This window comes from Trachemys scripta, chromosome 11, assembly GCF_013100865.1.
Source record: "Trachemys scripta elegans isolate TJP31775 chromosome 11, CAS_Tse_1.0, whole genome shotgun sequence".
Taxonomy (NCBI): domain Eukaryota; kingdom Metazoa; phylum Chordata; order Testudines; family Emydidae; genus Trachemys; species Trachemys scripta.
In genome coordinates this window covers 63,317,293-63,368,336 of record NC_048308.1, presented here as the reverse complement: position 1 = coordinate 63,368,336, position 51,044 = coordinate 63,317,293, and the positions used below count along the sequence as shown (strand labels likewise).

The 51,044-nt window shown below is 45.8% G+C and overlaps 1 protein-coding gene across 1 annotated transcript; it reads left to right on the top strand.

Annotated features, from left to right (window-relative positions):
* The first annotated feature begins 18,126 nt into the window (after positions 1-18,126).
* LANCL1 (LanC like 1) lies at positions 18,127-47,962 on the top strand. Its single transcript, XM_034785730.1, has 10 exons — positions 18,127-18,186; positions 18,482-18,578; positions 22,517-22,634; positions 35,378-35,585; positions 40,039-40,174; positions 40,630-40,776; positions 42,800-42,982; positions 43,486-43,662; positions 44,178-44,250; positions 45,888-47,962. Exons 2-10 carry the CDS (start codon positions 18,498-18,500, stop codon positions 45,962-45,964), a joined length of 1,200 nt encoding a protein of 399 aa, XP_034641621.1. The 5' UTR covers positions 18,127-18,186; positions 18,482-18,497; the 3' UTR covers positions 45,965-47,962.
* The last annotated feature ends 3,082 nt before the right edge of the window (positions 47,963-51,044 follow it).

Here is a 51,044-nt window from a genome sequence, read left to right as displayed (position 1 = left end):
GGGAGCTACGGGGGTGAAGCCCCACTCCGCCACTGACCAGGAGCCAGCTGAGATAAGTAGGGCCAGGGGGCTTCTTGCATTGCCCCCTCTACATGCTGCTCCCAGAAGTGGCCAGCACGTCCCTGCAGGCCCGGGGGTGGGGAGGGGGCTCCATGCACTGCCCCTGCCTGCAGGCACTGCCCCCACAGCTCCCATTGACTGCAATTCCTGGCAGGCGGGGGCAATGCACAGAGACCCCTGCCCCGCCGCCCCCCCACCCCCACTGGCCTGCAGGGACATGCCAGGGTAGGCAGGGAGCCCACCTTAGCCCCGCTGCACGGCTGGACTTTTAGCGGTCTAAAATCTCTCTGTTTGGCTTCAGTAGCCTCCTGGAGATAAAGCCCAATTCAGGGCGACTCCCAGCAAAACCGGGAGGGTTGGCAGCCCTCTTAGTAATCTGTATAAACTGCAATGGGGAGCTCTAAAACATAGGTCCATAGCATTAACAGAGTTAATTACTTGGACAGATGTTGTAGAATATTATCAGGATTCTTCTTACGTAGCATTGCATTACTGGAGGTTTTCAACTTTGGTAGCCCATTTCATATGATCCTCTGATAATCTCTTTGTGTATGAACAGTCCTTTTGATCCACCCATGATACCATATTGTCCATCTAAGATCTTCTATTTCTGACTGGTGTTCTTCTGCCATCAACTTTCCCTTCCAGTGCCCATAAACATGCATTGCCCACTGAACCTCTTAAAACATGTCCTGCAATTCAAATCTTTCTTTTCATAACATCTCTGACTAGCATTTGCTAAATTCCAATCATCTCCTATACTTTTTTCATTGGTTATACAGTCTACCCATAATATTTTCATAATTCTTCTCTAACACCATAATTCAAATCATTGTAGTTTCTTTATTACCAGTTGTTTGAATGTTCATGTTACACAGACAATTTAACACAGACTAAATGTAAGTTTTTAAGAGTCTGAATTTAGTCTTTAGAATCCAGGATTAGTTAAAAAATTGTAATCCAAATGTATAGGATAGAGGTAAAAGTAACAGCATAGTATACTACTACCTCGATATAACACAACACAACACGAATTCGGATATAACGCAGTAAGGCAGTGCTCCGGGGGGCGGGGCTGCGCACTCCAGTGGACCAAAGCAAGTTCAATATAACGCAGTTTCACCTATAATGCGGTGAGATTTTTTGGCTCCTGAGGACAGGTTATATCGAGGTAGAGGTGTAGTAGGTTTATTCATTTCAGTATTAAGTCATGCAAATATGCCACACTTCTTTAATTTATATAATAAATATAGTAAAATCAATTTGATTCATTTAATTACGCAGCCTGTTCTCATCCAGCAAGCCCAACATTATAAGACTGTCCTAAACTGATAAAACCAACAACAGCCAAATACACCAGAAAGGTTTTCAAGCCATTCCACAGCTCAGGTACCCTATAGCTTGGACAAGGGGTCTGTACAATTGCATGTGTTCTAAGAGTTAGTGGCAAAGGTGGGGATTTAGGTGACATAGGCCATAATGTTCAGAAGTGGCTTCCGATTTGGGGTACCTGTCTTGAGAAAAGATGGGCCTGAGTTTCTGAAGCGCTGAGCGCAGGGAACTGGGGGTGTTTAGCACCTCTGAAGACAAGACCCAGGTTAAGAACCCGGGCACTGAGGAACCCAAGAGCAGTGGCCATTTTTAGCCATAATGCCTTTCATCTGTGGAGACTCCAGTGTAAATCTAGCTTGGGTCATGACTGAAAAGGAGTTGAGTGATCTCTCCCCAGCAGCCCAGAGTTTTTCCACCCCAGAAAAACCACTGCATGGACATTCCATGGACAGCTGTCAGTCTCTGCTCAGAAGAAACGCACAAGGCTCTGACTCCGCCTGCCAGGTGGGCTATGTTGGAGTGGAGCTACCAGGGTCAGCCTGCCAGGCAGGCTACCTGGAGGCAGGGTTACCAGGGCTTTTAGGGTCTCCAGCTCAAGGCCAGTCCACCAGGCAGACTGTCGTAGATCCAGGGCTCCCAGCTCCTTGGAACCCCAGAAAGCTTGGGAGCCCTATCTCCCAGGCTCCCCAAGCTGACTGTGTCCCAGGCAGTTTGGGAGCCTTGAAAACATTTTGAGAAGGTCAAAGTAAAGTGCCATTTTAACTTTTTCTCAGTTAATTTTTTGGAATTTCCATTGCTCAGGTACTTAGCGGCAGATCTTTGGAATGGCTTATTCTTTCACAACACTTGATAAGATCTCTCACTACTAGCAAACTCTGTTAGGCCTGGTCTACACTACAGAGATAGATCCATGCACGGCAGCTTACATTGACCTGACTATGGAAGTGGGACGATGATGATCATGTTGGTCCCTTCTAGCCTGAAAGTCTATGAGTCTAAGTGTCTACGCTAACCCACTGGTGGCACAATTGGATGCAGTGGTGACTTAGTTCGTTTCAACCCTTCTTGGAGGTTTTCATCCGTAATCTGATGAATAAACTGGCTGTGTAGGCAGGTAGTGTCATGGAATAAGAAAGATTCATGTGAATTAAACACAAAGCTTTTGCTGGGCTCTGAAATGACACAGGGATATCCTTAACCACAAGGGTTGATTTTTCTAATGCTATGCATTTCTTTTCAGCTTTATTGAGTTTCTGGACTTCAGCATGGAAAAGTCTGGTGTTGTACTCCAGTAATTCTGTTCTCTTTCTTCTGGACAGAATGCAGAATCCTCTCTCTCTCTCACCCTCTGCAACTCACAATCAGAGTTGCAGCTGTGGTGCACTGTACAGTGTTCTTTGCACCTTTTGGAGTAGATTAGAGCCCGTTCTTCCCTTCCAGAACCAATAGCAGTAGAATTTTGTCTTCAGCCAGGCCTGCTATGAACTTTCAAGTTCAGCTCTGTGGACTCCAAGATTCACACACTTTTCGGTTGAGCCTTATTCTCAAGAAACTGAAAAGCTTCATCCCCCCAATCCCTTTGTTCTACTTTAGTTTGTTCCCTCCCCTCCCTCGCTATCCACAACTACACTGTGCTTCGCTGCTATTTTTTCATATACCATTTTAGCCTATGGCAGCTGCAATTCCATTTCCCACCCCTCCAAGAATAATGAGCTTATGAACCCTGACACTTCGTAAGGCTTTGCAGGATCTGATCCCACTCAGTCTGTCATTTCTACCCGTGAACCCAGTGGCTGGAACTGCAGCACTAACAAGATTTGATACCTTCTTCTTCCAAGCCAGTTTCCACCATTATCCTACTGAGGGCTCCCCACAGTTGGGATAGGGTGAAAGGCCTAGAGTATAGCAGGACTCAGAAAATATTTATATGAAGGAGAACAGCCACTGTTACAATCACAAGGATTAAAAAATGTCTGAGAATTCTGGGAGACACAAATCCTCATGCGTATGGATAGAACACCCATTTGGTAATGTGCTTTACAAAAAGTATTCAGGTTCATCGACTGGCAGGTTTCTGCTTCTTCACATGAGATAGGTGGTACTGGCCTCAGCTGGATATAGGATACTGGACTAGATATACTGCTGGTTTGATCCAGTATGGGAATTCCTATATTCTTCTGCCTAGGGTTCAATCCAGTCTGATGGCACTCAGTGCAGAACCTCTAACAAGTAGTGTTTCCACGTTGGCTGCTTTGGAGAAATGGGTGGGAGTTAAGAGACTAAATGCCTTTAAGGATCTGAGCCTCAGTCTCCCAAACCATCAGTTTATAATCCTTGCACTGAGCTCCTAAGCAAGGGAAGGTAAGGACCTGAGCTGAAGTTAACCCCTTGTTCACTGGACACTAAACTTTGTCACACAACAATTCATTTTTAGCCCCTGCTGGAGCACAAAGAACCGGTGAAGAATTCTTTATGCTTTGTTTTTAACTGCTGGAGGTTTTCCATTTCTTAAAATTGGAAGTGGCAATCTGTATCACGGCTCAATATTAAGAGATACAGTTAACTCATCCACATACGTGGCTTTTTTTGGTGGGCGTATCACAACTGAAAACTGTTAGCAGATAAATTATTAAGAGTACCTTCAAATGCTGAGAATGTCCTTAATTACCACCACCACCCCCCATGCCAGATTTCATTAGCTCACTCTCCTCTCCTGAACCAGTCCTAGGTAAATACTGATGAAAGACTTCTTGTTTGCTCAGTTGGTTCCCCACCCCCACCAGCAATACCTTTGCTCTCTAGTTTGAAAAACAGAGATAAATAACTAACCATACCAAAGCTTAATTAATCCCCAGAGCTCCCTGAACCAAGCATGTGTATTTTTAATATTGTAATCAACTGTTAGTATATAAACCTTCCCCAGCACCTACACATCCCAAAAGAACTACCAGAGGACTCACTTCCATAATGTTATTCCCGAACGGAGCGGTATGCAGCACTGCAGTATCCTATGCATCGCTCAGTTATTCAAGAGGAGCCAGCACCAAGAAGTCCATCCAGGACAGGTTTTTGACACACCTGTGGTGGGAGCCATTTTAAGTGCTGGACCCTCATGCATGGCTCCTCCAAGAGTCCAATGGCCTTGTCAAGGCAGACTCCACTCCTGAGTAGTGGGGATTGCTCCTTAGAAGCCTAATCTGTCATTTTGTGGCTCCTAGAAAGGGGGTGTAGGAATTAGACATGAGCCAAAGCTGGAAGCTAAACATCTTCATTTTTCTAGGGGCGGGGAATAGATGTGACTTTCTGGATCTGAACCTGCTTTGATTGTTCTGATTCTAGTCCAGATCAGAAAGCCTTCAAGGGCCTGTTTTCTACTTCTGATTCAGAGAAGACCAAAATCTTACTGGAACAGCTGATATCCAAAGATTCCCATGATCAGCTGAGCAATCAAGATAGCCATCATTTGGCCCTCATATCTCAAAGTAACTTTGAATGCCAACCTTAGACCGACTTCACTTTCAAACCAAACACTAGCCTCATTTTTAGCCCAGATATGGATTACACACTGCCTCCTTTGCCCATTTCTAATAGGCATCTTTATGACTACAGAGCCCAGGAATTTCATGAGGTCCTTAGGCATGAATTTTCAAAGCAGCACTGGAAACTACAGGCTTGCACAATAACAGGTATAAAGCACTGGTCACAAATCTCAGCATCATGAAGCAGCAGACGATCTAACAAGAGGGAAACAAGAATTATTCCTCTCTTTGTGAAGAATTTTGTACTGTGAGCAAGAATGTCCTCATCTTATTTCTCTCTTTCTCCATTCAGAAGGAAGGGGATTGTGCATGTTGTCCGTCCTGTATATAGCAGATAGAGGACACATCCACATAACATGAGCCCTCCACTTTGGCCTTCTCAAACACGCCGAGTAACATAGGTCAAAGGACCATTCACTAAAGAAAGTGAAAGTGAACTTGGATGAAACACAGTAATTGCCAAGTGGAGAGATGTAAGGCAGAGAATGTAGCAAGGAAATCACTCCAATGGATTTGAATGGCACAGCTAGTTAACAATTTCCTCACTTTTCAATGGCTCAGCTTTCAGAAAGATCTACACAATTCAAAAAAGATTTAAAAAATGCTAAAGAAACATCCACAGTCGTCCCCCTTCCCCCTCTCCCCCCCAAAAAAACATGAAAAGGGACAACAAGAGACCCTTTCACACAGGGAGCGTTGTTCCAGGCAGTGACCCATCAACAGGTGTCACGCCCTGGAGAAGAAAGCATGGCAGGATATCCTGGCACTGGCAGCATGACATGCATCTGAATGACAGGCAGATGTGCTGCATCTGGGCCAGGAAGGGATAAGCAATCTCTTCGAAAATATCAGTAGTACAACTTCAGTTTTCATAAAGGGGAGGGGGGTAACACTGAGTGTTATTTATATAAGTAAGAGACAGTCTTTCCTGTTAGCAAGGGTAGGTTACAGGTCCATACCCGCGCACACATGCCTGTAGCACACTTGTAGCACGTTCATGACAATGCTGATTAAAACCCTGATCCTGCTTACACCTGTGCTTAACTTTATGCACAAGAGTAGCCCACTGAAGTCAACAGAACTATTCACATTTCAAGTTTAGCATTCACTTAAGTCTCTGCAGGATCAGGGCCTAGTTTCAAATTTATTTTTGGGTTGAATCCATTTGTCATTAAAGTGAATCCTTATCATACAAAAAAGCAAGGGTCAAAGCCTGACTAGTCATTGCCATTTGGTAGTGCTGCGTAGGCACTGTGGAAAAACCTAAATATGGCCCTGATCCTGCAAACAGTTACACATGCACTTAACTTTACACACGAGTTACACACATGTTTAAAACTCTGCACACACAAAGTAGCCCCATTGATATCGATGGGACAAATCAATTGCTGGCACTGGTTGTGTTTGCCAAGTTAAGTGCATGTGTAACTGCAAGGTACCGGGCTGAATTTTGCAGGTGCTGAGCGACCACATCTCTCTTTGACTATAAAAAATGCTGCAAGAGCTTTGCATCTCTAGAAGAAACCCCCCCACACACACACTTATTTAGATGCTGTCAACAAGCTTCCTGTTCATCTCTTGGCCCACCCTGTTAGTCAAGGGCATACATAGTGTTAGAACCCGCTGGGAGAGTGAATTGATTCCGGCTGACTCCCAGTAGCAGGTGTGGTTTGTTATCTCCACCCAAGGTGGAAATGGTTCTATAGGCAGAGTCATCTAGGACAGAACTGTCTTACAGGAGGATTTCTAAGAATACCAAGACTATAGAGACAGCCTGGGATGGAATTGATGCCATACATGTCTATTATTTAAAGCCAAACTACAGCCAGTGGGGGAGTTTGACCCTCCACAGTGGGCCCAGACTTTGTTTGGAGCGGGGTGAGAAATCAAAGGCGCCTAATTTCAGGCTCCCAAGTTTGAAAATGTTGGCCTTAGTATTCATGAAATATACCAGTTTCCATGTGATGTCCTTGGAAGAGGTCAACTAAGCCCAGGAACAACCAAACAAGTGGCAGGGACAGAAGTAAGGTTACAGAGTCAAAACAAGGGATCCAAAGGGAGTCACTGGGCAAAAAAACCCAGACAATGCCCACAGCAAGAAATCAAGGGGGGACAGAATCAGGGCCGGCTCTAGGTTTTTTGCCTCCCCAAGCAAAAAAAATTTTGGCTGCCCCCACCCCAGCCCTGGGCTCCCCCTGCACCTCCCTGCTGCCCCAGCCCTGGGCTTTCTCCCCCCTCCCCCACCTGCACCCCCTGCCACCCCAGCCCTGGGCTCTCCCCCCCACACTCCATGCTGCCCTAGCTCTGGGCTCCTCCCTTCCCCCCCCCAGTGCCCCCCACACACACCTCCTGCCGCCCCAGCCCTGGGCTCTCTCCCCACCACCACCCCACCTGCACCCTCCTTCCGCCCCAGCCCTGGGTCACTGGTAACTTGCTCCCAGGGCGGGTCATTCAGCAGGAATTTTGAATGTGCACAGAACACAGACAGGATTGGTTCCCATATGGTTACAGAACTGCAGTAAAGTGGAACAATTTTCAGCTTGTGTGATTGGAGGATATCTGGATGCATATTATAAGACTGTCCTCCATAAATGAGGAAAAGTTGAGGTGCCTTTATTATTCTTTTGTTCCTCTCTTTGTTTCTATGGGGAATTTGCCAATGCAATATCACTGTCTCCCTTTTAAACAAATAAAACTAAAAAAGGCAATGGCTGTTGAAAATGGTAGTTCCAGTCCTAAAAACCACTGGGAAGCATTTCTTGCTCAATTTTATCCTACTTTTTCTACAGCAAGTTACAATGGATCAGTATATTTTGATTTGGGAGAAATGAAGTAACAGCTGCTCAAATTGAGCTTGAGCACTCCTAAATGTTGAGGTGTTCAAATCTGGAAGGCAGGTGCTAGATTCCCTTTCTGAATATTAGCTAAATCTGGAAAGGAAAAGTCAATTTCTGCTTCCATGGCTCAGAAGTGGAAATCCTCCTATGTGCCTGGTACTGTATCTAAAGCTGCCCAGGTCCAGTAGAGCCTCCCCTCCCTTACTTTTCATTTTAAATTCTAGTGGGATCCATGTACCTCCCTTGCTTAGGCTTCAGATAGAGAGGGGCACTGTCCATTTAGTCCACCCAATTCTTTCTTTGGGGGCTGCAAAATGGGGTCACACCAGTATCCTTAATCCAGTCTGGGGATGTCTTCTGAAGGGGGTATCTGGGCCAAAGCCTTCTACTCCTTGGGCATATTTGTTCCCCATTCACAGTGCCAGCCCACTCTAGCAGTGAGCTCTCCATTCACAGCAAGCTGCAGCATGAGGTTTCAGCTACCTCACTCCCTCCCCCTCCCTTTCCTGTTGATAGCAGCTAAGGGAATGCTGGGAAATGTAGTTCTTTCCCTGCTCCAGGGCTGGCTCTATAGGCAGGGAACTAACCAAGGAACTACAGCTCCCAAGGCTCCCTGTTGGTTCTCAGCACCCAGGCTGGATCCCTGCTGGCTGCCGCCCTGCAAATGGGCTGCCCCAAGCACCTGCTTGCTTTGCTGGTGCCTAGAGCCGCCCCTGGACAGAATATAGATGAAATGCAGCAGCCTATTTAAATGCTGAGCTTGGAAACGTGGGGCCCACCAAACAACCAAGGCCCACTGTGACCGAATATACCCGTGTTCACACCCTATGCACTATTGTAATAATTTTTGTTCATAGTATGCCTTATGAAGTATCATATGAAAACTTATAATTTGCTGGTCATTATTATTCTGGTAAAACAGGTGTGGCAACATTGTATGTAAAGTTATAAGCAGGGCTTTGGAGCTGTGCTCCGGCTCCGCTCCAGCTCCAGGCAAAAACCTGCAGCTCCACCGCTCCGGAACTGCTCCGTGCTCCAGCTCCAGGCTCCGCTCCAAAGTCCTGGTTATAAGATTCCACTGCATGATGTTACTAACACATGGTCCAAACTGAGGTTGGCAAACATGTCTGTCTTAAACAAAGGAATGGGTGCTCTGCTAAATTTGCATTTAGGCAGTAAATAGAGTCATCAAGCAGGAAGGGAAACAAAGGAACCTCAAAAAAGGCGAGAAAAAAGCAGCAGGGAACATCCTTCCACATACTCTTTTTGTGTAGTGGTAGCCAGCTGGAAATGTTTTTCGTATTGGGAACTGAAATTATAAAAAGGAGGGACAAACCCCCTAAGAAACCGCCCCGGCTCTCTGCCCATGGATTCACTGCACCTGAAGGGATAAAAGAAACAGCTGTTGGACTGGGGGAGGGGTCCTGACTTAAAGAGTTTGGTCAGTAAGACCGCAGAAAGCATGTGGTGAGAAAACTTTGCTTTGAATTTAACAGTTTGTTGTTAGGCACCAGTAGGGTTGCCATTTTTGGTTGGACATATTCCTGGAGGTTTCATCACATGACATAATCTTTAATTAAAGATTAATCTTTAATTCCTGGAGACTCCATGACAATCCTGGAGGATTGGCAACCCTTGGCACCAGTAGCGTTTTATCCTTATTTTTCTTGTAACCATTCCTGACCTTTATGCCTCATTACTTGTACTCACTTGAAATCTCTCTCTTTGTAGTTAATAAACTTGTTTTATTGTTTTATCTAATCCAGCATATTTAAATGGAAGTGTCTGGGAAACTCCATGTGGGGTGGCAAGTGGTGTGCATATTATTTCTATTAAAGAAATAATGGACTTTATATAACTTGCATTGTCCAGGAGAGGGCTGGGCTGTACAGGACATACATTTCTGGGGAAAAGTCTGAGGCTGGTGGGGGTGATAGGGTCACCCTGCAGTATAACTAAGGTTGATAAGAGCCAGAGTGTAACCCAAGCATGGCTGGCAGGTTTCAGTTACACATGGACACTCTGGCTATGGTTTGCAGGCTGGAAGGCTGTTTATACCTATCTCATAGAACTGGAAGGGACCCTGAAAAGTCATTGCATCCAGCCCCCTGCCTTCACTAGCAGGACTAAGTACTGATTTTGCCCCAGATCCCTAAGTGGTCCCCTCAAGGATTGAGCTGACAACCCTGGGTTTAGCAGGCTAATGCTCAAACCACTGAGCTATCCCTCCCCCATTTGTAAATGCTCAGGTAGGAACTCCTTCAGCAAGGCATTGTAAGGCACCCAAGGTTGCAGGGCAGGGCTGATACAACCCTCCATTAGTCTGGATTGTACCCTGGTATGTCACACCCACTCCCTTGGATGAGGGAGGAGCCATAGGACCCCACACCAATGTCCCCTATAACTATAAGCTGCGTTGCCATGCAGCAATCTTGTGCATACCGTGCAGTCAGAGAAACTGTCACACATCTCCTCTGTGCGGCCCCAGCAGGGACGTGGGGTGTCCCTTTATGAACCTGCTCTGCTCACCCCCTGCTCCTGGGATGGGGTGCGTGGTGGGGGTGTGGAAGGAGTTCCCATCTTGGGGAGGAACATGCCCGGCCTGGCCAGGAGCACCAGTTCTGGGATATCCCTTGCACAGGAGCTCGGGTGAGGGGCTGGACACCCCTCACATTCCCCACCCCAGTACACCCCTCACCTCCCTCACAACCCTCCTGTACACCCCTGAAATTCCCCACCCCAGTTTACCCCTCAATCTCCTCACAACCCCCTCTGCACACCCCTCAGGTCCCCACCGCCCCCACCCCAATACACCCCTCATCCCCCTCACAACTCCGCCTGCATACCCATCTCCCCTAACCCAGTACACCCCTCATCCCCCTCACAATTCCCCCTGTATACGCTTCACCTCCCCCATCCAGGTACACCCCTCATTCCTCTCACCTCCCCCACCCCAGTACGCCCCTCATCCCCCTCACAGTCCCTCCTGCACATTCCTCATCACCCCTACACAGCTCCCCCTACACACAATGCACCCTTTACTCCCCTTACATCCCTCGCACACACAACGCTACCCTCCCCCATATGCAGCCCTCACCTACAAAAAAGTATAAGCTTGTCCAAGGACAAAAATTAGTGTTCAGAGGAGTTTGTAGCCTGCCCAGTAAACACGAAAAAAATTAGAGGGAACATTGCCCAGGACCTACCTAAATACAGGGAACAGCAAATGTGGAAAAAAAACACAGATGGGAGTGAGAAGCAAAGGTTCAAAACAAGGATACCAGATGGGGGCATTGAGCAGTGAACCCAGGCAGTGCCCTCTGCTCTCAGAAGAGATCAAGGGAGTCAGTGAATGCATGAAACCTACCAGACTGACAGCCTTGGAACCTGAAGCCCTCTCTTTACCTACTGAGAGCTACAGTGTAGGGTGCTCATGTCCCATGGCTCTGGATGTGTCATAAATACCATGGTGCAGTAACACACCCCAAGGTGTTGCTGTGAGTGCTGCGGTACACCAAGCCACTTGATATTTGGTAGTGTGCTCGCTGTACCACGAGGCCAGGATTATAGGTGCTCTGAGCACTAGGTCCTTCGCAACCTAGTCACCGGTGGGTTCCGGTGAGTAACGCACACTCTGAGTAACAGAGAATTCCTTTACTAGGGCCAGCAGAAATAAAAGGTGTAAATGTCCTAAGCACGAATGCTTTAATAATTACAAGAAAGCAAGAGAAACCTGGCCTTAGGGGCAGTCCTGGTGTAACTCCTCTGCAGAGTCCTCTGGGCTGCAGTCTTGCACCTTCGCACTGTGCCTACGGGTGGCTCCTGGCAGCATTAGTGTGTGTCTTGGCCCAGCTCTCAGGCCACCTGCTATTTGGGCTTCCCAGGCTGCTGCCTTTGGCTTGTTGCTCCTGCTCACACATTGACCCCAGCTCCCAGGTTCCACTCTGGCATTACTTCCCTTATCTGTGCTGGAGGGAACACAGAGTCCTCTTGTTGGATGTTGCACTAGGCGCTAACACAATGCCCAGCAGGAAACCAGTATGATCATTAGCGATAAAGCACAAATGTTTAACAGCGAGGTGGTTAAATTAACCATTTGAACCATGTAGATTGTGTGGATTCTCCACCACTGCCCATGTTTAAATCACAATTGGATGTCGGTCTGAAAGACATGCTCTAGTTTAAACAGGGCCTGTGTTATGCGGGAGATCAGAGCAAATGATCACAGTGGTCCCTTCTGGCCTTGCAATCTATGAATCTCTGCATTACTACCTAGAGAAAGTATGGCACGGAGAGCAGCAATACAAGCTTCTCCAAACAGTCTCACCAAGGTACATGACCTGGAGGGATCACCTCTGACCCAGTATCTGAAGCCACAGACCACAGTGTTCTTAAACAACACATATTTAGTTATTTTTCTTCCTTCAAGATGGTTTAATATAGAATCATAGAATCATAGAATATCAGGGTTGGAAGGAACCTCAGGAGATCATCTAGTCCGACCCCCTGCTCAAAGCAGGACTTAATTCCAACTAAATCATCCCAGCCAGGGCTTTGTCAAGCCTGACCTTAAAAACCTCTAAGGAAGGAGATTCTACCACCTCCCTAGGTAACCCATTCCAGTGCTTCACCACCCTCCTAGTGAAAAAGTTTTTCCTAATATCCAACCTAAACCTCCCCCACTATGAGAGAAAGCGAATCCACAATACAAAATTTAAAAACCAGCCCTTTGGTTTTCCCCTTCCCCTTTTTTCTACCCATTTAGGAGATGACAAAAAACGACATAAAATCAGGGAGCGTGGCTGCCCAAAGTGCTGCATGGTAATGGACAGGCCCCATGGAACGTCGGGATGGCAGAAGGACTTCAGACAGAGAAGTGGCTTACAGAGACTTCTCCCATCCCGACAGTTTCTCTGGATACACACACACAACATGATGCTGATACACAATTGATCTTTTTGTCTTTAACCCTTGCGATGGGGTCTGGATCCCAGCCCGGCCTGGTCCCGACATGCCCATCCTGGCACAGGCGTGCAAGGTCACTTCTCTTTTTTATCCATTTCCATCCTTGCATCTTTGGAGTCCCAAGGCTCCTCCTGTGGCGTGGAATTCTCCTCACAGCTGAACATTTCAGATACTTCTCCCTTCACCAAGGCCACGAGGAGAGGGAACCCAATGCAGGCAGGGACCAGGTACAGCAGGGCTGGCTGGGCATGTTTGAAGGTGCGCATGATGAAGATGGTCAGGCCCAGTCCAAAGATGGATTTATTAGGAAGTAGGGACCACAGTCACAAATGGCAAACTGTCTTCTATTGCTGCATGTGACGGAAAAGCACAGGTTATCCGGAGTGCTCACTGTAGCACAGCGACATCTAGAGGCTCAGCTGGAATCTGCAGGTAAATATTTGCTACAACTGCCAGAGGCGTTCATTTTCCACCCCCAATGGTTCAGTCATACGAACATAGGACTGGAAGGCACCTCCTAAGTCCTTCAGCCCAGTTCCCTGCTATCGCAGACAATTCAGTCACATAATACCCTTTATAATCCTTGGCCTCTGTGCTGAGACTGCTCACTATTAGTGCAGCTAGAAGTTTTTGTGCTGTGGTCTCCTTCCCATTGGAAATCAGAGTGAAGCAGATAATGAAGGACCTGATTTTCTCATCTTGGCCGTTTGCCTTTAAAATGAAAGGTTTTTATCACCGTAAGGCCAATTATGACCCTCGCCTTGCCTGAAAACCTTCTGTTTCACTTCAGAACTGCACTGTGATTTTCAGTGTCTTACTATGTCAAAGTTTTGACCAAGGTCAGATACAGTGAGCCATGGCTCTAATCTTTAAGAACAACAAAGGTGCTAGGATCATCACTGTTTTATGGCTAGTTTTATGATGGAAATAACATCTGATTTTGTTTTCTTTTTCTTCTCTTTTTTAAAGGGGAATAAAATGTGTTGTAGGCTTTGATCTATGACGCCCACTCTGGACTGCAAGCTTACGCATTTAATATTTCCAGCTATGCTGTTGCTGAATAAATCATGAGTAAGAGAGGCGAATGATTATCACTGGGAGACTCCGCTCTCTTGTTCTATCCTGTCAGAATTTTGACTAGGGAAGAACCAATGAGGAAGAAGAAACCAGCAGCATTAGAGTCATGGGGAGAGAGAGTCCAAGTATATTAAACATGATGCCAATTTTTGAAAAATCTATCTTCAGACAGCACTTAATGAAGTGTTTGGGGCAGGATATTTCATTTCAAGGCAGAGGTATTGAAACAGCTTGTTTCAGACCAAAATGGAAAATCCTCAGCCGGGCATCTTGAGGCTATAATTAACTAGCTAGGGTTGTGTCTGGTGGGATGGCGTGGGTAACACTTCCCATCTACTGGATGAAATCAGAACTGCTCAATTGTGTCACATAGGTCCCATACTGCTAAAAGCTAACAGGGATTCTCATTTAGTGCATGTGGCGGTGTCCTGTGCTTTTGGAGCGGGAGATTCTGTGTTCTAACCCCAATATTGCCATGAAGCTTTGAGCAGCCATCATGTACTGAAAAATTATGTCCTAGGTGATCACAGTTTTGTTACACTATTGTATGTATTCTCTGCTCAAAACCAAAAGATTAAGGAGAAAAAGGGAGATGTCTCAGACACTGAGGTACAGTGAACAAATCAAATCTTCTGTTTCTAGGTTGCTTTTCTTATTAATTAATGAAAACAGGAACATTTGTGATAGGATCATCAGCTGCTGGAGAGCGGTTTGACCTTCAGAAATACGATCTTGGCAAACCAAAAGAGATTAAAACCCAGCTGCTCGCGGCTTAGCACCTTTTCCAACTAGTGGCAAGTTGTTCTGATGTCTCATAAATCACTGACAGGCACAACACTGGAACTCCTGTGTCACTTTGTGGGGACAGTGGCAACTGGACTGACTGCTTTCTAAATGAGCAGATTTGCACTGTTTAAGCTTTTCACTAATAAACCCAGAATGACTGGTATTCTAAAGCTAACATGGCAGCTTCTCTCTCTCATGCTGATTTCTGTATGTTTGTTCCTCCACTCTTTTCACCATCTCCACAGGGCCTGTGGCTTTGGGGAGATTACTGGGGAACCGTAGTACATTGCCAGGCCAAGTGATGTCAGCAGCAGGTCACTCCTGAGTCATCTTGGGCACTGACAGCTCCAGAGAGGCCTAAATTAAACTGACACGGACCCCTTAAACAACACTACATCAAAGTAGAATCTCTTGTATTGGGGGTTGGGTGAAGGGGAGAAAAAAGATGATAGTTTGGGGAAAGGATCTTTTCATTAAGTGGCTATTATTTTTAAAGAACTTGAAATGAATCAGGGATAAAAGAAGTTCTCAAGATAAAACTATGTGCTTTATGTTAGATCTTTGCTGTTGAACTGTAAAGAGGATATAATTCTAACATGGGAATATCAGACAATATTACAGGGCTCTCTATAACTCTCTGAATTTTGATATGAGCAAAAGTCCCAACACTATTTCTGCCAATACTCTGCTCGCTGACCTGAATGCTAACATTTCACAACTTGTCTGGTTTGCCTTGAATTTAATGCAGCGATGGCAAGATTTGCAGGTTAAACAACCAGAACTATGTACTGTAGGAATCACTGTGTGGAAGGGGAGTTGAAATTGAAGGTTACTGTATTTTTTCCCTACTGCCTCTTTGAATAAATTACACTCTTTGATCTTTAATTTTATCAATTGTAATACAGAAAAGGACAAAAAGGACATATGGACAGAAAACTGGAAAGTACAATACACTATAATCCACTAAAAGGTGAATGCAAACGCCTAATATATTCTCTTGTATGTTCCCATCAATGGCAAACGAAAACAGTTCCAGTAGACCTTTATGCCTGGATCCTGCACTTGGATCTTTGTGGATTGCAATGCCACAGAGCCCCACTGTCTTTAGTAAGGCTCTGCATGGGCCCAGGGATTCACTCACATGGATCCAGCTCTTAGCTGGTGTTCTGCCACTCTATGCATTTAGCGCCCAGCTGCATTTAATGCTGTCCTCATCCCGCACCTCCTCACTGAACTGTGAGACACAAGTGAGTCTAGAATGCTTCCGATCTGGAGTGCAGCACACTCAGGGTTGGCATGTCCCAGATTGCAATTCAGTGAGCCTGAAACAAGTTGCTGCTGACACACTTCTGGCCCTAGCTGCTCAGATACCATCAAGGAGAGCAGATTATAACTTTCCAGGCAGACAGGTGGCAAGAGCTGGACTCAGGAAGCTATTTGTAGTGTGTAACAATTCTATTGAATTTACATCTTATGAACTATATCACATATTCTTATTGCCAGCAGAGGGCAATCTTGATATGAACTGTCTCCATAGACCAGGGGTTCTCAAACTGGGGGTCAGGAACCTTCAAGGGGTCACGAGGTTATTACATGGGGGGGGTCGCGAGCTGTCAGCCTCTACCCCAAACCCCTCTTTGCCTCCAGCATTTATAATTATATTAAATATATAAAAACAGTGTTTTTAATTTATAAGGGAGGGTTGCACTCAGAGGCTTGCTATGTGAAAGAGGTCACCAGTACAAAAGTTTGAGAACTACTGCCATAGACCCACGGGCAACTATAGACTGATAGATAGATTTTATGTAGAACTCTTGTAACAAGAGGTGCACTAGGGGATGTGGCCCTCAGCAGGGCTTGAATCTAAGATTAAAAGTATGAGCCTCTACTGCAGGGATCGGCAACGTTTGGCACGCGGCCCGCCAGGGTAAGCACCCTGGAGGGCCAGGACGGTTTGTTTATCTGCCGCGTCTGCAGGTTCAGCTGATCGCAGCTCCCACTGGCTGCAGTTCGCTGTCCCAGGGCAATGGGGGCTGCGGGAAGCGGTGTGGGCCAAGGGATGAGCTGGCCATGGCTTCCCGCAGCCCCCATTGGCCTGGAGCAGCAAACCACGGCCAGTGGGAGCCACAATCGGCCGAACCCGTGGATGCTGCAGGGAAACAAACTGTCCTGGCCCGCCAGAGTGCTTACCCTGGCAGGCCGAGGACTAAAAACATTGCCGATCCCTGCTCTACTGCTTGAGCTAAAAGAGTAACCCCCTGAGCTCGGAGCAGGCCAGATGTTCACTGAGTGTTCAGGTGAGGGGTATAATAGGGGGTTGGCACACAGGAGTCAGTGAGAAACTGCATGTTGTTTCCCTGGCTCCATCAGCCACATAATCAGGGTCAGGCTTGACAAAGATCAAGTATCCATCGATTACAGTGGCTACTGTCACAAGGGGCAAAGGGCTCAAGAAAGTACGACCCTTTGTGAGATGCTCCTTCAATCTCCTCCTCTTTCATCTGCCATCCCCTGGCTTTCAAACAAGGACTAGGGTCAAACACCCTCAGCAACCCACTTCAGAACATCAGACGCAGCGGCCTGTGAACCCCATAAAAAGTCATCTCCACAGCTACCACAACCGGCAGCAGCCTCCCTTCCGGTGACAACATTGGAAAGTTGGCCTAATTCTCTGCTCCAAACCTGGTTCTCCTGGCAGAGGGTGAATGATGAGAGAGAGTCGGGGGGAGGGGGAGACAGCTGGGAATGCTGCAGCAGCGGGCGGGAAGGCAGCTGGGAGTGCTTCAGCAGTAGATCAGAGAAGTCCAGGCAGGAGGGCAGCTGTGAGGTTTATAACAGGCTGGAAAGGCCAGCCACCTACTGCAAATATGAGACGTCTTCATCTTCAAAATAGTGATCTAGTTCCTTAAACTGCTGCTGGCTCTGCCACTGACCTGCTGGGTGACCTTGGGTGTAACACTTCACCCATCCATACCTCAGTTTCCCCCCACACCCATTTCTGTTTAGACTGTCAGCTCTTAAGGGCAGATCTGTCTCCTAGTATATGTATGTACAGGGTGCCTGATCTCAGCTGGGACTACTGTAATACAAATCATGACACTAATTTACAGAAAATACCATTAAAACACCCCAGGAAAGGGACAAGTGCAATAGTCTTATAAGCAATGTTAAAAATTCTGCTGTGGATGCGTGTAAGACCAGGTTGGCTATTTACTTAATTGTCTAAAAATAATCAACATATTGCTCTCTCGATTATTTGATATGAATTATTCTTAACCCATTTTACCCCTTAAAAAAAAACCCTTTGGAAATTGGCAGAACACAATGTGCTGGGGAGAGCAGAGCAGGGCCGGTAGCTGGGCTCAGCGTCTTTCATGAGCTCAGCACTGGGAACACTGCCCAAAAGTTTGGATTGGCATAAAAAGAGCCCTGCAAAAGTAGACTTCACTCCCTGTCCCTTTAAGAAGCCGGAGGGGGGTGTGCGTGTGTGGCTGGGTCTCCAGGCTCTCTAGAGCTCTCATTGGCTTGTGGCAGCAGGAAGTGGGAGGTGGAAAAGTCAGATCTCTGCTTGTTGTTGTCTGAGCTGCAGGGTGAGGTGGGGGGAAACGTGGTTTCATATCAACGATTCCCTCTGTTTTCCGGGTGGAGTTGTATTGTACAGCAAGGGGGCAGGGGGGGATGTTTGTAGGCTTTTGTGCTGCATCTTTAGATCCCTGAGATCTTCTCTTGTGTGTTAGATGTGGGGGCAGCTGCAGAATCTGGCCTGTCTGCTCTGCAGCTGATAGGAAGCTGGGGCCTGGGGCAGGTGGCTGTCATAGCAGGAAGCACTAGCCTCAGCCTGCTCAAATAATTGGATCCCAGCTTTTTCTCTTCACTCTCTTGCAGGTTTGCTGTTGCCACTATGGCCCAAAGGGCCTTCCCGAATCCCTACGCAGACTATGACAAATCCCTGGCCACAGGATACTTTGACTCTTCAGGGCGGGTGAGTTGGGGCTCTAAAGTGACTTAATTTTACGGCGCTGGAGTGTTTCTTTCTTAACAAGTGGCACGGGCTTGTATGAGCTTAATTTTTCTTCCCCCTGTTTCTGTGGCATGGGAGCAGTGCCCGGTCGAGCCGGAGAAAGGCAGGGATTGCACTCCTAACCTGCCTCAAGACAGGGCTTGCGCGTTCGATGTTAATAGTGTCTCGGACATTTCTTTTTGAAATGTTTTTATGAGTTTCCTTGAGCCTTCTCGTAGGCTTACCTGAGCCAGGTCAGCATCCAGGTATCTGCCATTGTCCTCTGGGACAGTTTCCCCATTTATAGTCATCTCATCCAGTTACTGAAAACAACTATAGCGTCTAGTTTAATCCTATGAAATCATGAGACAAGTTAAACTTTTGTAAGGGGGAGACAAAGGCTAATGGGAAAATCCTAATGTAGGTTAGAGGTTTGGATGCAGGAGAAAAAGGTCAGTCCATGCACCTGGGCAGTGGTGCTGTGTGATCCAAATCACCGGCTCTTGTGAGAGGGTTCAAAGGGGTGTGTTAACAGTTTAGAGAAGAAAATGTATATGGGGAGAGAACCAGTTTCCGAAGCAGCTATCTGACATTGCAAACAGGATTCTGACTTCACTTGTGTGATAAACACCCTGAGTCTATAAGCAAATAAACAAAGCTTTTGCTTTCCCACTGCCACTTGCTGTAGGGTTTATTGGATACTGACAAGACAAGACACCACTCCATACAGACACAAATCAGAAACACTGACCCTTTCCCCTGGGGACTTTATAAGGCCCCAGTAATTCTGCGTAAAAAACAGAGAGATTGTATAGTCTGTGTGTCTATCTCCCAGTCGATTCCCATATATCTGTTGATATGGATCTTTGGTTAGGAGCAGTGTTGCATTTTATGGTAATAGCTGGAAAGGTAAGATGAAAGGATCTTGCAGCCATTCAGGGGCAGGTGTGGTCTGAGAGCATGTCTGGGAGCCAGGAACTCCTGTATTTTGGTCACCGACTTTCAGTGGCCTTGGGCAAGTCACTTAATCTCTGTGCTTCGGTTTCTCAATCAGTAAATGAAAACTTCCCACACAGAGGTGCTGGGAAGCTTAAGTAATTAACGTCTGTAATACTCTTTGAAGATGAAATGTACTGTGTAAGTGCTAAGTATTGTGAAGATGATGAAGCATTCAAACACCACAGGGGTGTCTGCTTTGGCAGCCTCACATCCACCCTGTTTAGACTGGCTCTGTATTTTTTGAGCAATGCATCTCAGAGCCAGGAAGAGATGCCCTGACATGTAGTTATTACAGAGGGGCCTTGATACTTTCTGCTTCACTTTGGCAGAGGAGACTTGCAGTCTCCCATTTCTGAGGATGCAGCGTATGCACAACCACAGAAGTCTTCCCAGTTGAAGGGGCAACATATCTGCTGTCTCATCACTGCTAGGAAGCACCTTAAAAGCTTTAACCGTATATCTCTGGATTTGGAAGTTCTTAAAGATCTTTGGGCGTCTGGTGTTTATCTTGATTTGGCGGTGTTGCTACCTGAAGTTTTTATTCCACAATGTTTCACTGAGATTTGCTTCCAGAGTCTGACTCCAACGAATCAGTTCTGAGTCACTGCACTTTTATCCTCTCAGCAATTTTAGAAGCATATTATATATATATATATATATATATATATATATATATATATATATATATGAAAAGTCTTTAGTCACACATTTAACAGAGCAGATCTCTTGTATCTAACCCAGATTCCCTAGACTAAAAACAATAATCACAATTTATTGCACAAAGCGCTTTTTGTGACAGGTTCTGGAAAACAGACTCAAACAAGCAGAACTAGTTCAAAATCTTCAAGCTCAGGGGATTGGACCCAAGAGATATGCCTTCTTTAATGTATTAACCCAAAGACCACAGCATGGATTAGAGTCTCTGAGTTACTTAAGTGGCAGGCTACCAAAAGAAATGAAAGGATTGTGACATGGTTAGATTTTTAAACTGATGAGCTGGGGTCTGCCTAAACTGCAGCTATCTTTTCTAGCCTACATAACTTAGTACAGTGTGAATGTTTGTGGCACACTGTTTAATAATACTCATCCACATTATACCATCACTTTTACTACATACGTTCCAAACAGAAAAATACTCTTTCCTTCAAAACATTGCCCCCCTGCAAAGGTGTGTAGGAAGCAGAGAGAGAGAGAGAGAGTGTGTGTGTGTGTGTGTGTGTGTGTGTGTGTGTGTGTGCATACACAGCCAAGTCTTGGCATAAAACATTCTGATGCATCTGAGCTCTCAACTACGTTCCAACCTTGTTAAAACAAACCCCTTTGTTATTGCTTAAGGCTCTTACTACATTGGTGGGTGCAGCTGGAATTATCACAAAAGCATGTAACTACACAGTATGGTAGATACTTTAGCACAGTGTTTCTCAAACTGAGGTCACCGCTTGTGTAGGGAAAGCCACTGGCGGATCGGGCCGGTTTGTTTACCTGCCCCATCGCCGCTGCAGGCCAATGGGAGCTGCTGGAAGCAGCAGCCAGTATGTTCCTCGGCCCGCGCTGCTTCCAGCAGCCCCCATTGGCCTGAAGCAGCGAACCGCGGCCCGTGGGAGCTGCGATCGGCCAGACCTGCAGACGCGGCAGGTAAACAAACCGGCCCAGCCCGCCAGGGGCTTTCCCTATACAAGTGGCGACCCCAGTTTGAGAAACACTGCTTTAGCATAAGGTGATGCCATCTTGTGACATGCAGTACCATATGCTATAGACCTGTTCAGTCAGTTGTAGCGATCCAGAGGTGGTGATCCCAACGGTGCTATGAATGGGCTGCAGTTATAGTAGTAAGTATGGAACCAAGCTCTACAAATTAATTTCATTTTTTCCAGCCTATTGCTTAGTTTCATTATCTTTGCTTTGTCCTGGAAAAAAAAAAAAAATTAAAATATGCCTGTAGGGGAATGAACAAAGTGTTACAGTTCATGTACCAAAATCCAGCAGCTTGGAAAACCACAGCAAATATCCCTTGATGAACGCTAGGTTTTTAAAATATAAAAAAGTCAATATGTAGCATGTTTAGCCATGTGGGAGACTGGGTGTGGAAGGTTGAAAAGGGAAGGATTTCCATTTCGTGGATTGTTTCCTACAACCCATTTTATTAGTAACAGACAGGTCAAGCCTAGCCTACGCAAATTAGGGCCTGAATTCTTAAGATCTTATCTTGCCCTGGTGGACAGCAGGAGTAACTCCTTTGACATCAGTGTAATTTTTATGCTGGTGTGAATGAGGAGAATCAAGCCCATGCAATTTGTTGTTATTAAAGTGCCCAGCATTGAGATTTCAATCTGTCACCTCACAAATACAAGGATTAAATCACAACACCCCAGTCACTCCTGCAGTACTACAGCTTTAACAACTAGGGTGACCAGATGTCCCAATTTTATATAGGTGTTTTTCTTATATAGGCTCCTATTACCGCCCACCCCCTATCCCGATTGTTCACATTTGCTGTCTGGTCTCCCTATTAAGGACAGAGAATCTAGCTAGCTAACCAAGGGCAGTTAGTGAAAAGCCAGCCCCAGGAGCTGCATCTTGCACCACATTCTGGATGGGAGCAGGGTGGAGCTGAGTGGGATTTCTTTTTGGAAGAAAACTCTCAACTTCCTCAAGCCTCACCTGTAGGCCAGGGCCATGTGGTGTGTGAGAGCTGTGGGAAAAGGCTGCCCCTGAGGTAACAAGCCGAGGTTCCAGTCCATTTTACTACTGCCAGCCAAATACAAAACTGAGCATTTCTGGCTACACTCACTGACTGACAATCCCAGTTCCCCAGTGTAATCCCTGCTCTCCGCCATGCACGCTCGCAGCAATTTGATGAGCCCTCACCCAATCTGTTTGCTGATATTTACTTATGTAGGGTATTTCTTTTCTATCCACAGCTGACTCCCGAGTTCACTCAGCGCCTGAACAATAAGATCAGGGAGCTGCTTCAGCAGATGGAGAGAGGCTTGAAATCTGCCGACCCCAGGGACTGCACTGGCTACACTGGCTGGGCAGGTAGGGCAATGCCGTAACAAGGACATTTGAACTAGCCAGCTCTGTGGGGCAGAGCAAGTCTGCTTGTTAGCTGCCTTTTTAGGTTAGGCTCGTCCAGCCTCTGCCTCCTCTAGTAAAGGAAAACAGTGCTGCTTTATTGACTATGATGCATGGTCTCAGTCAGAAACGATCAGTGTAGACTCATGCTATGAAGCAGCCCTGGCACTTCTTGCAATTAACAAAGACATCCTACATTTGAAGCTGGGGTCCACCTGTCCTCCCCATTTCTGGCTGCTGGGGTTGGAGGGTGGGAACAAGGTATCCTTGGCACTGCACTGCAATATGGGGTATGGTCTTGATCCGTTCTGCTAAGGTGCTCTTACAAATAAAGCTTGGCGGGTTAGTTGCCTTGCAGAGCTGATGAACGTCAGAGCTTTTACCTTCAAGGTGCTGGCTCAGGTCCAACCCAGTCAGTTGTGACAGAGTTGCTGGCTCCCTACCCGCTGTTAGGTGAATGTGAAGCGAGCGGGTGGGTGTCAGTCCAGTTCCTGGTGGGCATGGATGCACGTGACAGAATCTGCCCTCGGCACTGTATAGGCAGGCTCAGCGGAGAGGCTCCATGCCTACAGAGACCAAACTCCTCTCAGCCTTAACAGTGGCCCCACCAGTTTGGATGGAACCATCTGGGTTGGCCAGCATGTGGGAGCATCCATTGCCACCGTCCACAGCTACCTCTGCCTACTGCAGATAACGGGTAACTGGCTTGGTTACGGAAGGTGCCTAAGCACTGAAATCAGGGAAAATATAAATATAAATATGTCCCAGTAAATCTCTCAGGGTCCTTTATTTTTTACCATTATGATGTGATGTAGCATGATCACCATGCTGTTCCTGCTCTTGTTCTGGGTTACCTGTTAATGCCAATCGACTGATCCAAAACTGGTTCTGGCCCAGTGTCTTTGAGAGGGGGAGGGAGAAGAAATGCAACACAGCATATAAATCAGGGGAAACTCTGTCCTTGAACTGATTTCTCTCCTCAAAGCTACCAGAAATAGCTCTACCTCTAAGTCAGATCTGGAATGTAGCCAGACTGGCCATGACAAGCACCAGGGACTGCATCAGGTAACTGGTCCCTACACCAGGACTGGCTTTGTCTTTGATCCCACTGGTCCGTAAGCTTGTCTGGGTTAACAAAAAGAAGTCAGAGTCTAAGGTTACGTCTACACTTGGAGGGTGTGAGTCCCACCTCAAGAAGACTTACTCGTGCTAACTCTCATAGAGTTAGTGCGCGACACTGTCGTGTGCCCGCAGAAACACGGGCAGCATGGGCCAGCTGCCCCAAGGACAAACCTGCCCAGACCCCGTTGGCACACATTCAGGGCAGCTAACCCATTCTGCTGCTTGCCACTGCCCGTGCTTCTGCGGGCACGCTACGATTTGTAATGTGCTAGCTGGATGGTGCTTTAGTATAGTTGCAGCCTAAGACCATTTCCCCCTGGTATTGCAGCAGCCTGTAGTGTTTAGGATGAAACCCTGCCTGCTCCCTTGGTAGATAGCATTCGAGACAGAATGAGCCAAGGAAGAAGACTGCCACCATCACGCCTTTTCTGCCCATTTTCTCCTTTGTGTGAGTGTTTTTGCTTTCCCTGTATTCTCCCCTTCTCTGGACCTAACCCCGACTCTCTGTTCCCTGCCAGGTGGGCCCTCCATTGCCACCACATGCTCTCCCCACCTCAACTCTTTCTCTTACTTCTTCCTGTAGCAGCCCCTCTGCAGGGAGAAGTCCTGCAGAGCACCCCCATGGTGGAAAACTTGACATCACACACACCTGACAGCAGTGACATGGTTTTTGGTGACAATTCAGAAGATGCCAATTTCTCTGCAGTGCCCATACTTGTACCCATATTGCCTTATCCTGAGATCTTCACGCTGGTCTTGGTCTTCTGTGCCTAGGAGCTACAGAAAGTGGTACTAAAGAGAACGTTTCTTGCTAAATCACTACTGGTTGAGTGCCCAAGCATGGTGTTAGAAGGCATAGTAATGCTGGAGGTGCCAAGCTTTTGAATGAATTGGCAAACTGGGGCCCAGACAACTTGTGACTATTACTGATTCCAAGGCACTTTTATAAAACGGTTAATTGTGCAATGCTGGTCAAATTCCAACTCAGGAGGCCTCACCCAAGTTCCTCCTGGAGTGTAATGCACCCTGTATCCCTAACTACCTGTCCAGCACTCATCTGTGATGTCGCTGTTCAACACCTTTGGCATTTCTACCTGGTGGTGGCTGATCTGATCCCCATGGACAGCCTGTATTTCCATCAGCTTGCACATGCTTGGAGATCCCCTGGCATGAAAGGCACTATGTGCAAGAAATCTATTGTTAATGTGACAGTCCCATAAGTGAATGGCGGCCTATGGAGTGGGCATAGGCATGTTATTTGAAGTTACATTGGATTCTGCCTATTACCAGTACAATTCAGTATGTAGGGTTGGAGGCTAAATAGCTCACATTAGCAAGACTCCTATAGTGTATTGGGAGGAAGAGCTCAACTCCCGAGGTGGGGGAGGGAAGGCGTATACCTCCATAGGGTAGCCTTAAGGAGCATCCTATAAGCCTTGGTTAGGAAGGAAAATGATTCGAGGGATGAAATGATGCGCAATGCTATGGCTGGGACTTCCACCCATATTTATTTGGAAGGGAGTTACACAAAAGGGATTCTTCCTTCTCCCCTTTTCATTCCTTCTGGGCTTGTCATTTAGAAGAAGACGATGAAGGATTTCCTGTGAGTCGCAGCCAGAGAAATGGAACACGCTGATATTATTCTGTATCCATTTTCCCCCTGCTAATCGTCACTAGATTAATTTATTCAACGTTGTTTCTGGATAGAAAATTAATTGGGCCATGACAGCAGCTTTTCCTCTTAATTGCTTATGTAGAAAAGGCTTGTTGAGTATCTTCTCATGTAAATCATCACCCAGGCGTCTGAAATCAGTCGGCACTCTGTGGCTGCTAATAAGAGATATTTGAAATGAATAGCTCTGGCTTTCAGTGAACATTCTTCCTCTGTATGATGTAGCACACCTGCATGTACTCCATTATGCCTAGGCATACATGGCACATGCTGGAATTAGACTTCAGATGTCTTCTGTCTATTCCTTTCACTGTACACATGCAAGAACCCCATCCCACTGGCCTGCGTTTGTGTCAGGGAAACCCTATTTTTTAGTGCGAAGAAGCACTAGTGTAAAGGGGAGGGACTTCACTATTTTCACTGCCTCTAAATAACAGAAACTTTACAGTTTGCTTAAGCTGTTGTACTGAGTTAATCCAAAGTAATGAATAAACACCCTTGGAGCACAAGGTTTAATGTGTATTGCAGTAGCACCTACAGTCTCCAAGAGAGATCAGGGCACTATAGAGACACACGAGCCTGGTCTATACCCAAAGTTGCAGCAGTTAACGGTTTAGGTTTTATTTTAACCAATTTAGCTACATTGATGCAAAACTCTGTGTGGACACTTGCATTTAAAGCCTGGCTGATATCTGTATAGCCTGCATGTAAGTTACTGATCTAAGTTAAACTGCGGTAAGCCCCTTTTGAACTGATACACTGGTCCTTAGCTGAATTGTTTTTAACCCCCTGCAATTGGTGTATTGACATGGTTCTGAAGAGTGTACAGTCTAAACAGGCAAGACAAAGGATGGGAAGAGAAATGGAGAAGTGACTTATCTGAGGTCACCCAGCTGACTGAGCTGGGACTAGAACCCAGGACACCCAAGTCCCCATCCAGCCCCCTGGCCACTGGACCATACTGTATCTCTAAGTCTATGAGCCCGATCCATAAGCTGAAATGGAGCGAGGAAAAGCTGGCCCTCCTATGCATTTGCAGATCTTCTAGCCCAGTGGTCTCCGAACTTTTTTGATCGCGCACCCTTATCAATAAAAATTTTTTTAGCATGCACCCCCTGCCGCGCCGCAGGGCGGGCTCTACCATTTTTGCTGCCCCAAGCAAAAAAAAAAAAAGGCCGCCCAAACTGCCGCGCACTGCACCCCACTTTGGAGACCACTGCTCTAGCCACTTGTTCTCCGGGTTCTTGGGCATCTCATCTATTTATACATACGGTGCTACATTACAGAGAGTCTGCTTGAACTAGAAGGAGACAGGGCGAAGATTCACGTGCCTGAAATGTGTATTTGTTTCAAGCTTGTTAGGCAACATGTTAAAAAACGAGGGCAAGTAACTGTAGCCCCAGGATGCTAGTAATTTACATATTGACCTTTCCAAGCCATTATTATGGTTTCAAGCAGTTGTTTACTCTGCTGCTCTGAAAATATATGCACTCCTTTGAGCTGCTAGTTTATCATGTGGTTCTCAGCTGCCTCTGGGACCCTGAGCTCTTCTGAAACAAATAACACCACAAAGCTCATGTGTATCTCCTATGTTTTGCTGGTGGGGAGGAAGTATGGAAGGAAGGTGCATTGTGTGCTACCAAGAAATGGCTCTCCCTCCCCAGAGTCAGGATTTTGCCAGACCTTCCCCAAAGCCATATCCGTAGTTACCAGTGTCTGAGACAGAGAACTTAAAAGATGAGAGCTGCAGGGGAAAGCAGAGGGTTATATGACCCAGAGGAATGCTGACCATCATCCTGTTCCCAGTAGTCTCTGAAGGAACGCAAGGTCATGAGCTAGGCCCTAATAAGATGAAAGATAATCACTCTTTCTGATTTGTATGGTAAACTATTTTTGGTTAAGTTACTGTGCAACAAGGGAGGGCCAAGAATCTGTGAAGAGACCACCTTTCACTAGGGATAGATGGACAGGTGTAGTGTTTCAGACACAGTCCGTTATCCAGACTCCAAGGGCCTAATTCATCGGTGGCCAGCGCTTTGTGCAAAGTGGATGCAAATGCTGTCTGTCTGTCTGACTGAGTGGCATCTTACACTGACTCTGCAACTGTAAGTGACTTAGACAAAAGCCCAGGAGCTATAGTAGCTTCTCTGCTGTCGCTAGAATTCTCTGGAGTGGGAAATCTGGTACGTGCTCCCATGCCCCAGATCGCAGGGATCTGAAATCCAGAAGTGCTTGCAGGATGAGTGCCACCTTGGCCAACACCGGTCATCAAACCAGGAACCTCCAGAGCTAGAAGTGTCTAGAAAGCCAGTCTCTCTAGATGCGGGCTGTAACAGACTCTCATCCTCTGCGGGTCAGGCACAAGGGGGACACAGGCTCACTGATGGGCTACATCTGGACCCAAAAGAGAGGCTACCAGAGCTATGGAGGGCAGGTTGAGGAGCAAAAATGGGCACCTGTGTGGGGAGGCTGGAAGGTGAGTTACTAGGGGAGTGTTTTGAGGGGCAGTATAACAACTCAATGCATAAGACCCCTGGAAAAAGGGATCTCTAGATCCCAGAAAAGCAGATAAGACACCAACATGAAATGCACAAGTATTCTCCAGGTCAGGGGTTGTTCCCCAGACCCACAGCTACAAGTCTCAGTAAAGAGCCTTCTTCCCCACAGCCTCTCTCCTTCCTATTTCTGGAGTAGCTGCTTTCGTGGCCTTCCTTCTGCTCACTGTCTAGGCTTGCAAGTCCTTGTTGGCTGGTAGCAGGATAGGGTTTCTACACCCTGTCCCAAGTAGAGTGCAGGGGTTGGAAGGAAGGGTAAGCCTGGGGTATACAGAGGGAGTCTGGGTTCTGATACCTACTGACCTGGTATCTCTGAGGGTTTCCCATCACCAGTGTGTACTCAGACAGCACTGTGCCATGACCACTAAGGGTCTAGGACGGCATGAGCTGCAGTGATCCTGAAGCTATCCTTTGTTTTTAATTTAGGATCTCAGGCTCTTTGTGGTTTTGGAGGCAGTAAAGTCAATATAAGAAGTCCTATTTAAAATGGTCCCCAACATAGTTACTAGCTTGTTAGTCTGAAAGCGGAGGCAGAATCTAAATGAGTAATGCCATTTTATGGAGGTCAGGATGAGTTATGCCGTCCTTTAGTCACATCACTTGTAAGGAAAACTGCTGCTTGTTAAGAAAAATTTAAAACTCAGAAGTCTTAAGGGGGAGAAAAACATTGGCTCTTTAGACTGAGTGTTTAAAAGTTAAAGTACGTATTAAAAACAACCACCACAGATTGTCCCACAATGAATAAAATGTATGGCTGAACTGTTCCGTCACCCCTATACCATTCAGATGCCAGCTGAGTCCTCTGGGTCAATTATAGCTAGTCTCTGCTCCAGTCAGACCGATAACCCTAACATTACGAGTGGGGGTTTCAAAGATGCTCAGCATTGCCTTCGCTCTGCTTCCATTGAATTGATTTTGGGGGGGGGGAGCAGAGCCAGGCCAGCACTTATCACCTTTGGGAATCCCACCCTGTGGGTTCTGAGGAAAGGGCTGGCAGCAGCGAGGACTGTAGAAATGGCACACTCAGATATCTCTCTAGCCATCCATTGCCCCTGTTGTGTAGTATCTGAATCCCTCACATTTTCCCTGTGAGATATGACAGTACTATTGTCTTCACTTGCACATGGGGACCTGAGGCACACAGACAGACAAAGACCCAAATCTGCAAAGGTATTTTGGCTCTAACGTCTATTGATTTTGCTGGGGATTAGCCTAAATATCTTTGTGGATCTGGGGCTAAGTGACTTGCCCAAGGTCACACGGGGAGGTGTCTTGGGTCCCCTAACCATTTTCACCTCTGGGTGAGCATCTTTCCTATGGCTGAATTACTCCATTCATCATTTTATCCGTAAAGTGAAGCTATAGAAGAGAGATACGGGTACATGTATTTGTATGAGCATAGGTTTGTCCCATATTGATCACTTCTCCAAATCCATTGGACTTGTGGATTTAATGGGCTTGTGGAAAGAGAGGATGATACATTAGTGTTTGGGTCGCAAATGGAACGAAGGGGTGGTCTTATAGTGCATTTCTGCTCTGAAGAGTAATGATGTGAAAATGGCACCTTTGTACACCACCAATTATATCCTTTGTATTCATTCCTGTCCACTGCCTTTAGCAACCTATATTAGCAAATGATCATTTTTTATTTCTGTTCCTGTTCTCTTGGATGAGTCAACCCAGCCAAGAGCGCAAGCTTGGATCTACTCCTCCTCATGTGGCAACAAATATGTAGTAAATTCCAGTCATTGACATTCCTATAATCCCATTGACAGCAGTCGGATTGCACAGGTGTTAGTGAGGATGCGGTTTGGCCTACAGAATTCTTCTGACTGGTGACTTCGTGTGAGATAGAAAGAATACAGTTTGACTTTTTGAGTACGTGTTGCGTTGCAGGGCCAACAATAAGAAATTAACTGTCACGCTTTAATATAAAGTTCCATTTATAAATGGTTTGGAAAAGGGTTAATAAATGATTAATAGCACATTATAAGCACATTAGACATGAGTAATATATTATAGATGGCTATAAACACATCATGGGTTACAGATGATTATGCATTTTTGTATAAGCAACCAAGTCAGCTGTTGGACTCTTTGTCAATCTATGACAATTGAGTAATACTTTGAAAACAGCTAATCATTTCTTAACCCTTTTATATACTACAGTATTTATAAATAGGATCTCATTATAAAGTGTGATCAAAAATCGTTTTGAAAACTGAGCACATACAGAGACCTGTAAGAAGCAAAAAATATGGATTTCCCCCCTGTTGTTTTACAGAGTCACGTTTCAGAAAAGGTCTATGCTTGCAGGGCATGATTCAAAGCCCATTGTAGTCAATAGAAGTTTTTCCATTGCCTCCAGTGGGCTTTGGATCACACCATAAATAAGTAATACTGAAAATACTAAATACAGAGAATATTCTCCCTGAGGCTAGTCAACTGCAATTTTGCCTTTACTGACTGTATCTTGGAGATATACTGCTCAAAGGGTGCTTAGCTTTCTTCTGTCTTCGTGGTGAAATTAAATGACATTTTTACTTGACGTGCTCCAAACACCAAACATTAACTAGCCCTCATTCGGCCCCTCTCCAAGGCCCGGCCCCTCCAAGATACCAGTTTATCAGAGACAAGCAAAAGGAGAGAATTTTGTTTGAGAGAATTTTGTGAATTTTTTCACCCCTGAGATGCAGCAGGGCACCTGCCCATACGAGCTGCAGCAAAGCTGAGACAGAAGGGGTAGCAAGCAGGCTTGTGCATCAAAAAGAATGGGAAGAGGGATGGGTCTGATAATCTTTGGAGGTGTTACTTTTGAAAGACTTATAAGAACAGAGCTGAAAACCTCTAGTTAAAAAATTAAAGATTTTTTTTTTAATTCTGTACACATCAGTGAAGGTGTGCTCCTTGAGAAATGCTCTTTGAAAAACTCAGTTACTTTAATAATAATACTTAGATAAGCGCTAACACTCTTCATCCATAGAGCTCAAGTTCCTCTACAGAGGAGGTGGTATCATCTATCCCCGGTTTACAGATGGGGAAACTGAGGCATGCAGAAATTAAGTGACTTGCCAAAGGTCACCCAGCAAACCAGTGGCAGAGCCAGGAATAGAACCCAGGTCCCTAACCGCTGGGCCACACTATTTAAAATTCAAGTTGCTAGTGTCCCTTTAAGAGAAATCAACTAGTTCTCCTCTTTCCCCCCAACTTTGCTCACATTTGGTGCGTGTGAATTCTGGTGCTGAGAGGTGTTACAGAACATTACAAAGGCACATGATCTTGTGAACCCAGTGCATGATTCCCCCCATCCTCAGTTTAATTTCAGCAGATTCATATTTTCTACTAGATGCAACTATAGGTGGGTTTCCCCCCATTTATAGCTTCCTGCTTTGAGGACGCTGGATGGTTTGCTTTTCAGGGTTGATGGAGGGAGTGCAAAGCCTTTTCTCCCTCCAGATCGCAGGTCTGAATCTGGTCCAAGTTAGCAATAACCAAAAATCTCCTATCTCGTGGCAGTTTCATGACCTTTGTTACACGAGTTCACTGCAGTTCAGTTCTTAGTGGACTGCACACTGAAAACCACCGTCTAATTGGTGTCCTTAGCAGCAGTCTGGATAAAGAGACTAAGATTGAATTGATATTGAAAGCATGCTATCCCTGGCCTTAGATCCCCTCTGTTCAGGGTCAGCATGGTTCAAGTTAGAGAAGTTTGCCTTGCTACTGCTTATGCTGTCCCTTAGCAGTGTATCACAATGGCCTGCAGTTTACAGGTTGCTGACAATCCAGCATCATTCACAAGCCCTGAACTCAGTATATACCTAAAGCAGCATCTCAGCCTCTCCATTAACTAGTGTGTGTGGGGATGAAATAGTCTTTTAGCTGGTTGGGAAGATCTAACTCTACGTGCCCTATACTGTGACAAGATTTTAAACAAAGTAAAACATCTTACAACTCTGGTGCTACTGGGATTAACGGATTTAGCAAGTGCTAAAGTAAAGGTCATAAGCACTGGATCGCCCATGTAGCTGAACAAATGCACCACTGTTCCAACACAACCCCCCAACACAAAACCCTATCAAAACAGAGCATTCCACTGCATGCACAGCTCTTCCCCTGGGGAAAGGATGAGAGCAAGAACCAACGACATGTGACAGATGTTAGCCATGTTGCTTAATGCACAACAGGAAGATGTTCAGATTCGGACACCACCCTTATCACCATAATATCTATCTAGAATAGACCCTTCAGATCCTCTGCTCTGGCATGCCATAGACTGCCAGCTGTGTGGTAGTTCTGAGGGGCACAAATGGGAATCAGAGTGAGACAGCCACATATGTTTGAAGCAATTCAACTGGATCCAGGTTTCCAGAGGTGCAAAGCTAGGGGAACTGATCCCCTCTTCTACCTAGCCTCCCATCCCTCATTATGTAATAATTATTTTTATATGGTACTTTACACATTAGAAGCATATTGCAAATATTATCTAGCTCATCTTCAACCTACCATGCACATTTGGGAGGTTAGGTATTTACCCTTATTTTACAGATGGAGAAACTGAGGCAGGGAGGCGCGGTGACTTGTCCAAAGCCAGACTGAGTGTGTGGCAATGCTGGGATTATCATTTAGGATCTCCTGATTCCCAGCCCCATACTCTGTCCTCCAACCATGCTGCCTCTAATATACATTGTCTAGATATTAATCATGAGTCAACCTACACTTGATGCTCTTATTTTTTTATTCTATCATTGGTGTATCTAGCTACCTAAACATGCTTGCTGCAAGTCACCTCTCCAGGTTGGGTGTTGCTCTTCACAGTTGTAGACCAGATTTTAAAAGCTTTTGGGTGTAGAGAAAATCTTGCCCCATTTGGGAAGTGATGCCGACATTACAGTTCTGCAAAGCCTCTCAAACCTAACTGCGTTATGATGCTTTTGGAGCCTTTAAGAGCGGCCACACTGGGTCAGACTAAAGGTCCTTCTAGCCCAGTATCCTGTCTTCCGACGGTGGCCAATGCCAGGTGCCCCAGAGGGAATAAACAGAACAGGTAATCATCAAGTGATCCATCCCCTGTCGCCCATTCCCAGCTTCTGGCAAACAATTGTTCATAGCTAAAAGAGATTTTTGTGGGAAAAGGGGAAGAAGGGATTGGAAGAAAAACTCACAAGGTAATTTTATTTTTCCAGACTTCAATCCTGGCATTATTCTTATCATGGTAGTTACATAAACAATTAAGCTTGTTCCAATGGCAGCTGCTTATGAAGTGAAAAGCTAAACATTAAAACAGGTAACTCCGTAGTCTGAGCTGTTTAAATTGATATCAGGCCTATTAAGAACCTAAAGATGGTGATAGGTCATGGAAAGACCTAGTAGGTAAGTATTCCCCTTTAAAAAGAGCTTCATGCCCACGTCCTTACAAACTTGAATGATGGTACTGTACATCTGAGCTTCTCTCTGTGGAAATACTAACACTGAACTGCGTAGAGAGCGGACAAGGTTATTAACTTTGGCAGGAAATGGAAATTTGCCCTTAATATACATGTGAAATTGAATTGTCTGTAGCACGAAGCTTTGGAGATTACCCATGCAAAATGAGAAAATGATCTAAATTTAAAATTGTTCCCAGTACAGTGGAAAGTAATTTTTCAGGCTGCCTTTTTTTTTTTTTTTTTTTTTTAAACTGGATCGAAATCTGCAGACATTGGCTCTATTAATTTAGGCTTAAACACAGGACCTGTGTCGTCTTAGAAACGGTTAATGAGATGGAAAGCATACTGTAAGAGGCGAAATGAGATTTTTCTGGAAGCGATGTAGGCCGCTAGCTTCTCTGATACATATTCTTTGAGGATACCCCGAGCCCACATATCCTTTTGAGGGTCCCTTCTGACTAGCGGGTGTTTAGAAGGGAGGTTCTATCTACTGTGACAGACCTTTTGAATAACGACACGCTGATGACTCTTCAGTTATGTATAACAGGCTTCAAGAGCGGGATGAGAGAGGGACAGAATAAGACTCCAGGCAAAACCAGTGTCCTAGCCTTTTAACAGCAGCATTGTTTATGTAGCTGGATGCCTGGTATGGAAGAGTCAGGGGCAGAAGAATGCATTTTCCTGACTCTTGAATAGCTTTTTATGTTTCAGACAAGGGCTGCACTCAGAATTAGTGTGTGGTGTGTGTATGCAGGAATTATCTTTGTTTACAATACTTTTCTTGAAAACAGCTGATTCTCTGTGCAGAGAGAAATAAAGGCCATTCTCAATCTCTCTCCTTTTCTATGAACGTCCAGTTTAGTCTACGGCTTCTCTAACTTAGGGGTCACCAACAGGTGTCAGGGGACCCTGCCATTCCCATATTGCTCGATGGGAGGGAGGTCCCAGACAAATGGTAGAGGTATATAAAATCATGAGTGATGTGGAGAAAGTGGATAAGGAAAAGTTATTTACTTATTCCCATAATACAAGAACTAGGGGTCATGAAATGAAATTAATAGGCAGCAGGTTTAAAACAAATACAAGGAAGTTGTTCTTCACGCAGCGCACAGTCAACTTGTGGAACTCCTTATTTGAGGAGATTGTGAAGACTAGGACTATAACACCGTTTAAAAGAGCACTGAATAAATTCATGGTGGTTAAGTCCATTAATGGCTGTTAGCCAGGATGGGTAAGGAATGGTGTCCCTAGCCTCTGTTTGTCAGAGGATGGAGATGGATGGCAGGAGAGATCACTTGATCATTGCCTGTTAGGTCCACTCCCTCTGGGGCACCTGGCATTGGCCACTGTTGGTAGACAGGATACTGGGCTAGGTGGACCTTTGGTCTGACCTGGTACGGCCGTTCTTATGTTCTTATGAGAGGCTGGAAGAGGGTGTCCTGCAATGGAAAAGGGGGTTCCAGGATGGTTGAGGTTGAGAACAGCTGCTGTATTGCAAATATTTTCTTGTCTATCACTAATGCTTATGTATTTGTCATTGCTATTTGGCAAGTGGCCAAAAAAATAAATAACTAAATAAATATAAATATAAATAATACCACCTTGTATGATGCTTTTCAGCAGTAGATCTAAAAGAACTTTACAAAGTTACACTTTGTACACTTCACAATTATTGCCATTTTACAGATGGGGAGACTGAGGCAGAGAGGTGCAGTGACATGTCCAAAGTCACCCAGTGGCCAAGCAGGGAGATATTAACGTCCCAGTACAGATAAGCTGATCAAGAAATTTGTTTCATATTTTTTGGCTCCACCATAAGTAGCTGGGATTTTATGTTTTAAAGTTAGAGAGCAACAAAAGTATATAGTGCCAGGGGAGAGCAATAAAACAGCTGATCCATGCCCTGGGCTTAACCCATTTATTTCTTCGCAGGCATTGCTGTGCTTTACTTGCACCTGTATGATGTGTATGGAGACCCTTCCTACCTCCAGGTAGCAGAGGCATATGCGAAGAAGAGCTTGAATTGTCTGACAAAGCGCTCCATCACCTTCTTGTGCGGGGATGCTGGACCTTTGGCAGTGGCTGCCGTCGTGTACCATAAATTACAGGATGAGACACAGTCGGAAGCCTGCATCACTCGGTAACGTTTCGGGGTTTGGTTTCGCCCGCCTGTTCCTCAAGTTGTTGCTTTTGGATGCATGAGCTGGTGTCCAAAGCTGGCACGTAGCTTTCCCCATGCGGAACATCCCTCTTAACCTTATTAGGTTCTGCTGTAGGGCTCTGTTTGAAGGAGAGCATTCACTAACTGGACAAGAAGCATGCAACAGAATCTTCACATCCTAGAGAAATGGTTGTCATTAAGGACGTAAACCAAGCCCGGTTGACTAGCTGGCCTTTGTTACAGCCTGCTTTTCTGGATGGGGGATAGAATGGCTGTACTGTCACTGAGCAGGGATTGCCACAGCACTAGAGCTGGCCAGACAGGCTGGGGGAGCTGCACGTGGTTGGTTGGTTTTGTTATTCATGTTTCCATTTTTCAGAGTCTTAAACAAAATTGGATTTTTTGAAAACTTTACACCAGTTCTATAGTTGGTTGAAAATGGGGGAAAACTTGGAAATATTTAGTCTGGACTTCTCCCCATTATCTTTTTCTTTGGAGGGGGGTGGAGAGAAGGGGGAGATTTGGAATTTTTTTTACCAGCTCCACCGTTACAGTTAAAGGGACATTTTGTCAAGGTGAGACTTATCTTTTTCATTTTATCTTATGTCTGTTTTTAAATTGTGTTTTCATCTGTATTTTTGTTGTTCTTTTTTAAACACAAGCCGCTGTACACTACCTGAATAGGGCTAGCATGTGACAGAGAAAAAACACTTAGCAGAGGAGCAGATTTCAATTGTAAGCTTTCAAGAGTATATGACAGAAGGAGTCTTAAAATGATGAGAAATACCTTGGGGCAAACTTTCCATTTAAAGTTGACCAGTAAACAAATCTACCAGATCCTAACAACTGCAGAAACATATGCTGAATAGCCTCTGTTATCTGGCTATGAGGGTCATACAGCACAATTGTTTTAAAATGAAGCGGGGGAGGAAGGTTCAGAATTGCCTAAAGGATTTGGAAACCCAGCTCCCATTATTTTTAATTGAGATTGAGATGTTCTTCTTTTTGGTGTAAATTTAGTGCTCATGAAATATGCAGCTTGAACTAGTCTAGAGACAAAAGTCCCTTTTTTTTATTCTGGAAATATAGACATGTGATCTTAACAATATTGCATTGGTCAACATTGCATCATATTGATGAAGCTTGCTAATGTGATGTAGATATATTTGCCTACAAAAGGGACATCTGGACACCATTATTTCAAACTGTGATGTACAATTGTAGGGGGAATTAAACCCCAAATTATAACAGATCAAAACCCATGTTTCTTTATTGTAATTGTCCCTTGCTGCGGCAGTTTTGTGGCAGAGCAGAAATTCAGATTAATTCTGCACTGCCATCTAATGGCATCTGGAGGACAAAGCACTAGAAATGGGTTACTTCTGAAAGGCAAGCAGAGAAAAGAAAATGGGGTATTCAAGAAGCAATGGTTAGGGCAAACTTTCCTATTGCCTGCCCCCGGATTGTTCAGAGCAGGCCAGAGTACCCTTAAAACAGGAAAAGCTGCCTTCTACAAGAAATATTTCCATTAATCAAAAGGCAGAATGGGTTTTCAGTTTATTACTGAGCTCGCAAAGAGTTTGCTGAGTTCTGGAGTGGAAAGCTCTTAGTTTCTCCTGCGGAGAAAGGATAGCAATCACTATGCCTGTTTCTCTTTGGGTCCAGCTGGGATGCTCTCTTTAGAGGGCATTCCAGCTGTACAAAGGCTGAAGTGAGCCTCTTAGCAGAGCTTTCTCTGCAGTGGGAGACACACAAGCTTCTTTTTTTCTGGGCTGCTTGCACTTGCCCAAATGAGTTCCTGACCCCAAAATGTGCTTTATCCCCCTGAGAGGCTCTAACACTTCACGGTGGCCAGTTTTCCAACAGCCAATGAAAATCTGGACTGTATTCTTACAGACTGTGTTCCATGGTTTTCCTGCCATCGGGAGATCAGGTGTTTGCTTCTAGAGTAATTGGTGCACAGAATCCTGTCCCGCTGCCGCATTTTCCCTTCTTCCTGAAACTGTTAGTTTTCAGCAGTTAATAGATTGGTTTAGTATCCGTGGTGTCTAACTGTCAGGTACCTTTACTACCGTCCCCTGCTGGAAAATGGCATTCTGGGTACTGTCAGGGCTGCCAGGCATCTGGCACTTTGTGCGACACACCCACGATTAGCAGCCCCGCCCCTCTTGACCATATAACCTTTGATTCCCCTGTTTTCTCTGCGGTTTGGTCCCACAGATGCTGACAGGAACTGCTCTGCAGGCTTCCTCTCCTCCTCCCCTCACTACTCCAGCTAGGGGGAGCAGCTTGCAGCAGCAGTACAAACACTGGCCTAGGTGCTCCAGACCATCCCTCACCCCCCAAACTGCCCCAGGGAGCTCTTCACATGCTCCCCCAAGACCCTGCTCATGACATACCATCTACCCACCCCCTCGCCCAGTTTCCCCAAGCACCTCCATCCAGTTACAGTCCCACAGGCTCTGACATCTCCCCAGGCACTGCATCAAACCCCAGGCACTCCCATTCCACCTGCTATAGGTATCCCACCCCCTACTACAGCCTCCCAGCCCAGCCCCGCCCTTCCTGGCACTCCTTTCCTCCCACACAGCAACCAGGAGACCACACTCTAGCTGCTTCTCCCCCATCCTCCCTGGAAATAGGGTCACCAGGGGATTATGGGCAGCAGCATGAGGCAGGGAGATCTCCTGTTGCTGCCTGATTTGGGGGAGTGTGTATGGGAGACATCCTCCTGCCTCCCACTCCCACCCACATTTGCCTGCACATGCTTAGGAGGCAGGGTGAGAAGTCAGTGACTTGCTCTCACGTCTGGGAAACATCCAGGGGGGAGCAACGCAGTACTCGGTAGCCGCCTGTTGTGAGGACCTGGACCAAATCTGCCTCGAGACCCTCGCTCTCTAAATATCTCTAGTCACATTGAATCCAACACCAAGCAAAGATTTGTTGCTGCCGGGAGCCGGAACACAGCGCTCTCCATCTGATCCCAGGGGATTCTGGACAATTGGCCGTTGTGTCCTTTTAAAAAAGAATGTGCTGCCTAAGAGCAAGCGCTGACACTGTACCTTTGCTGTTCCCTCACGCGGCTGTGATGGGGAGCCCTGCACCAGTGGTTCCTCGGGGGTGCAGTTCCTGTGCCTTGTGCCTGTCAGAGTGGCAGCAAGAGGCACTGAAAGGAGCAGCCTTGAGGAAATGCAGCACCCATGCTGTCATTTTGAAAGTGACAGTGTTTTCCAGGCCGCTGACCCCGGGGATGGAAAAAAATACTACTTTCCTCTTTGCCGCTGACTTAATGCTCTGATAGGGAGGAACTTCTGACCTTGTTGGAAGAGTGGTGAGGCACCAAAATGGAGGATAATTTGCATCTTGTGCAATTGGGTCACAAAGCACCCAAGTGAAGAGTTGTCAATCGTTGCTAACGCTTGCAGGAGCGTCACCAACTTCAGCGTGCTAATCATCTGAAGAATGACGCGAGGACTTTTCAAACGATGTTGGGCTCCTTGCTCTGTGTTGCCGGTGTGTTTAAAGTCTGGTGCCGTCAGGCAATCCATACTCTCACTCCTGCGGTAGGTGAGTGCACTGAAAGAAACCTGTGGTGCTTGCACTTGGACTGACCCTGCGATTATAATTAGTTAACCCAGCCTAGATGGATGAAGAGCGACTGGCTGTTTCTTCTGCACCCCACAGAGGCTCGGTATTTCATAACCACCCCTTTCCCACTCCACTGTGCACTGTTGCCTAAGTGATTCACATTCCTTCCCCCAGTCCCCTCGCCTTCGCTCCTCATTCGGGAGATGACCCCAGCTGTTTTGGAACAGCGCGAGAGCTGTTGGGTTTTCACAGTCAAGACTTTTAAACATAAGGGGTGGCATCTTCAAAAATGGTCAGCCGGGGCTCAGCTCTGCTCCCATTTTGGTAACATCCCCTTTGACGTCTACAGAAGCAGAGTGAAACTGATGCCGATCACTTCTGGAAGTGCCTCGTGGCACAGAAGCTGAATTTCTGAAAGCACTGCTATGACATGTGATGGGGGAGCTGGGAATGGAGAAGAGGGTCATCCTCCCTTACCCACGCAGTTATCAACTTGGGTTTGACTATCAATGTTATTATCTTGATTCCAGTAACGCCTAGAGTCCCAAATTGACCCCGTGCACTAGGCGCTGTACAAATACATAATAACTGATGGCTCCTGCCCTGAAGAGCTGACTGTCTAAATAGACAAGACAAAGGCAGGATTATGTCCATTTTACAGATGAGAACTGAGGCACTGAGATTGCCCAAGGTCACATAGAGTGAGCCTGTGGTGGAACTAGGATCTGCACTCAGGTCTCCTGAGTTCCAGTCTAGTAGCCTTCAACTGGAGTTAAAGTTTGGGGGTGTTTTTGTATAGCTCATCCCTGCCAGTCTACTTCCTCACCTGAATCTTTCTTTCCAGCTTGCTTCAGCTGCACAAACTTGACCCGCGAGCACCCGATGAAATGCTCTATGGGCGCATGGGATACCTGTACGCACTGCTGTTCGTGAACAAGCATTTCGGAGTGGAAAAAATCCCTCAAAACTATATTCAGCAGGTACCCTGTCATCTCTCCAGTTGCTCTCCAATGTAGGCTGAATTAGCCTCCCGCATCCTACTCGTTTGTCCTCTGTATTTTGTCGCTTCCCACCCAGCACATCCTTGGAAGGGTGAAAATAGATGCTGGTCTAGGTAACTCTGGCATGTGTGAAAACATGACATGACACGTGTGAAGGCCACAGCATGGAACCTCCAGCTGCATGCCCCATTCTTCCTAAGGGATATTGTGCCAAATGCCCTTCCTAATCCAGTAGGATTCTGTGCCTAGAGTCGAAGAAGCCCCTGTTCCTCTCCCCCATTCACAAGCTAGGATTTCCATGTGCAGAATAACAAAGGTGCATGACTGTATTTTGCACTGTGATACCTGCTGTGCTGGCTACTGTCTGCCAGGCTGGAGGGAAGAGATTATATACCTCAAAGCTGTTGTCGCTCACCTCTGGTTTCCACCTGCAGGTCTGCGATGCAGTCGTGGCATCCGGGGAGAGCCTGGCCAAAAGGAGGAACTTCACAGCCAAGAGCCCGTTGATGTATGAGTGGTACCAGGAGTATTACATAGGGGCCGCCCATGGCCTGGCAGGAATTTATTACTACCTTATGCAGGTGAGAGACACCTGGAGAGAAAAGGCCTTCCCAGCAGTTTCACTTCTAATGCCCTCCAATTAGAACTTGAGACACCTGGGGAGCTTTCTGATTGGCTATTAGTGATGTCACACTGGTGTCAATCATGGTCAGCTGTCCATCAGATGCTCTCTTTTGTTGGGTTTAAATCCTATTTCAAAACAGCACTAAAATGCTCCAGACTCTGTTTCTCTAGGAGGCTACTACACTTCTGAGGTGGCTAGTCACTTAGAGCTAGATTCATAAAGAAACTTAAGTGTCATCATGCCTAACTTTTGGGTACCTAGAAAATCATGGGGATTCAGAGAGCCTGATTTTGGCATTTTGGCTCCCTATACAATGAAGTTACAAGCTGAATCTGGAATACATGGGATATAGAAAAGAGCAGCCAAACACCATATGCTTACAGGGAAAGTGTACCAGGGAAGTTACAGAGGAGGACATCAGACTCTGTGCAATTCTTTATCACTGGTGGCTGTATAGCAAAGGTATTGATTTTCAATTTGCACGTTAGCAATTTGGGTATGATATGATTCTTAGCTTAAAATGCTCATTCCAAGGGGCTCAGAGCTGCCAACTTAAAAGAGAACTCTGTCTATATAGTTTTTGGCCAATGCGGTGCAATTAGAGGAGGACACAGAGGATCCACTCCTGCTTTCAGTGAGGTCAATGGTGAAGTTGCTCCCTTAGTTTTAAACTCATTGTTACCCTTGAACCTGTTTACATGGTCTGTGTACAAATAAGAATTGAGATCTTCAAGTTGGGCTGGCCTTGCAGCTCACTATGGGGTGGTGGTGCTCTGCATGGGTGACGTGATTTGCTAGGTCTTGGTGTCTGGGAATCATTCCTGATAGTTATCCTGAGTTTTTCTCTTTGCTTCATTTCATTTCATTAATCCTGATCATATCTTCTAAGCAATTCCTAACCACTTCAGATTTGTAGGATAGGCTTTTCCTTGCCTCTTAAAATCCAAAGGGATCCCCTTATTTTTCTCCCTGTAACAGTGTTCACTCACCAGTGGGTGCACCCCCTTGTGACTGGATCTGGGGATCAGCCCTTGTCGAGTCGAGCACCCCCTTCTGTTGCTCGCCTGCCCCGCAGTCCCTCTCACTCTCCGGGACTGGGAGGTGCTCTCTCTTTGTGACCCAGCCCTTCATCCAGGTGACGATATAGTTTTCCCCTTTTGGTGTATCAAAGTCTCGCCAGACCAACTGTCCAGATGCCACTTCACCAATCCTGCACCATTTCCCATTGGCTGGTGGGAAACCTGGGCCCACCCAGCAGACAAGGTCTACACACTCTCAACCCTCACTGCTCCATCCTTGGGCTTCTTCCTACTCTGCCTTCTACAGGCTTTCTTCTCCACACCTCCTCTGGGTGAACCTTTCTGTCAGGGACAGGAGCCCAGGTCTTTTGCTCTCACCAACCCCTGAGCCCCCGGGTTTCCCCCTACCCACCTTTCTGTGCCCAGAGAGCAACTGCAGACTCCCTCCCTGCAGCCCCTTTCTGCTGCAAACTTCCTGGCTTTATACCTTACCCAGCTTCTCCCCAAGCTGGGCTTCAGCAATTAGTAATTTATCAGTCAAATCTGACCCTCCCTGAGGTGCAGCCAAAAGGTTCATTTGTCCCTTCTGAGCTACTCTAACCCCTTCAGGGCTAGTATACAGTGAACACCCCCTCACACTCCCCTTGCTGGGGAACCCTCTGGAGCCAGTCACTGTTGCTGCAGAGGAAGAGGCACTAAAGGATGCCCAGGTGCACGCCCGCACCCGAGGCATTGAGCAGCCTGCCCCCACCGTTCTCCTAGCCTGTCTGTGTAGGAGGAAAGATATGAGCCGACATAGCACAGCTGAAGAAGCTGGAAGGAATCGGTAACGCCAAACTCTCTTGTCATCTTTGAAGCATAAATTGCTTATGCCTCTAAAACTAGCATTGCCAGCTGGGGGAGGGAATTGTACAGTACTTCTTTCACATTTTAACAGCCTATCTTGTCTGTCTGTTTCAGCCCGGCCTTGGCGTAAGCCAAGTGAAGTTGCATAACACAGTCAAACCCAGTGTGGATTATGTCTGCCAACTGAAGTTCCCATCAGGCAACTACCCCCCTTGTATTGATGATGCCAGAGACCTGCTTGTCCATTGGTGTCATGGGGCACCTGGCGTGATCTACATGCTCACACAGGCCTACAAGGTACAAGAGGTCCTGGGAAACAGTGACAGGAGAGCTTTACACATGGAACTTGATCTCAGAGAATCCTCTAGCCAGGAGTCTCTGTCAGGGCATGTAATATTCTAATGAAATAACCCACCAGCGCCACCATGCATGCCCACACTTACACACCAATCAAAATGCAAATTAAACTTTTAATGAATGATTTCTGAACATGTCCCAAGTGTCTTGTCCCAAGTGCCGGATGCTCTCATTGCTTGTGGAGTCAGCCATGTGTTGTATTCATTCTGTGGCATGTGACTAATGGTGACAGCTCATTGTGAGTTAAATAACGGTGACGCTGCTTCATTTATCACTTTAAAAATCTTTGACAGTAGAAGGCAAAGTCACGGTGCCATTGCTTAAGTAGGAGAGGTCACTCTCGATAGGAGCTAATTACCCAAGAAGGTGGGGGCCTGCTCCACCCTAGCGTGGATGCTGAGAGGATAATTGCACTGAGTGGAATCTCTCTCTCGTCTCCACAGGTGTTTGCTGACCAGCAGTATCTGAGTGATGCGCTGCAGTGTGCGGAAGTGATCTGGCAGTGGGGATTGCTGAAGAAAGGTTATGGGCTGTGCCATGGGACAGCTGGCAACGCTTATGCCTTCCTAATGCTGTACAACCTCACTCAAAACATGAAATACTTGTACAGGGCCTGCAAGGTGAGCGTCCATATGAGCAACAGACACAGAGGAAAGACTCCTGCCACCGGGTCATGGAAAGATTGGATGCTGACTGGGATAGCTCACCTTTTAAAAAAGTTATCCGATAGAAAATCATGGGACCATCTTTTGTTAAGGAGAGGAACTGGTCAGGCTAGTGTGGAATGTAACTAACATTCTAGAGCCAGTTACCTTGAAGGATGGTTTGATTCTACACTCTGTGTGATGGTTCTTTCCTTTGTAATCTAACTTCTAGCCTGGCAGAGATGCAGCTAGCACTAACCAGTTCATTTCACATAGACCAGTATGGTCCTTAAACAGTCACTCTCATCACTGTCCCTCAGACCAACAGCCTGCTGGGCTCTAGTCAACAGCAGTGCCTGGCAACAGCCTGTTTTCTGTTCAATTGTCATGACAAGATGGAGATCTGGAGGATGCTGGGCGGAGTGTCTGTATTTTTAATGTCCATGTCAGGTCTCCTACAAAGTTTGGACACTTTGTTCTTCCTTCCTCAGTTTGCAGAGTGGTGTTTGAGTTATGGGGAGCATGGGTGCCGGACTCCAGACACGCCCTTCTCTCTCTTTGAAGGTAATCTCTGTCCAGCCTTTTCTACATAATACGTTCTGAATCCTGAGTCTGATCTCACACCGGTGTAAATTGAGAGTAACTGCATTAAGACCCCCTAAAATCAGCGTCAGGAGAATCACACCCACTGTTTTGACCCTCTCTGAATGAGATTTTAACAGCAGTGGATAATGGCTACAACTGGAATTCCTTGTTCTGTTGCAACCCCAGCTGGGAGGGCTGGAGGCTGGCATAGCACCGAGTCCTCCTGCGCTCAGCTCTGGTACGGTTCATAACTCTCACTGGAGTAAGTCTTTATTAGGGACAGTTTAAACCTACAGTAATTGCAGGCTGCCTGCCCAGCCAACCTCTGCACTCTGTGTACTTATTATTTTGTGCAGGCCCTTTTCAGTTTGCCTCCAAAGAACAATGAAGAAATGGACAAAAAGAAGCCATAGATCTAGCCCATGATTGGGCAACAGATAGCTTTCTCAAATGCTGATACCTATGCTGCTCCATAAATCTGCCAGCAGGGGGAACCCTGGGCCAGTTCCACCGCCACCATAAATCACAGAGCCACTTACGTCCATGGAACTAGGACATAAGGTTGCCAACTTTCTAATTGTGCAAAACCAAACACCCTTGCCCTGAGGCCCCACCCCCATTCACTCCATTCCGCCCTACAGCTGTTGCTCGCTCTCCCCCACCCTTGCTCACTCACTCATTTTCACTGGACTGGGGTAGGGGCTTGAGGAAGCTCTGGCTGGGGATGCGGGCTCTGGGGTGGAGCCAGGGATGAGGGGTTTGGGGTGCAGGAGGGGGCTCCGGGCTGGGACTGAGGGGTTCGGCGTGCGAGAGGGGGATCCGACTCGGGCAGGGGGTTGGGGTGTAGGAGGAGGGTTGGGGTGCGGGCTCCAAGAGGGAGTTCGGGTGCAGGAGGGGGATCAGGCCTGGGGGTTGGGGCACAGGAGGGAGTTCAGGGTGCCTCAGGCGGCTCCCTGGAAGCAGTGGCATGTCCCTCGGCTCCTAGGTGCAGGGGCAGCCAGGCGGCTCTTCGCACTGCCTGTGTCCACAGATGCCGCCCCTACAGCACCCATTGGCCATGGTTCCCAGCCAATGGGAGCTGTGGAGCTGGTGCTCAAGGGGCGGGGGAGGGCAGCGCACGGAGCCCCCCTGGCCGTCCCTCCGCCTAGGAGCCAAGGGACATGTTGCCACTTCCACGAAGCTGGGTAGGGAGCCTGTCAGCCCCGCGTCAAACAGACTTTTAATGGCCAGGTCAGCAGCCCTGACCGGAGCTGCCAGGGTCCCTTTTTGACCAGGTGTTCCAATCGAAAACCAGATGTATTGAAAGGCCAGATGTTTAAAGGTATTTCAATGCTTACAACTGCAAATGGGCGCTTAAGGAGATTTACTTGCATCTTATTTGCATCTTAAGCACTTGTATACCTTTAAAAATCTGGCTGTAAGTGTCTACACCACTTTGGAAAAATGGGCTTAGATTCCTGAGTCAAGTAGGTGTTTTTGAAAATGACCCCTGGTTCCCTGTCTTCCATGATGCACACTCACAGACATTATTATTTACTCTAGAATAATACTGACGTGCAATGAGAATCTCCCTGTTATATGCTTCGAGAAATAACAATTTTCTTTTTTTCCTTCAGGAATGGCCGGGACAATATATTTTCTTGCTGATCTCCTGGTACCAACAAAGGCCAAGTTCCCAGCATTTGAGCTATAAAACCCTTCCCAGCAGTTCCCTGCACGATTCCCACTGCACTCCACATCCGTTGAACAAGGAGATGGAGCTTGCTTGAGTCTCTTTTCAAACTCATCTCTTGTAAAGTAAAGGCGTTCTGTTGATGGTTTCAATGCTTTTCCATATTTAAAATTTTTCTAGTGCTCTTTTTGCTTTGTTTAGATTTAAAAAAAAACGTGGTTTTTGTTATTGGTTCCTAAAGATGGGAAATGTACAGTATTTTGTTGGATATGCAAACTCAGAGCTTTGCTATTTTACGTATCTGAATTCCAGGGAGAAAGTTTTTTCTATTGAATGTAACTTTGTCCATTTAACTTTGTCATGAGTAACAGTGATAGAAGCTTAGAGTATTGTCTTTGGAAAACAAAAGATGAAATCTTATGACTATTACCTCCTGTTGGCACCTAAGTATTCTCTCTCCTAATCATGGAGTTCTAACTGAACTGCTGCTTGGGCAGTTGACTGTGATGGACTGTGGAGACGGAAGTTATTTCTTATGCCATCCTCTTGGCAGACTGCAACTGTCACAGCTATCACTGACATGCCAGAGTCCTCTCTTAATCCTCACACCTTTCTGCTTTGTAAGCAGACTGTGTTTCACTCTTTGTGCATTTTGTCAGCGACGAGAATACATAATCTATAACCTATTGTGCAGATTTCACCATATTCTGCTAAACGCTGCAGGAGAAAGCCTTCAGTCACTGAAAGTGTCAGTTCAAAAGAGTTAAGTTACTGCCAAGTGTGATCTTTCATGTTCAGTTTTGAAAAACTTTCTGCGGTCTTGACTTAAAATTATATGTAACATTGCAGTTGTTAGCCTGGTGAACCAGGCCTGGAAACAGAAGTTGTGGGAAAAGAAACCTATTTCGTTAAGTTTTGTCAGTGTTTAATCTGTTATATTTGTAGCTCTACCGGCTTCTTAATCCCTCCAACTTCTTTAATCAGCTTCCATGAACCTTAGTAACTCGGCTCGCTTGTTACTACTCATTGCAGCCTGATACATGAACAAGAATCCATCTGAAAAGTAGCTGGAAAATCTGCCCCAAATTGGTACTGATCGAATACCTTGTCCAGTCAATGGGCTAGATCCTTGTTGGCTGTAAATCGGAATTAATCCATTGATGGAGTTTCACTCACTTACACCTGCTGAGGGTCTGTCCTAGTAAACTCTTGTCCTGCTAACGAATGTGCTTGGCAAAGGAGCACGCTCCATTGGCTGCTGGAGTTCCTGAACCTGCTTCTTGGCTCTTCCATTGGCTGCTGGAGGCGACCTCTTATTCCTCAACTTGCCCCAGGCCTGAAGAAGGGTGGAAATGGTTTTGATATTTCAAGGCTGCGGACAGTGAGTAGCTAGAAACACTAATAGAGCCTAAAGACTGCATCTCGCTTAGAAAATCATCTCCAACTCACTTACGTGAACTGCCTGAGCAAGCAGCGTAAACTGTATTCTGCACAGACCCCTTTGCCATTGCAAGCAGTGCTTTCATTGACTTTCTCACTACAGGTTTCAGCATTGATTGTGTGGACAGCTAATTAGAAAAATTGGAAACACAGTGCAGCTAATTTGCTGTTCGCTGGGTGTCCCTGTTGAAAGCATCAAGCTCATTTGGACTAGCTAAGCCTCTCACTGCTGTGTTTCTGAGCTTTTAACACTGCGGTGAATAACCCAGAGGGAAAAAAAAAAAGTGACCTCCAGGATTTGAGTAATTGAATAGTTCTGGGGAAGTCCTATAGATGAAGCCTACTGTAAGTTAACTTGAATCTTGCCTGTAGTGACAACTGATTTGAGACCCCTGTCTTGGTTTTTTGGATTTCTGTTAAACATAATTCCTATTAAAGAAAAAGTTCATGCAGTCTGTTGCACAGAATATTCCAGCAGCATATATGCTACTGTGCTTGTACATGTACTACTTGAAAAGCGCAGGGGACATGATGTACAAGTCTTAGGTTGAAAGCTGTTTAATAAAATGCTGAAACAAACAAGGTGTAGGTCCTTTTTTCTTAATCCTGTTCACTGATAATGCCCCATAATTGTATCTTGAGAGGGCAGCGTATGCCAGCAGCTGCTGGGACTCTTACTTTGGTGGGCGCAGTCAGAAAGACCCAAATGGAACCTGTTTGTAGCATGCTGCAGACATGGTATGAATGCCTGCTAAGAGAAGTCCACCTGTGGCTTCACAGAAGTGTGTGAATTTGTCAGTTTTGCCGGCTAAATCCCATCGCCGTGGCGCTCTGGTCACAGCCATCAAACGTTGTCTTTATTGCGAGCCTCTGAATACAGCATTTCCAGCACTCACAATTATCTCGCGTCTCGTTTCCTTAAAGCCCCAGCTCCTGTAGCTGAGAGATCTCAGGTTTCATTTTGAAAAGTTTCTAGCCCTTGTGGTTTGTCAAAAAGCCTGAAAACATGACTTGAGTTTGACCTAAGGGCTCAGAAAACAAATAAAAAAGGAACCTAAAACTTATGTTGTGAATCTCACGGTTTCAGCGCTACTGTCCTGATTTGCTAGGGGGAGGAGAAGGTGTCTGACTCATTTTTGAACATTTGGGGTGGTCAACACTGTGACCGTAACAGCGCTGGTTTGTAGATACAGCACCCACATGGACCTGCGTACCAGTCCCCATCACTGCCACTGGGGGCCCAACTACAGCTGACAAGAGATTAGCATGGCTGAGCTACAACTCCTCTTTCCCCAGTTTAGTTTGGCTTGCTCCAGTAACCATAAGGCCCATTGCTGGTTGTTGCTTTTTGCAATCTAATCTGGAGAAAACAAAAGCCGAGTAGTTCGTCCTTTTTCCTGGGTGATAAATAATGTTCTGGGGCTTTGTTTTGCTTACCTCTTATCCAGCCTGGCCTTTTCTGTCCTGTTTGTGAAGGGGGAATGGAACTGCTCTCACTCTGTCTCTTGAGCATCTCCTACCCTGCCCCCGCCAAATAAAACATGGGTTTTATTTTATCCTTAAGACAACGCTCTCATTTCAGCTCTGTGTATTCTGTACCCCCTGTGGCTTTCACATAAAATCCAGGCCTGAACTAGTCTTTATTCTGGCAAAACTCCCTAAGCAGCATTGGTTTTTACAGACTGGGTGTGCTCTATTAAAGGGGCTCCATCCATTTGAATAGCCTGTTCCCATTCTAGTTTAAAGTAGTGCTGTTGCTGTCAAGTGATTAAAAAAATTAACTGCAATTAATCGCACAGTTAATAATAGAATACCATTTATTTAAATAGGTTTGGATGTTTTCTACATTTTCAAATATACTGATTTCAATTACAACACTGAATACAAAGCGTACAGTGCTCACTTTATATTTATTTTTGATTACAAATATTTGCACTGTAAAAAAAAAAAAATAGTATTTTTCAATTCACCTAATACAAGTACTGTAGTGCAATCTCTTTATCATGAAAGTTGAACTTACAAATGTAGAATTATGTACAAAAAAACTGCATTCGATATAAAATTTTAGAGCCTGCAAGTCCACTCAGTCCTACTTCTTGTTAAGCCACTCGCTGAGATAAACAAGTTTGTTTACATTTGCAGGAGATAATTCTGCCCGTTTCTTGTTTACAATGTCATCTGACAGTGAGAACAGGTGTTCCCATGGCACTGTTGTAGCCAGCATCGCAAGATATTTACGTGCCAGATGCATTAAAGATTCATATGTCCCTTCATGCTTCAACCACCATTCCAGGGGACGTGCGTCCATGCTAATGATGGGTTCTGCTCAATAAGAATCCAAAACGGTACGGACCAACACATGTTCATTTTTATTATCTGAGTCAGAGGCCACCAGCACAAGGTTGATTTTCTTTTATGGTGGTTCAGGTTCTGTACTTTCCGCATTGGAGTGTTGCTCTTTTAAGACTTCTGAAAGCACGCTCCACACCTCGTCCCTCTCAGATTTTGGAAGGCACTTCAGATTCTTAAACTTTGGATTGAGTGTTGTAGCTATCTTTAGAAATCTCAGATTGGTACCTTCTTTGCATTTTGTGAAATCTGCAGTGAAGGTGTTCTTAAAATGAACATGTGCTGGGTCATCATCCGAGACTGCTATAATATGAAATATATGGCAGAATGCGGGTAAAACAGAGCAGGAGATATACAATTCCCCCCCCAAGGAGTTCAGTCAAATTTTTAATTAACACTTTATTTTTTTAAACGAGCGTCATCAGCATGGAAAAATGTCCCCTAGAATGCTGGCCAAAGCATGAACGGGCATACGAATGTTTAGCATATCTAGCACGTAAGTACCTTGCAATGCCGGCTACAGAAGTGCCATCCACATGCCTGTTCTCATTTTCTGGTAACATTGTAAATAAGAAGAGGGCAGCATTATCTCCTGTAAATGTAAACAAACTTGTTTGTCTTAGTGATTGGCTGAAGAAGAAGGACTGACTGGACTTGTAGGCTCTGAAGTTTTACACTGTTTTGTTTTTGAGTGCAGTTATGTAACAAAAAAAATCTACATTTGTAAGTTGCACTTTCATGATAAAGAGATTGTACAACAGTACTTGTATGAGGTGAATTGAAAAATACTATTTCTTTTGTTCATCATTTCTACAGTGCAAATATTTGTAATAAAAAATAATATACACTTTGATTTCAATTACAACACAATATATATGAAAATGTAGAAAAACATCCAAAATATTTAATAAATTTCAACTGGTATTCTATTGTTTAACAGTGCAATTAAAATTGCTATTAATCACAATTAATTTTTTTTATCGTGATAAATTTTTTGAATTAATCACGTGAATTAACTGCAATTAATTGACAGCCCTCGTTTAAAGTAATGCTTAAGATACCCGTAACTGAAAGAAAGGAGAAAACAGACAATATTAGTTAACTTGGTGCTTGTCAGTTGTACTTCCTGTGTCATGCCGTACCACAGCATTGCTCATGCCCTCTTGCAGGGCCTACGGGAAAGTGTGTAGCGGTAGTTTCAGCAGCAAAGCTGCACGCTGGGCAACAGGGGCTGTTTAAAATATTTTTTTCTGTTTTCTCTACAAGCTACTTGAGGAGCATGCTGGTCAGATACACAAACTTCAACAAGTTA

Bases quoted from the DNA above. Each gene is read 5' to 3' on its own strand.
- LANCL1 (XM_034785730.1), top strand. From the start codon at position 18,498: ATGGCCCAAAGGGCCTTCCCGAATCCCTACGCAGACTATGACAAATCC. The intron at 40,777-42,799 runs GTGAGAGACACC...TGTCTGTTTCAG, and splicing joins TTTATTACTACCTTATGCAG to CCCGGCCTTGGCGTAAGCCA. The intron at 44,251-45,887 runs GTAATCTCTGTC...TTTTTCCTTCAG, and splicing joins GCCCTTCTCTCTCTTTGAAG to GAATGGCCGGGACAATATAT.